We start from the raw sequence: 72,089 nt of genomic DNA, 5'->3' as shown, positions 1-72,089 counted from the left end.
TTCAGACTTGTTAATATAGAAAATAAAAATAAAAATTTCCAATAGTCTCTTTCTCCAGATATTAACCGACTGCTGCTTATCTTTCCATGAGATTGCAGATCGGGGAGCCAAACTACTTGGGTGCAAATTTTAGCTGTGTCACTCACTAGCTGTGTGACTGTGGGGCAAGGACCTCTCAGTATCTTGGAGTCCCATCTGTACAGGGATGGAGTCCCATCCCTCATAGAGTTGTGAGGAATAACAACAGCATACACAGAGCACTTAGAATATTGCCTGGTACATAGCAAGTGTGGTTTTTGTTGATGATGATGATTATACAAGTACATATAAGTAGATATTTACACATAAAAATACAAGGTAATTCATATTTATAGCTCCATCTTTACAATATTAGAATCATAGTATATATATTTAAGCGATACTGATCGTAGGTTGAAACTTTGTGATGAGGCCTCCATGTCTCTTTGGACAATTCCCTTGACCTTTTTCTCTGAATTCTGCATGATTTTTCTCAAGCTTGTCCTTCACATCATAGATTGTACTTTTTCAGTTTTGCTACTTGCTGTTTCAGATAAATTATCCCCTTAATGATATTATTTTTAATGAATTTGAATGCATATGACATCAACTTTAAAAGGAACTCAAAGGTATAGATTGAAAAACTCCCTCCATCACTGTCCACCTAGAAGATTTATAGCTACTTTTTTGTAAATTACAAAAGCATTATTTTATTATAAAAATCCAAATGATTCAGACTTGTTAATATAGAAAATAAAAATAAAAAATCCCAGGTCCTGCCTAGAAGCTTGCTCTTTTGCCATTTTCTTGTGGATCCTTCCAGAGGATATGTATGTGTCAACAAATAAATGCAAATAAATATTTTTACATGAATATTAGTGTTCTATAGAATATAACTAGCCTCTCTCCCAAACCTTCCTTACAACACATCTTGGAGAGTTTGCATTATTACTTCATAAAGATCTGCCTCATTCTTGTTACTGACTGCATATTCCAATGTATGAATTGTCATAATTTATTTAGCTGGTCTCCAATTAATGGGCATTTATCTCATTTCCAATATCTTACTCTCACAACCAATGTTGCAGTAAATAACCTCATGTATATATCACTTTAACACATTTGATTTTACATACATTACACACATATGACACAAGATAAAGTCCTATTGGCATTTGTCCTTTTTATAGATACTTTACAGACATTACTTCTCATAAAAACTGCCTAATATTAATTAAAAAACCAACTATCTGTATTTAATTTAACTATAATTTAATTTAATGTCGATATTAAGTAATCTACATTTTAATATATAATTTTAGTTATCTACTTTAATTTAACTTTTTCCCTATACTCTTTTCATAGAGATATAAAGTATTTATAGACTCCTCACTATAAATATACTCTTTAATTTACTTTAAAGTATAAAGTCTTCCTAATTTATTACCTGAAATTACATCCTGAATTTTCTTCTAGTTTGGATTTTTCATATGTCTTTTACATGTTATGTTATGTTCTTTTCTTTTAAAAAATGTTTAATGCAGCTCCTGTTCTTTAATCAAAGTCTGTTCTTTTGAATAACAGAGTTAACCTCAAATTGGTTGGGAAATTTTTCCTTGATTTTTTGCTCCTTGATTCCAGTGTTTTGCCCATTGGCTATGGGCAAAACAGCTGTTTTCTTTCTCTGTGTTGTTACACTGTGGATACTAAACCAAGGCAAGGGTGCATAAAACTTGATAGGAACAACCCTGGAGCTTTGGTTTGTTGCCCCTGCAGCACCCTTGTGGGAGTAGGGAGTACTGTTTTTGTTAGTGAGATTATCAATCTTAACTGATTTTGGATTCAGTTCCAAATATCCTCTTTTCCACTCTATCCTTTACTTCTCTGAGTCACAGTACAAGGGAAGAAAGTGGTATTTTAGTGGTCCAGTAGGGGCCCAAACCTAGCTATTCTCAAGAAGAGAGTTCCCTCTTGGACCTCTTGCCCTCCCCAAACCCCATCCCACCAAACCATTAGAGAGAGTTTCAATCTTTTGTCCATCCTTTAATAATATTTACTCCAGTCTTTACTAAAGCTTTCACTTATTTCATTCTAAGTGTCTTAGCAAGAAGTGGAAATCTTTTTTGGCCCTAATGATACAAACTTAAACTTAATCAGTAAAACATTAGTTAAATGGAAGGAGAATAAAATTTTCCCATCCAGTACTTGGCTTGTTTATTTATTAGATAATATGATTACAAAAGTCTTGAAGAGCAACAGATGAATTCAGCTCTTTTTATTCCAAAATGAAATAGAGGTCAGAAAATAGGATCACATTCTCTTATTTTGTTGAATTTTATTTATAGCCAACTAACCCCATTATTACCCATAAAAATAATAAAATAATAAAAATGGTTTTTCTTACAGGTAACTTTTGGTTTCGCTCTTGCTGCTTTAAGATTCTGTCTTTATCTTTAACTTTGACATTTTAATTATTATGTGCCATGGGATGGACCCCTTTGGGTATCTCCTTTGAAACTCTCTGTGCTTCTTGGTAGCACCAAAGTTGGTAACAAAAGGTTACTACAAGGAAAAACCTATAGGGTTATCAGCCAATTTTTCAGCAGAAACTTCACAAGCCAGAGAGGAGTGGCATGATATATTCAAAATGCTAAAGGGGAAAAACCTGCAACTTATTTTACCTGGCAAGGTTATCATTCAGATTTGAAGGAGAGATAAAGAGTTCCCAGACAAACAAAAGATAAAGGAGTTTATCACCACTAAACTAGCCTTATAAAGGGACTTCTATTATGGAAAAGAAATGGCCATAATTAGACATAAGAAAAATATTAATAGAAAGACGTAAAATATGACAATATATACATAAAATGTGAAAGAAGTAAGAAGGGAAATAAGAAGAAAAAGAAAAAGGAAGATTTTTTTTCTTTTTTGTTTTTGTTTTGTTTTGTTTTTTAAGAATGTGTCTGAACTTAAATGGCCATCAAATTAATAGGGACTGCTATTCACTGCTATTTATTTATATAAGCCTCTTGGCAACTACAAACCCCAAGTCTATGATAGATATACAAAAAATAAAGGGAAAGAAAGCAAAGCAAAACACTATAGATACTCATCAGGCAAAGAAAGAGAGTAAAAGAAGAAGAAAACAATGAAATATAAAAACAACTAGAAAACAAAATTTTAAAGTGGCAATAAGTACATATCTATTAATAATTACGTTAATATAAATGGCCTAAATGCTCCAATCAAAAGACAAACAGTGGGAGAATGGATTAAAAAAACAAGACTAATCTGTATGCTGCATACAAGAGATTCACCTCAGACCTAAAGATGCATACAGACTGAAAGTGAAGGGATGGAAAACATTCACTATGCAAAGGGAAGAAAGGAAGAAAGAAAGAAAGAAAGAGAAAAGAAAAGGGAAAAGAAAAAAGAGAAAGAAAAGAAAAGGGAAAAACCTGGGGTAGCAATATCAGACAAAATAGGCTTCAAAAAAAGACTGTAACAGAAGTCTAAGAAGGGCATTACAGATGATAGAGGGATCAATCCAATAAAAGGAAATAACTATTATAAATCTCGACACACCCAACACTGGAACATTTAAATACATAAAGAAAATACTAATGACCATATAGAGAGGAATTGATGGTAATATAATAACAGTAGGGAACTTTAACATTTCACTTACATCAATGGATAGAGCATCCAGACAGAAAATCAAAAAAGAAACAATGTCTTTGCATGACACATTAGACCAGATGGATATAACAGATATATACAGAACATTCCATCCAAAACAAGAGACCATACATTCTTTTCAAGTGCAAATGGATCATTCTCCAGAACAGATCACATAGTGGGCCATAAAACAAGCCTTAATAAATTTAAGATTGAAATCAAACCCTGCATATTTTCTGACCACAATGATATAAAACTGAAATAAATCACAAGAAAAAACTAGAAAAACACAAACACATGGACACTAAATAATATGATGTGAAACAACAAATGGGTCAATGAAGCAGTCATAGAAGAAATAAAAAAATACATGGAAACAAATGAAAATGAAAATACAATGGTCCAAAATCTCTAGGACATAGTAAAAGCTGTTCTAAGAAGGAAATATAGAGCAATACATGCTTATCTCAAACAAAACAAAACAAAAACAAAAACAAAAACAAGAAAGAGCGCCTGGGTGGCTCAGTGGGTTAAAGCCTCTGCCTTCGGCTCAGGTCATGATCCCAGGGTCCTGGGATCGAGCCCCACGTCAGTCTCTCTGCTCTGCGGGGAGCTGCTTCCTTCTCTCTCTCTCTCTCTCTGCCTGCCTCTCTGCCTACTTGTGATCTTTGTCTGTCAAATGAATAAATAAAATCTTAACAAAAAAAAACAAGAAAAAACCTAAATAAATAATTCAATATTATGCCGACTAGAACCTAGAAAAAGAAAAAAAGCAAAGCCCAATGTGAATAGAAAAAAGGAAATAGTAATGGTAAGAACAGAAATAAATGGTGTAGAAACTAAAAAATCAGTAGAAAATTTCATTGAAACTAAGAGCTGGTTTTCTGAAGATAAACAAAATCAACAAACTTTTGGCCAGATTCATCAAGAAAAAAAAGAAAGGAACCAAATAAATAAAATCAGAAATAAGAGAGAACTAACAACAACTGACATCACATAAATACAAAGGATTATAAAAGAACACTATGAAAAATTATATATGCAACAAACTGCACAACTTAGAAGAAATGGATAAATTCCTAGAAACATACAATCTTCCAAAAGTGAACCAGGCAGAAATAGAAAATCTGAACAGTTCAATTACAAATAGTGAAAGTGAATTGGTAATCAAGAAACTAACAAAAAATAAAAGTCCAGGACCAGATAGATTCACATGTAAATTCTACCAGACATTTAAAGAAGAGTTAATACCTTATTCTCACTAAACTATTCTAAAAAGTAGAAGAGGAAGGAAAGCATCCACACATATTCTACAAGGCCAAGATTACTCTGATACCGAAACAAGACAAAGACACGACAATAAAAGGAAAACTATAGGTCAATATCCATGACGAATATAAATGCAAAAATCCTCAACAAAATATTAGCAAACTGCATACAACAATATATTAAAGAGACCATTCACTACAATTAGGTATGATTTATTCCCAAGATAAAAGGATGGGTCAATATTCACAAATGAATCAATGTCATATGCCACACTGACAAAACAGAGAGTAAAAATCATATGGTCATCTCAATAGATGGCAAAAAAAGCAGCTGACATGATTCAACATCCATTCATGAGAAAAAACCTTCAAATGGAGTTAGAGAGAACATACCTCAACATAGTAAAGGTCATATATGAAAAACCCACAGCTAATATCATTCTCACTGGTGAAAAACAGAGAGCTTTCCCTCTAAGGTAAGGAACAAGACAAAGATGTCCACTCTTGTCACTTTTATTCAAGGTAGAACTGGAAATCCTAGCCACAGCAGTCAGGCAAGACAAAGGAAATAAGAGACATCCATATTGGTAAAGAAGTTAAATTGTCACTATTTGCAGATGACATGATATGTACTTAGAGAATCCAAAAAACCTCACCAAAAAACTACTAGAAGTAATAAATGTCTTCAGGAAGTGGAAGGATAAAAAATTAATACCCAGGAATCAGTAGCATTTTTATATACTAATAATGAAGTCATGGAAAGAGAAATTAAAAAATATATATATATATGTATACATATATACATGTCATTTACAATTTCACCAAAAATAATGAAATACCCAGAATAAACTTAACCAAAGAAGTGAAAGACTTGTAGTTTGAAAACTAAAAAACACTGTTGAGAAAAATTGAAGATTATACAAACAAATAGAAAGACCATGCTCATGGAGTGTAAGAATTAATATTGTGAAAATGTTTATATTACCCAAAGCAATCCACAGATTCAAAGCAATCTCTATGAAAATACCAACAGCATTTTTCACAAAACTAGAACAAATAATACTAAAATTTGTATAGAAGAACAAAAGACCCCAAATAGCCAAAGCAAGAGAAAGAACAAAGCTAGAGGTATTACCATTCCAGATTTCAAGATGTTCTACAAATTTGTGGTAATTAAAACAGTATGGTATTGGCACAAAAATAGATATGTAGATCAATGTAACCAAATAAAGACACCGGAAATAAACTCAGGTTTATATGGCCAATTAATCTATGACAAAGGAGGCAAGAATATACAAAGGGGAAAAGAGTCTTTTAAATAAATGGTGCTGGGAAAACTGGACAGTTACATACAAAAGAATGAAACTGGACTACTTTCTAACACCATATACAAAAATAAGCTCAAAATGGATTGAAGACCTAAATATGAGATCTAAAAACATAAATATCCTAGAAAAGAATACAGGCAGTAATATCTCTGACATCTGCCATAGCAACATTTTTCTAGATATATTTCCCAAGGCAAAAGAAACAAAAGCAAAAATTAACTATCGGGACTACATCAAAACATAAAGCTTTTGCACTGTAAATGAATCCGTCAAAACAAACAAACAAACAAACAACCCAGAAACTTAAAGACAATCTATTAAGTTCAAGAAGTTATTTGCAAATGAAATATGGGATAAAAGGTTAGTATGCAAAATATATAAAGAACTTATACAACTGACCATCAAAAGACCAAATAATCCAACTAAAATATGGGAAACATGAACAGATATTTCTCTACGGAAGACAAACAGATGCCCAAAAGACACAAGAAAGGATGCTCAACATCATTAGTTATCAGGGAAATACAAATCAAAACCACAATGAACTATCACCTCATATCTGTTAAAATCAAGAAGACAAGAAACAAGAAATGTTAGCAAGGATGTGGAGAAAAAAGAACCCTGTGCACTACTCGTGGGAATGTAAATTGGTACAGCCACTGTGGAAAACAGTATGGAGATCCCCCCAAAAAATAAAAATAAAAATATATGATTCAGTAACTCCATCATTGGGTATTTACCCAGGGAAAATGAAAACACTGACTTGAAAAGATCTATGTACCCCCATGTATTATAACCGCATTATTTATAATAGCAAAGACATGGAAACAATGTAAGTGTCCATCAATAGAAAAATGGATAAGGAAGATGTGATACACACACACACACACACACACACACACACACACAGAGTAATTACAAAGGATGAGATGATGCCATTTGAGACAACAGATGGAGCTAGAGGGTATTTATGCTAAGTTAAATAAGTCAGATTGAAAAAGAAAGGTACCATATGATTTCATCCACATGTGGAATCTAAAAAAAAAAAAAAAAGTGAATAAACAAACAAAAAGCTAAATCAGAACTATAAGTACAGAGAACAAACTGATGGTTGCCAGAGGGGAGGGAATAAGGGAATAGACAAAATGGTGAAGAAGAGTGGGGAGATACAGAATTCCAGTTATGGAATGAAGAAGTCATAGGAATAAAAAGCACAGCATAAGGAATTTGGTCAATGATATTGTTATAGTGATGTAATGGGACACATGGTAGCTGCACCTGTGGTGAACATAGCACAATGTATAAACTTGTCAAATCATTAAGCTGTACATCTGAAACTAATGTAACATTGTGTGTCAACTATATTCTAAATAAATAAATAAATAAGGAAATAACAATTATCAAAATGGCAAATGTCTACTGCATTTACTCTTTGTCAAGCAACTTCTAAGAACTTAATATGTATTAACTCACTTAAAGCTTGACACATAATGACTACACTAAGCTTGAAGCTCTGCTCCAGCTGAGATGGCTTGTAAATATGCATCAGAGCTTCCTAGTGGCCAATTTAAGAACAGAACAATGGAAAGTTACATCACAGTGACTGTAAGTTAAAATAAGCCAATCTGGGGCGCCTGGGTGGCTCAGTGGGTTAAGCGGCTGCCTTCGGCTCAGGTCATGATCTCAGGGTCCTGGGATCGAGTCCCGCATCGGGCTCTCTGCTCCGCAGGGAGCCTGCTTCCCTCTCTCTCTCTGCCTGCCTCTCCATCTACTTGTGATTTCTCTCTGTCAAATACATAAATAAAATCTTAAAAAAATAAAAAAAATAAAATAAAATAAGCCAATCTGTCAGGAAGAGCCCAGAAAATTCTTGTTTTTGTGAGCCAAGAAAAAAATTCTTCCATGGATCTTAAGAAAACTGGAATGTGTAAGGTACACCAATGTCTACCTTGCTTTTAATAACTAGAACCATAAACTAACTTCCTTATAATTTTCTCCAATGTAGGCAGAGAGCTTAACACCCAAGCACAGTTGAAGAAAAGCAGTTTTAGAGGCCAACATGATATACTGTACATAGAAATTCTTCTGTAACCTGGTTTGATCCAAGTACGAAATTTAGACTATTTTGAGAAAGAGATGATCCATTAGGAAATCATCCATAAATGTGATTTTCCAAACTGAGATTTTATAATTATGAGGCAGCATAATTCAGAATGCAAAGATATATTGTGTTAGATAACTAATAGGAAGACATCTCATGTTATTATTTGAGGATGCAATCATAAGATTCGACAGTTAACCAGACAAAGGATTTATGTCCTATTGAGAAAGTATGAGAAACCTAACCAGGATGCATGTCTCTTTACTGAGGTTGGAGTAGGATGTGTCTTGAAACAGGCCAGGATTCTTTAATACTACTGTGGTAGTTTGCATTATTGACTCTAAATCTTCATACCTTATTACAACTTGGAGCTTGCCCTGTTACTTAATATTTCCTCCTACTAAAGGTGATGTTGGCTATTCCAGTGTCTTGGATAGAAATGACAGTATGCCAGTTCTGAACCTAAACCTTAAGAGACCCTGTATATTTTTGCTTGTTCTCTTGAGCCTATGTCGTTACCATGAGATGAACTTTCTTTGGATAGTTGCTGTCCCTTTCGTCTGGGCCTAAAAATAAACAGGCATTGAGAAGAGATGTTCTAACCAGTTTGTAGACCTTTAGCATGAGGCAGAGCCAGGTGCTGCTGGTGAAGGCACACCTTCTCTAACTACTTCACAGATCTATGAGCAAAATAAAAGCTTTTGTTAAATGGCACTGAGATTTGTGTGTGTGTGTGTGTGTGTGTGTGTGTGGTTATTTGTTACACACAAATAGCTGACTATTGCAATTGTGCTAGGTCAGTTTCTAACACATGAAGAGCTAGAAAATGGAGGTTCTATACTTTTACCCCATAGAATATGGCAATGATAATTTTAGCTTGGAGAGTTTTTAAAGCAAGTTTATCAAGCATCCACTTTGACTATAAGATATATTAAGAAAGTACCTAACTCAGGGCCTGTCACTAAACATCTTGAAGCCTTCAATAAAATAATAATAACTGTATCTTTTTAGAGACAAAGGTAAGCCAGGTATTACAATAGTCACATTAATTATCTCATTTCACTTTCATTAGTTACACAAAATAGATGGTAAAAATGCAAACTTCTGTCAGTCAGTATTGGCCAACCAATAGTTACTTAAGAGAGTTAATTTGCAAATTCCCTATAAGCAACAAAATCTGTGGTAGGTGTTCTCCATTCTATTATTAACCAAAGAGGTTTGGAGTAACTTTCTGAGGTTTGGAAACCACACTTTGGTCACTTTGCCTACAGAAATAAGACTTACTACCTCTACTTCCTCTGGCAAATATTTTCTAGGTCTATGAAAATTTCCTTAATTTTCTACCCTTGTGACTCATTAGTGTCATAGTGATTTTATTGCTATGATCAGAATTAAAGATGTTTAGTCAATTGGCATCCTTACTTACTGATTAGAAGGAAGTCATATTTTGTTTGGGCTTCCTTGAACCTATTCTCTTGAATACACTTAGTCTTTTTTACATTGTCCATTGAAAAGCACAAGAACACTCTTTTTGCAACTCATCTTATAAAGAGTCTGTTCCCTACCCTTCAAATCTAGACTGTTCTCATCACTTGCCTTGACCGAAAGAATATAGTGGAAGTGAAGTTATGACTTCCAAACTAGACCTTAAGCTTCCGTCTTGGTTCTGAGAATGCTGCCCTGAGACTGACCTGTGAGGCAGCCAGTCCAGCTTACTGAGGATGAGAGTCCACAGGAGAACCAAGTTCTCCTACTGATAGCCTCACACCAGCTGCCAGATACGTGCCTGAGGCCATCTTGAATCTCTAGCTATAAACCCAGGAAAACCCAGTGGCACCCAGCAAACAAAAAAGAATTTGAGAAATAGCAAATTGTTGTTGATTCAAACTACTAAGTTTTAGTGTGGTTTACAGAAATACATAGCTCAGGGCACCTGGGTGGCTCAGTGGGTTAAGCCGCTGCCTTCAGCTCAGGTCATAATCTCAGGTCCTGGGATCGAATCCCACATCAGGCTCTCTGCTCGGCAGGGAGCCTGCTTCCTCCTCTCTCTCTGCCTGCCTCTCTGCCTACTTGTGATCTCTCTCTGTCAAATAAATAAATAAAATCTTTAAAAAAAAAAAGAAATACATAGCTCATATTTTTTCTTCTTATTCCTGGTAGCATAGTTGAAAATATTAATTTGGGGAAAGGTAGTGAACTAAGGAGAACGGATAGCGAGTAAGTTCTATAAGAATGGATCATACAGCTTTACTTCAGCAACAGAAAAGGGGGAAAATGAAGAAAGTGTCATTGCAGATGAGAAGAGATGAGTGAGTTTGCAAATAAGGGAGGTAACCACTAAATTGTGTGTGTGTGTGGGGGGGGGGGGTGGCTCTGCCATTGCACCTTGGTGACACTGCATGTATCCAATAGGCCACTTTGGGTCTGCAGCCTGCCCTAAGTCTGGTGGAGCCTCCTTATGTTCTTCTTGGAATAAGGGAACCTGAAGGTTTGTGGACATTTCTCACTTGCTTTCCTGTCAGGGAAACTGACATGAGACAGTTTCTCATTGTCTCCCTGGTTCTGATGTGGTGTGAGGTGTTGTTCTGCCTCATTCCCCCTTGGAAGGAAGCACAAGCTATAAAATTGTTTAGCTGCAATCTAGAATCCCCTCCTTGGCAACAGAGAGTATTTTGAGTTGCTTTGCAATCATCTGGCTCTTTTGTTTCAGTGCCATCCTTTTTGGTCTCCAAAACAACCACCTGTGGCTACTCTTCCATGTTTGTGTAAGTAATAAACCCTCCAAAGCTAAAGAGGGCTCATTGTCTTTACTGGCCAATTCTTGCAGGCCTTGGCCATGATCTTGCCTGCTGACATGGTTGAGTAATGAAAAAAAAAAAAAAATTCCCATAAAGAATTAAAAACAAACAAACTATAATTTTGTAGTTGAAGTAGGGTGAAAATTTGACCCATTTTCTGTTCCCTACCCTATCCCAAATCTCATCTTCAGTAATGAATACAGGGATTATCAACATTTCAGTTATTTGTCATTCCTGACCCTAACTAAACTTTATAAGTTCATCTGTCCCATGAATAATTGCATCTCAGTAAATGAAAAACTTACCTATGCCTTAGAAAGATAGTCCGGATTGGCCTGGAAGCAATGGTACAGGAAACATTTAAAATGTTAACTTATATCTCAGGGAAAGTGTATACATTTGGCAAAAAAGTTCAAGCTATTGAAATACTTAAGACAAAAGTCATGAATCTTTTTCTTTTTGGTCATTGTTAACTGTCCATAAAGAAAAACAAGTCAGAGAAATAAATCAGTAATACTGGGAATTTAATTTTACAGCTATGTAAATAATTTTCCAAATAAACAAAATTTGGGGGGAATAGATATTTCCTGTACAAAAATCCTGAGTCTCAAAATGCATAAATATACCTCTGATATTAAAGTTTTTAGGGAAGCATGTAGAATTTAGGGGAAACTTCTAGGAGAATTCCTATTCCAAAAATGTTTATTAAAATGAACTTATTTTGTTCTTTCATTCTCCCCACTACCTGTGAAGGTGAAGAGTCCTTAAATGTGAAAGTGAGACATTGGACACCAGAAGGAATAAGAAGAGAAGCACATGACTTGGATTATAAATAGAGGCAGAGGCTCTGAGTAATCAAAACATACCTGTGAATACATCCTGTCAAAACCTAAGCAAGGGTCCTGCCCACTCTGGTCAGATAGAGAGCTACTTTTGCTCTAGGTAAATAGCAAGCTAAATGAGCCCATTTTTATTAAGAGGATATTTGAGCCATGTGGAATGTAAACAATGAAAGTGGTCTAGCCAAACTAGTTCTACTTTATGCAGACACCATTTATTCTTCTACACTTAAAAATTTTTGGGGCGCCTGGGTGGCTCAGTGGTTTGGGCTGCTGCCTTCGGCTCGGGTCATGATCTCAGGGTCCTGGGATCGAGCCCCGCATCGGGCTCCCTGCTCCGCAGGAAGCCTGCTTCCCTCTCTCTCTCTCTCTCTGCCTGCCTCTCTGCCTACTTGTGATCTCTGTCTTTCAAATAAATAAATAAAATCTTAAAAAAATTTTTTTTTTAAATATGTGCAGGCCATACTCATCTATGAATAAAAAAGTAACAACTCAACTGACATCCACTGAGTGCTAACTACGAGCTGGGCATTATAATTATCCCATGTGTCTCCTTGGCTCTAGCTTTCCTTACTGTAATCCACTTCTTCGCTTAAAATTATTCCAAGGCTGGCTGCCCAGTGCTTCCAGAATGAAACACAAACACTGAGTCCAGGGCAAACAGCCCAGCCCTTGCCAGCCTCTCTGGGATCCTCCCTGCAAGGCTTCCTTCCCATCTTAGATCCCCTGCCCCAGACAGATTGCAGTTTCCTGGAGGTGCCCTGAATTCCATGCCTTTGCACATGCTGTAGCCTCTTCTGAACCCTACCCTTTCTATCTCCAAAAGAGTAAATGCTCCTTATTCTGTAGTATAATCTACGTATAACTATGCCAGCCCTGATATCACAGTGAACATGCTCATCCTTGTGATTCTAGTGCTTAGCCAAGAATAGTAATAAAAAAAAAGTATTGAATGAGTAGTGAATCTCAAGAAACATATGTAAGTATGAGATGAGTGTAATCTTGGTGTGAGCTGAGAGAGTGGAAATGTTTGTTATAGTGAAGATGAGAAGAATTCTTCGGAGATAGAGTATGCTTTTAAAAATGGCACAGAGGAGGAGGAGTCAAGATGGCGGAGAAGTAGCAGGCTGAGAGGACATCAGGTAGCAGGAGATCAGCTAGATAGCTTATCAAACCATTCTGAACCCCTAAAAATCCAACAGGAGATCAAAGAGAAGAAGAGCAACGATTCTAGAAAATCTACAGAAAATCGACCACTCTCTGAAAGGTAGGACTGGTGGAGAAGTGAATCCAAAGCGACAGGAAGATAGATTGCAGGGGGAGAGGCCAGCTCCCGGCAAGCTGTGGAGCAACGGAGCACAAAATCAGGACTTTTAAAAGTCTGTTCCACTGAGGGACATTGCTCCAGAGGCTAAACAGTGGTGAAGCCCACATGGGGACAACATGGCCCTAGGTCCTATGGGGTCACAGAAGGATCAGGGGTGTCTGAGTGTCACAGACCTGGAAGGTATTAGAGCAGGGAAGCCAGCTACAGAGATAGAGAGCCAATGAGCGAGCTCTCAACTTGGGGTTACCTTGAACCATAATCCATGGCACAGGCCACTGCTCAGTGAGTGGGTTCCCTACAAGATCTGGGGAGACCCCCCCAGACAAGCTCAGGGATATGTGGGGTTCGGAGACTCCAGGCTGAGCTGTGTGCCAGAGACAGAGATGCTTGGTCACAGGCTGGGTGAGCTTGGAGCGCAGCCAGAGGCCACGGAGACAGGAGTTTTTCTTTGAGGGCACACTGAGGAGTGGGGCCCTGAGCTCTCAGTTCCTCTGGGCCAGAGATTGGGAGGCTACCATCTTCATTCCTGTCCTCCAGAACTCTAGAGAAGGCTATCAGGGAACAAAAGCTCCCTGGCCACTGGTCAGGGCTGTGTAATTCCGCCTGGGGCAAAGACGCTTGAGAAACACCACAACAGGTCCCTCCCCCAGAAGATCAAAAAGAAATCCAGCCAAGCCCAAGTTCACTTACTAAGGAGAACAGCGGAATTCCAGAGGAGGAGAAAGCAAAGCATGGAATTCATGGCTTGCTCCCCATGAATCTTTAGTCTTGCAAAGTTAATTAATTTAAAAAAAAATTTTTTCTGCTGCTAAATTTTTTAATAAAAATTTACCCTTTCCTCTTTTAACATTTTTAAACTAGTTTATCTTAACAATACCTTTCATTAAAAAGAAAATCTTTCTTGAACCTTCATTATTATAGTTATATTTTGTCCTTCATTGTATCTAACTTTATTTTTGTATACATAAGAGGATTTTTCCTTCAAAAAAATTTGGGGTACAACTTCTTCTAATAGATCAAAATACACCATGAATCTTTATTCTCCCAATCAACTTACCTTATCAACCCTTTTTTAGAAATTAAAATTTTTTTTCATTTTTATACTCATATTTTATCACTTCATTGTGTTTACCCTTATATATATTTTTCATTCTTTAAAATTTTGAGAGGTAGTTTCTTCTAAGAAACCAAAATACTCCCAAAATTAAGTGGGTGACCCTGTTCTAGTCACTAGTCTGATATATATATATATTTTATTTTATTTATTTATATTTTATATATATATATATATCTTTATTTTATTCTTTCTTTATTTCTGATATATATATATATATATATCAGAAATAAAGAAAGAATAAAATAAAGAAAAGATAAAAAATAAAGAAAGAAAATAAATAAATAAATAAATAAAATAAAGAAAGAAATAAAAAATAAAATATATATATATCTTTTTTAACTTTTTATTTTTTATGTGTTTTCTTTATTTAAATTTTTTCCCTGAACTTCTTTTTACCTCCTTTCTCACCCCCATGATTTGGGGTCTCTTCTGATTTTGTTAAAGCAAATTTTCCTGGGGTCTTTGCCACCCTTTTAGTATTTTATTTGCTCCTTCATATATTCTTATCTGGACAAAATGACATGGTGGAAAAACTCACCACAAAAAAAGAACAAGAGGCAGTACTGAAAACTAGGGACCTAATCAATACAGACATTGGTAATACATCAGATCTAGATTTCAGAATGATGATTCTCAAGGATCTAGCTGGGCTCAAAAAAGGCATGGAAGATATTAGAGAAACCCTCTCTGGAGAAATAAAAGTTCTTTCTGGAGAAATAAAAGAACTAAAATGTAACAAAGTTGAAATTTTAAAAGCTGTTAATGAGGTACAATAAAAAAATGGAGGCTCTCACTGCTAGGATAAATGAGGCAGAAGAAAGAATTAGTGATATAGAAGATCAAATGACAGAGAATAAAGAAGCTGAGCAAAAGAGAGACAAACAACTACTGGACCATGAGGGGAGAATTCGAGAGATAAGTGATACCCTAAGACAAAACAAAATTAGAATAATTGGGATTCCAGAAGAAGAAAGAGAGAGGGGAGCCAAAGGTATGTTGCAGAGAATTATTGTAGAGAATTTCCCTAATGTGGTAAAGGGAGCAAGCATAACAATCCAGGAGGCACAGAGACCCCCCCCCCTCAAAATTAATAAGAATAGGTCCACACCCCATCATCTAATAGTAAAATTTACAAGTCTTAGCAACAAAGAGAAAATCCTGAAAGCAGCCCGGGACAAGAAGTCTGTAACATACAATGGTAAAAATATTAGATTGGCAGTGGACTTATCTACAGAGACCTGGCAGGCCAGAAAGAACTGGCATGATATATTCAGAGCACTAAACGAGAAAAACATGCAGCCAAGAATACTATATCCAGTTTGGCTATCATTGAAAATAGAAGGAGAGATAAAAACCTTCCAGAACAAACAAAAACTGAAAGAATTTGCAAACACCAAACCAGCTCTATAGGAAATATTGAAAGGGGTCCTCTAAGCAAAGAGAGACCTTAAAAGTAGTAGATCAGAAAGGAACAGAGACAATATACAGTAACAGTCACCTTACAGGCAATACAATGTTACTAAATTCATATTTTTCAATAGTTACCCTTAATGTAAATGGGCTAAATGCCCCAATCAAAAGACACAGGGTATCAAAATGGATAAAAAAACAAAATCCATCAATATGTTGCCTACAAAAAACTCATTTTAGACCCAAAGACATCTCCAGATTTACAGTGAGGGGGTGGAAAACAATTTACCATGATAATGGACATCAGAAGAAAGCTGGGGTGGCAATCCTTATATCAGATCAATTAGATTTTAAGCCAAAGACTATAATAAGAGATGAGGAAGGACATTATATCATACTCAAAGGGTCTGTCCAACAAGATGATCTAACAAATATCTTTGCCCCTAACATGGGAGTGGCCAACTATATAAACCAATTAATAACAAAATCAAAGAAACACATCAACAATAATGCAATAATAGGAGGGGACTTTAACACTCCCCTCACTGAAATGGACAGATCATCCAAGAAAAAGATCAACAAGGAAATAAAGGCCTTAAATGACACCCTGGACCAGATGGACATTACAGATATATTCAGAACATTCCATCCCAAAGCAACAGAATACACATTCTTCTCTAGTGCACATCAAACATGCCCCAGAATAGATCACATCCTGGGTCACAAATCAGGTCTCAACCAGTACCAAAAGACTGGGATCATTCCCTGTGTATTTTCAGATCATAATGCTCTGAAGCTAGAACTCAATCACAAGAGTAAAGTTGGAAAGAACCCAAATACATGGAGACTAAACAGCCTCCTTCTAAAGCATGAATGGGTCAACCAGCAAATTAAAGAAGGATTGAAAAAATTCATGGAAACAAATGATAATGAAAACACAATGGTTCAAAATCTGTGGGACACAGCAAAGGCAGTCCTGAGAGGAAAATATATAGTGAAACAAGCCTTTCTCAAGAAACAAGAAAGGTCTCAAACACACAACCTAACCCTACACTTAAAGGAGCTGGAGAAAGAACAACAAAGAAAGCCTAAACCCAACAGCAGGAGAAGAGAAATCATAAAGATCAGAGCAGAAATCAATGAAATAGAAACAACAACAACAAAAGAAACCCAAACAAACAAAAAAAACCAAAAAACAAAAAACAAAACCCAATAGAACAAATCAACAAAACTAGGAGATGGTGCTTTGAAAGAATTAATAAGATTGATAAACCTCTGGCCAGACTTATCAAAAAGAAAAGAGAAAGGATCAAAATTAATAAAATTATGAATGAAAGAGGAGAGATCACAACCAACACCAAAGAAATACAAACAATTTTAAGAACATATTATGAACAACTCTACGCCATCAAATGTGACAATCTGGAAGAAATGGATGCATTCCTAGAGACATATATACTACCACAACTGAACCAGGAAGAAATAGAAAACCTGGATAGACCCATAACCAGTAAGGAGATTGAAACAGTCATCAAAATTGGAAGGGAAGGTGAACCATGAGAGATTATGGACTCTGAAAAACAATCTGAGGGTTTTGAAGGGGCGGGGGGTGGGAGGTTGGGGGAACCAGGTGGTGGGTATTAGAGAGGGCACAGATTGCATGGAGCACTGGGTGTGGTGCAAAAACAATGAATACTGTTACACTAAAAAGAAATAAAAAATTAAAAAAAGAAAAGAAAAGAAATGAAATTAGGCAACAAACCAAAAAAAAAAAAAAAAAAAAAAAATCTCCAAACAAACAAAAGCCCAGGGCCAGATGGCTTTCCAGGGGAATTCTACCAAACATTTAAAGAAGAATTAATTCCTATTCTCCTGAAGCTGTTGAAAAAAATAGAAATGGAAGGAAAACTTCCAAACTCATTTTATGAGGCCAGCATTACCTTGATCTCCAAGCAGACAAAGACCCCACCAAAAAGGGGAATTACAGACCAATATCCTTGATGAACACAGATGCAAAAATTCTCACCAAAATACTAGCCAATAGGATCCAACAGTACATTAAAAGGATTATTCACCATGACCAAGTGGGATTTAATCCTGAGCTGCAAGGTTCAACAACTGCAAATCAATCAATGTGATACAACACATTAATAAAAGAAAGAACAAGAACCATATGATACTCTTAATAGATGCACAAAAAGCATTTGACAAAGTACAGCATCCCTTCCTGATCAAAACTCTTCAAAGTGTAGGGATAGAGGGCACATACCTCAATATCATCAAAGCCATCTATGAAAAACCCACCGCAAATATCATTCCCAATGGAGAAAAACTGAAAGCTTTTCTGCTAAGGTCAGGAACACGGCAGGGATGTCCATTATCACCACTGCTATTCAACATAGTACTAGAGGTCCTAGCCTCAGCAATCAGACAACAAAAGGAAATTAAAGGCATCCAAATCAGCAAAGAAGAAGTCAAATTATCACTCTTCGCAGTTGATATGATACTATATGTGGAAAACCGAAAAGACTCCACTCCAAAACTGCTAGAACTTGTACAGGAATTCAGTAAAGTGTCAGGATATAAAATCAATGCACAGAAATCAGTTGCATTTCTCTACACCAACAACAAGACAGAAGAAAGAGAAGTTAAGGAGTCGATCTTACTTACAATTGCACCCCAAACCATATGATACCTGGGAATAAACCTAACCAAAGAGGCAAAGAATCTATACTCAGAAAACTATAAAATACTCATGAAAGAAATTGAGGAAGACACAAAGAAATGGAAAAATGTTCCATGCTCATGGATTGGAAGAACAAATATTGTGAAAATGTCTATGCTACCTAAAGCAATCTACACATTTAATGCAAGCCCTATCAAAATCCCATCCATTTTTTTCAAAGATATGGAACAAATAATCCTAAAATTTATATGGAACCAGAAAAGACCTCGAATAGCCAAAGGAATATTGAAAAAGAAAGCCAAAGTTGGTGGCATCACAATTCTGGACATCAAGCTCTATTACAATGTTGTCATCATCAAGACAGTATGGTACTGGCACAAAAACAGACACATAGATTAGTGGAACAGAATAGAGAGCCCAGAAATAGACCCTCAACTCCACGGTCAAGTAATCTTTGACAAAGTAAAGAATGTCCAGTGGAAAAAAGGCAGTCTCTTCAACAAATGGTGTTGGGAAAATTGGACAGCCACATGCAGAAAAATGAAATTGGACCATTTCCTTACACCACACATGAATATAGACTCAAAATGGATGAAGGACTTCAATGTGAGAAAGGAATCCATCAAAATCCTTGAGGAGAACACAGGCAGCAACCTCTTCGACCTCAACCATAGCAACTTCTTCTTAGGAACATTGCCAAAGGCAAGGGAAGCAAGGGCAAAAGTGAACTATTGGGACTTCATCAAGATCAAAAGCTTTTGCACAACAAAGGAAACAGTTAACAAAACCAAAAGACAACTGACAAAATAGGAAAAGATATTTGCAAATGAATATCAGATAAAAGGCTAGTATTCAAAATCTATAAAGAGCTTATCAAACTCAACACCCAGAGAAGAAATGATCCAATCAAGAAATGGGCAGAGGACATGAACAGACATTTCTGCAAAGAAGACATCCAGATGGCCAACAGACACATGAAAAATTGCTCCACATCACTCGGCATCAGGGAAATACAAATCAAAACCACAATGAGATACCACCCCACACCAGTCAGAATGGCTAAAATTAACAAGTCAGTAAATGACAGATGCTGGCGAGGATGTGGAGAAAAGAGAACCCTCCTACACTGTTGGTGGGAATGCAAGCTGGTGCAGCCACTCTGGAAAACAGCATGGAGGTTCCTCAAATAGTTGAAAATAGAGCTACCTTATGACCTAGCAATTGCACTACTGGGTATTTACCCTAAAGATACAAATGTAGTGATCCAAAGGGGCACGTGCACCTGAATGCTTATAGGAGCAATGTCCACAATAGCCAAACTACGGAAAGAGCCCATATGTCTATCAACAGGGGAATGGATAAAGAAGACGTGGTATACATATACAATGGAATACTATGCAGCCATCAAAAGAAATGAAATTTTGCCATTTGTGACGATGTGGATGGAAATAGAGGGTATTATGCTTAGAGAAATAAGTCAATCCGAGAAAGACAGCTATCATATGATCTTCCTGATATGAGGAAGTGGAGTTGCAATGTGGGGGGTTTGAGGGGTAGGAAAAGAATAAATGAAACAAGATGGGGTCAGGAGGGAGACAAACCATAAGAGACTCTTAATGTCACAAAACAAACTGAGGGGGCTAGGGGGCCGGGGGGTAGGGAGAGGGTGGTGGGGTTATGGACATTGGGGAGGGTATAAAAAATGCAAAGGTGATTTAATAATGGGAAAATTTCAAAGTGACACTATTTCAGTTTTATTTAATAATACAAATACTAATCTATGTAAACAAATGGCACAGAGGTGTAATTTTTCAAAAGGTGATGACTATTGATGGCTATTGATGCAATAATAAATACTAAATACTGATGGCTATTGATGCAAGTTTCTCATTCATGATTCACAGGACTCCAGAGACTACTAGTTCTTATTTGTGAGGGTCAAAGATAGGTGTGGACTTATGAATAAGGCAGACATGTTCACATGGCTTTGTATCAGGCTATGACAGGTAAAAGACAGAGGAGTAAAGTAAACCTGAGTTTTCATGATTCATCTAAAATCTTAGCAGTATTTTTTTTTTCCTCCTGATCCTGGACTTGGAAAAACACGTTTAACACGGTTTTAAAGAATTTTACTGGCAAAAATGGGACTAAAGCTTCTGGGACCATAATGAATGCACACAACTTTCTTTGGATGGGTGAAATTTGACTGGTGTTCTGTGAGTTAATAGGAATCTAAGAAAAACTTTATGGGATAAATAAGGAGGAAGGGAAAAAGGATGCATCTAATTATTATGGAAATAGTACTGGATTTGGAATTATAAGATCTGAAATAAAGTCTGCTTATTCTTTTTCAATACTGGCATGGACTAGTCATAACTTCTCTATGCTTGCTTTCATATCTGTAAAGGTAATAAAGTATCTTTGAGATTTCCAGTTAATATGGTAGATTAAACCAACATCAGAGATCTGTTCATTCCACAAAGTTTTAAAAGTTTAAAAATAGGTTTTTTTTTTTTTAAGATTTTATTTATTTATTTGACAGAGAGAAATCCCAAGTAGATGGAGAGGCAGGCAGAGAGAGAGAGAGAGGGAAGCAGGCTCCCTGCTGAGCAGAGAGCCTGATGCGGGACTCGATCCCAGGACCCTGAGATCATGACCTGAGCCAAAGGCAGCGGCTTAACCCACTGAGCCACCCAGGCGCCCTAAAAATAGGTTTGAAAGTACGAAAGTGATATCTCCAAATAATGAAATAAAGAAATAAGAGGGGCGCCTGGGTGGCTCAGTGGGTTAAGCCGCTGCCTTAGGCTCGGGTCATGATCTCAGGGTCCTGGGATCGAGTCCTGCATCGGGCTCTCTGCTCAGCGGGGAGCCTGCTTCCGTCTCTCTCTCTCTGCCTGCCTCTCCGACTACTTGTGATTTCTCTCTGTCAAATAAATAAATAAAATCTTTAAAAAAAAAAAAAAGAGGAAATAAGAAATCAGAATTTGGAGGGAGAGCTAGCACTAAGAACAGTCACGGGGCATTAGAACAAGGCATATAGCTAAAGAGCTAGAGATTATAATCATGGGAGGAAAGAAGTCAAGTTATGTATGGCCCCACACATGTGAGGTGCTAGGACAGAGGTCCTTTCAATAAACCTAGGGGTCTGAGGGGCCCAGAAATGGCCCTTCAGCCATAAAATGTGGCCCAGAAAACCACAACATCTGATCCAGGGAGAGGTATGGAAAAAAAGTCAATTGCATATTAAGGACCATTGTTTGGTAGGAGGATTATATATCATCCAATCACCTTAAATTAAATATGCATATTAAAATTTAAAAGTAACCACTTAAAGGACAGAAATAGAACATTAATATTCCTCTTGTCTAGTAGATCAATAATAGACAGTAAAGAAAATGTATGGTAAATAAATATAGAATAAGATGGTGAGTGTCAGTTCAAACATTAATAATCACAATAGAAATAAATGCATTAAACTTATTAGTGAATTGATAGTGACAATAATAAAAATGGAATGGGAAGAAATTAGAGAGGGAGACAAACCGAGAGAAACTCCTAACTCTAGGAAACAAACTTAGGGTTGTTGGAGGGGAGGGGGGTGAGGGATGGGCTAACTGGGTGATGGGCATTAAGGAGGGCACATGATGTGATGAGCACTCGGTGGTATATGCAACTGATGAATTACTCAATTCTACATCTGAAACTAATGATGTACTATATGTTGGGTAATTGAATTTAAATAAAAAATAGTGATAATAATAGTAATATATTAATATTCAGCTCATAAAGTTGTAAGATTTAAATGAAATAAATGCTACGTAAATGCTTATTGTTAGATACAGTGCAAAATGTTGTTCACTCTCAATCCAAGTTCAGGTTTTGTCAATAACCGTTAAGTTATTTAAACTGGAAGAATGTTCCCAAATCATTTAGAAAGTTTAGGACTCAACTTGTGTACCTGTCTCTTAGCTAATTATTTCCCATTCTCCAGCAGACAGGAATGGCAGCCTCCTGACAAGATGAAGCACTCACGTCACTGAAGATTTCTGGGCTTAACTTCTCACCATTTGTTTAGTGTTCCTGGACTTAGGTTTGAAAAAAAAGGGAAATGATCGATTTGGTTTCCCATTTACTTTGTCCTTTGTTCCATCTCTTAAGGAATTCTATTTGACTCTGTTTTACAAGGTAAACATTGTATTAAAAATACAAAGCAAAATTGGATCAAAGGAAATTTGAGGGCATCATTAAATAACATTTGAGGTGATAATACTATTTAAAAAAAAATACTTTGGTACTGCTTCCAGAACACAGCATCTTAAAGCCTGACAGGACTGTCAAAACTGTTTGGGTCAGTGGGTTTCTGGTGCTGCCCTAGTTATGATTATCACTATTTTTTATTTAAATTCAAATTAGCCAGATCAAATGGATCTGCAGGGCCTTTGAGGTCATGGGAGGGAGTGGGGAGGATTCTGATCAGGAGACCCTTCAGGTGCCCTCTAATTGCTTCTTCAACTTGCTTGGGCTTCCACTGGGCTTCTGTGTGGAGATTTCATTTGAAAATAGTGCCAAAGCTATAAAAAGAAAAGAGAAGGAAAGAAGAAAAGAGAAGAAAAGTTAAGAAACACTGCACCCACATTGTTTGTTTTACAGATGATGAAACAGAAGTTTGGAAAAGGTAAGTGGCTTGCTCACTGCTGACAGAGCAAATAAAACACCAGGGACTAGAAATCAGCCTTTTTCTCTAATACTATCTCTGATATATTAGAGCAATGATTTTATTTTTTCTCCTGACTAAAGGAACTGAGGCATTGTATTAATTTCTAGGACTACAAATATAAATAAATCGTGGTCTCAGCCCTGAGGGTTCTTTGCTTCTATGAGATCAGCTAAGAGAGACAGTTTTCGGAGGGACGGAGCCAATAACAATTTTTAATGGAGTCATTAGAACCAAGAAGATAAAAACAAAATAAATTTGAAAAAAAAGGAAAGCAAGCGGAGAGGACTCATGCTTTTAGAGCAGGTGAAATTTGACTTTATTATTGTCATGATTTTACATTTATACCATCATGGTAAAACAGATCATTATTTTTTTTTAAAGATTTTATTTATTTATTTATTTGACAGACAGAGATCACAAGTAGGCAGAGAGGCAGGCAGCGAGAGAGGAGGAAGCAGGCTCCCTGCCGAGCAGAGAGCCCGATGCGGGGCTCTCCCAAGGACCCTGGGATCATGACCTGAGCCGAAGGCAGAGGCTTTAACCCACTGAGCCACCCAGGTGCCCCTAGATCACTATATTTATATCTCACTAATTTATATCTCCATATATCTTTAAGAAAAAAACTAGATAAACATTTGCTAACATGGTCTAGACTAATGGCTCCAAAGTTTTCTGACCACATGTTTCACAGTTCCCAAGACCACACTCACTTCCGACAACAACTGCAAGTTCAGGTGGTCTCCAAGACTACTCTGAGCTTTGATAATTTATAAGAAGAATTCACAGAAGTCACTGAAAGCTGTTCTATTCAGTTATGGTTTATTACCGTGAAAGGACACAGGTTAAAAATCAGCCAAGAGAAGAGGCATATAGAGCAATGTCCAGGAGAATTTCAACTGTTTTCTCCTTGTGGAGTCATAAAAGGCACTAACTTCTGGCAATGTGTGACATTACACCTATAGTATTGCTAAGTAGTGAAGTTCACCTGAGCCTCGGTGTCCAGCGTTTTTATTGGGGTTTGGTCATACCTTTTGTGTCCAATACTTCCAAAGTTTATGTTGATACTACTGGGCCAACGCCCTACCGTGTGTCACATTGTTAAATCATCTAGTGATTTGCTAGGTCCTCAGGTAAGCTAAGACAGGGTTGTCAGGCAGGACATTCCAAAAGATCATTTCCTGGAAGATCATTTCTTGCGAGCTGAGGGCAAAGGGTAGATCTCTCTTTAGGTTAGGCTTATTCTTTATCTTTATAAATTAATAAATTTTATACAAGAACTACATACAAGTACATAATGTACATTATGAAACACATAAAAATAGAACTTACTAAAAGAATATATAAAAAGTTACATACCAAATCCAGAATAAATAAGCCTAGGTCTCATCTCACTCTGCCATAAAAAAAATTCATGTCTCAGGTATCTTGTCAGTAAAATGGGAACAATTAGCATGGAGCTCAATATCTGTCAGTTGTTATTATTATCCAGTGTGTATCTAAAAAAGGAAATAGAGTTTGAGAGTGTGCAGGGATAGATCTTTTCTGGGAGTGGCTGGACTGGGAAAATTCAGTAAGGGTGGGGAAAAATATAAAACATTAAAAACCACCAACCACAAAGAAAAATGCTTTGCTCTGAGGAAGTTCTTAAAATTGTGCTAATATAATAGTGTATTAAGTGGTGCTGAAATAGTTAGCTTAAATGTCTAGTACTAAAAAAGAGTCAACTAATTTATAAAAAAGACTTAAGGAAATCAAGCTAGAGGAAAAAAAAAAAAAACTAAAAATGATGTACTATGCTTACATGTTAAAAATATTGCATAGAGGGTCTCCTGAGTGGCTCAGTTGGTTAAATGTCCAACTCTTGATTTTGGCTCGGGTCATGATCCCAAGGTGGTGAGAATGAGCCCCATGTGTGGCTCTGCACTCAGTAAGGAGACTGCTTGAGAGTCTCTCTCTCTCTCTCTTTCTGTCCCTTCCTCAGTTATCTCTCTCTCTGTCCCTGTCTCTCTCTCTGCAAATAAATAAATAAATAAAATCTTAAAAAAATATATTGCATAGAAAGAAGATGTAAATTAAGTACAACGAAACAGTAAAGAACATAGAAGAAAATGGCTTTCTCAGTAATTAACTATATGGATTTCTCTGGGTCTCAGTATCCTCACCTGTAGTTATGGAAATTGGAAAAGAAGAGTCTATAAAATTTCTTCTAGTTACAAAATTATCTATGGCTACCACAAGATTTGATCCTCAATAAAGGAAAATACATACAGAATATGTATATGCTTTAGTTGCTAAGAAACAAGATATACTCCTTTTTCTGTAGTTTTATTTTCCTTAAGTGAAAACAAATAGCATCACTGATAAAATAATTGGTATAAGATCTGTCAACTAATGAAGAAACAATTGGGAAAATTAAGAACTAGAAAAAAAATTGCTCATTATCTCTGAATCTGGCTAATATATGCTTATATTATAGGTGAGGTCATAGGAAAATTAGAACAATTAAAAACAAAGCAAATGTAAAATGATGTTTGTTTTCTTTGTTAAGAAAATAACAAACATTAGATATAAGAATATGAAAGCATAGTCTACAACAGGCTAACGGAATTAAGAGTTCTGGAAATTCATGAAAAGATTTCAGGGTAACAGATTTGCATGTAAAACAAAGCTTATGAAATCAGTGGCAATGTTAAATTGACTCAATTCTAAAGATGTAATCCTGGACCCAGAGGAGTCAACTTTGAACATACTGTAGCCTACAAACATTGTTGCAAAAGGAAGGAGACATTTTCCAGAACCTCATAATATGGACACCAAAGATCTTAGAATTGTGAGTAGAGCTAAAGAAATATAAAAGAGCCAATAAAGTAATGAAACCCTGGAGCATATGAAGAAAGAAAGTGGGAACAACCAAATTCATAGAGCCTGGAAAAGCAAGAAGGAAAGAAAGGAAGGAAAATCTAGGATTGCCAGCATATTAATGGCAATTAAGAAAAAAATTATTGGTGATAACATAAAAGAAAAAAAATTAAATTGAACTTAGAAAGATTCAGTTTGATGACTGGTGAAATAGACTACAACAAGTTTTGCTGAAACTAAAATATATTTTATGAATTAGCCAATTCTCTATGAGAATTCAAATTTCTCTTAGTTTTTCTTTTATTTTGTCTATTTGTTTCCCAGAGTGAAAGTAAGTATAAACTAAAGGTAGACTCAAAGAACTAGATCAAGTCTCAAAATATTATCTGGCCAATTACTACAGATGCCTTCCCAAAATTGAACTGAGTTTACTGTAAGGTTATTTTTCAAAGAGTTCTGAAGACAGAGATTCTGTAGCCATCTCTGGAAAGCAAGTCCAATATTAGATGGCCTGTACTATCAAACATTATCTTTGTCTCATCGGACTTGCTTTTATTATAGATTTAGATTACTTAGCTAATTATTTTTAAGTGGAGGAGTCCAAATATCTTTTGAGGTTTTCTTGGTGACTCGCTTTTCTGGGAGCACAAATCATAAATATACAGTCCCAAAATGGATGTTCACAAAGTGAATTCACCCCGGTAACCACAACTCAGTTTGTGAAATAAGACTGTTTTGCTTGTGAAGTACTTTCCAAGCCCTCCAGTTCTCCTTGTCAGGCAAGACCCACCCTGTCTCCCCAAAGATAACCATGAACCTGATTTCAAACACTTAGGTTTAGATATGCTTATTTTTGAAATTAACAAGAATGGCTAAACCATATGTTCTCTCTTTTTTGGTGGCTTTTTAAATCGAGATATGCTTCAGACAACATAAAGTTCACCACATTAAAGTGTTCACTTCAGTGGTTTTTACTGTAGTCTCTGTTGTGCAATCATCACCACTAATTCCAGAATATTTCCATCTCCTTTTCCCCACAAACAACCTGTACCTACTAGCAGTTAGTCCTGATTATATGTTTTTTTTTTTTGTTTTGTTTTGTTTTTGCTTTTGGCTCCTTTTGCTCAAAATCATGCTTTTGAGATTCATATGCTGTGTTCAATAGCCAATATTTTTTTGAATAGGGCCTAGGGAGCAAAGTACACGGTTTTCTAATTAATTATGGTTCCATACCAAAACTAATGGTTTAGACCCTGCTTGTGGTAGTATCAATCCAGGAGTGTTAAAAAACATTGATATGTAGGCTCCATTCCAGATAAATAAATTATAATCTGGGGCGCTTGTAGGGATAGGCTGCCGCTTTGGTTGTTTTTAAAATTGTCCAGACGATTCTGTTGTGTAGCCAGAACTAAGAACTATTACAAACAACTAAGTAAGAGACTTAGCCTGATGAGAAGGCAGCACTAATTAAAAAGACAGTCTCCTGGACCCTCAGGCATACTGAATTAGATTCTTGAGACAGTGAGAATCTGCATTTGACAAGTGACCCATGTGCTTCTTATAAGGCAGTTTCAGAAATACCGCAGGAAACCAACAATTATTTCTAAAAAAATGACTTCATCAACAGAGGTTTCTACTGCTTTTAAACAAGAAAACACAGATGTCAGTTTAAAATATTAATACATTAAAAAGACACTATTTTCATGTGTGATTTAATTCAATAGATGAGAGGAAGATTGTATTACATCTACCTCATTTCTTTTAGTTTGATATCAGTCCAAAGTGAAAAACCTATTGGGAAGTAGCCTTTTCCACCTCCGGCTCTGAGGTTAACACAGGAAACAGGTCTACTTTTTTTAGACATCAATCCAGGCTCAGTGTTGTCAACACACTGAAATTTGCAATTTGCTTTTCATTCGTAGTGGACAACATACAAAGAATCTTCTTCACATCACCAGATAAACACATTGGGAAATTTTTGAAATGCAACCGCCAAGAAAAATGGCAAACAAAATGGAAAAGGAAAAGAAAATTCAGGAAAGGAAAAGACACCCCAAAACAGTCTGAAACAGACTTCATTATATATTGTAGTATGAAAGTAACAACTTTACATATTGATAATTAAGAACATTTTATTAGAAGCTAGAGTTGGCATCGTGCCCTTGGAATGTATTTCTATCATCTGGTCCTGCAGGGGATAGTTTATATATACGCAGGGCAAAGACAGTGTTTTATATACAGTACTCTTTACATTCTCAGCTCTTAAAAATTTATCATTGTCATTATTGAAAGGTATCTTCCCTTTTTGAAGTTCTCTTGATCTAGTCCATGATCATCAGCATGAATGACCTGGTCATTTTTCACCTTATTAATTGATCACTAACAATAAAATGGATTCTGTTATTTGGTACATTAATTCAACAAGTTAGATGGTATTTAGTTGTCTAAAAAAACTAACAATTCTAAAATAAAATGTGAATTTTAGGATAGTTTAGATGCACAGAAAAATTGTGAAAATAGCCCAGAGAATTTCTATATACCCCATACCTAGTCTCCCTTATCATAACACCATTTATTAGTACGGTACATTTATTACAACTAATGAGCCAGTATGTATATATAAATCCATACTTTGTTCTGATTTCCTTAGTGTCTACCAAATGTCCTTTACCTATTCCAGGATCCCATCCAAGATACCACATTACTTTTGTCATGTCTCCTTTCACTCCCATGGGCTGCGACTGTTTTTCAGACTTATTGTTGTGTGTGTTTGTTTGCTGTTTTTTTTTTTTTAAATAATATTGACAGTTTGAGCAGGGCTAGTCAGATAAGTTTTAGAGTGTCACATACTGATAAATTTTTAAAGATAATTTAATTATTAGATTCAATTAATAAATTAGAAAAAAATTGACTTAAAGTACTCCTAAAAGGAAAAAAATTCTTTTGGAGATGGTTCAGACTATTAGAATCAATTCAAACAGACCTAAACAATTGGTCTTCGTGTATATAAAGGTATAACACAAGACAGACTACTTATGATTAATAGAATTATTGTCATTTCTAAAAATTGGAACTTAATTTTACAAATTAATAAGAAATGAAATTATTTACATTCGTCTGGGTTTCAATCTTTGTTACTGTTCTTACTTACACAGCCATAAAGTTCATTTTATCTTGAGGTCTGTTTTTTAAGTTTTTACTGTTTATAAACTTGTTCACATGTTGAAGTAAAATGTATACTTGACATTTAAAAGCAGTCTAATAGAGCTCATTCTACTATATTAAAATATCATGTTTGTCTAGCTACCCCCATTGTTGAATACTTGGTTTGTTTCCATTTTTTGTAATACTACTATTAACATCCTTGCACAAGAACAACTTAAAGCTGAACCAATTTGCATTTTTTCCAGCAATGTATATAATACAAGCTTTTATACACAGTCATCAACCCTGAGTTTTTCATATATTCTCTACTCTAGTATTTAATGCTACTTTAAATTTGCTTTGTTATACACTGTTATTATTGGGACAAAGTTGTTCATTTTTCCATGTCTCCTTCTGAAAGCTGTTTCTTCTTCTTCTTTTTTTAAGATTTTACTTATTATTTGTTTTTCAGAGAGAGAGAGAGAAGAAGCACGGGGAGAGGCAGGCAAAATGAGAAGCAGGCTTCCTGCTGAGCAAGGAGCAGGATGTGGGGCTCAATCCCGGGACCCTGGGATCACATGACCTGAGCTGAAGACAGATGCTTAACTGACTGAGCCACCTAGATACCCGTGTTTCTTCTTATTTAAATGGGTGCTTGAGTGTAAAGCTTGAAATTAGATGGAAAAAAATTTTATTTACTAATATTCTCTTAGGAAGAACTGCCCTTTTTGGAAAATGGGAGTTTTTAGTCAAAGGCAAATAGAAGAAGAACTCTTTTGAGACTAATGATAAGTTTATTGATTAAGAAGGATGGGGGATGAGAGAGGAAAAGCAGGAAGAAAGGGTGTATTGAAGAAATAGAGGAAGGTCAGCACTGCACATACTGACATCTGTCTTCTATAACTTACTCCGATCTCAAAATTCTTTTACAAACTTACGAAGTGTATAATATGAACGGGTAGAATAGCTGTAGACACTACGACTGGAAAGTGGGAGGAGGGAAGAAAAAAAATAGTTTGCCAATAAAATATCAAAGGCAAAGAAACAAAAATGTGTGTGTGTGTTTGTGTGTTGGGTGGGGCACAACAAAATTCTCTTTTTAATTTTTTAAGCATTGTCTACTCCTAATGTGGGGCTTGAACCCACAACCCCAAAATCAATAGTCTCATGCTCCACCACACTGAGCCAGTGTTTTTGATATCTGGGTTTAAGATTTGGGTGAGGTTTAATCTGAGTTTAGGGTACCCTGACTGCTGCCTGGATTATACATATTTATATATTTAAAATAGCAAACTTTTAATAGTGTGTCACATTTAGTTCTTCCTATCATTTAAAAATATTTTAATTCTTGGGGCGCCTGGGTGGCTCAGTGGGTTAAGCTGCTGCCTTCGGCTCAGGTCATGATCTCAGGGTCCTGGGATCGAGTCCCGCATCGGGCTCTCTGCTCAGCAGGGAGCCTGCTTCCCTCTCTCTCTCTGCCTGCCTCTCCATCTACTTGTGATTTCCCTCTGTCAAATAAATAAATAAAATCTTTAAAAAATATATTTTAATTCTTATAGGATGGAAAAATGTATGTTCAATGGCACCTTCTCTTTTTTAATATCCACTAATTTATCTCCCACCCACAAAAGGAATGCATATGTTATTCTGGTTTCTTTGGGTTTTATATGTTACATTCTGGTTTCTTGTAGATTTATAACCTATTTGCTTCTTTTGATCCCATTGTAATTCATGGATATGGCTGTGGTAACAATAGATCTAAGTTAATTCTTTTTCATATCCTTAAAAAAGTTCCAGGGCACCTGAGTGGCTCAGTTGGTTAAGTGCCCAACTCTTGATTTCAGCCCAGGTCTTGATCTCAAGGTCATGTATTTAAGCCCCACACTGGGCTCTGTGCTAGGCATGGAGCCTATTAAAAAAAAAAAAAAAAGTTATTTCACTCTCTATTGTATTATTTCTGGTTTGTAATAAAATAGGTAATCATTACAGTTTGAATCTATAATTGGCCAGTTTTTGAAACCCCAATATTATGCATCATGCACTAAAGCTTTTGTAATCAACTTTTATTGCAATCTTTTAAGAATTTTTTCAGGGACTTTTGAGAGAACAATTTCAAATGGTTTCACTATCACTCAAAATCTGTCAGGGATTTAAACTGGTACCAAGAATCATAAAATTCAGAGCTGAAAAGTGTAATAGGGATTACCTCATTCAACTTTGTGATTTAAAGGTGAGAAAATAGATGCCGGGAGAACTCAAATTACCTTCCTAAAGTCACAGCTAGTTAACAGCAGAGCTAGGACAATGACCCATGTCTCTGATCATTGCAAGACATAAAATAATAAAAAAGGAACTGCCTTTTACTTTCACTATCCTTTTACTTTAAAATCTCCTCACCTTTATTTTTTTGAGAACCCACACTAAAATAATCTTACCTTTTATTTTTGTGGACTTTAAACCAGCAGGTCAAAATTTTAAGAGGATGAGAATGGAAGTTTGCCACCTACAGGTCAAAAGAAAGAAGAAATCTTGGTTTTTTCTAGGGTAAAGCTTTGATGACATTACAAAGCACAAGTGTATTTGAAAACATATCTTTGGGTGAGTAGTTCTCAATATAGCGCGGGAAGACCTTTGTCAAGGGGATGCTGCTTTCATTCTCATCACTGTTAGTCGACAAGTTTCTACAGTGTTTCTTTGCCAACAGTATTTGGTGCTATGTCTATAGAAAAGAATGCTAGGACACTGAACGGTATGAATCCATAATTAGAAGGCCATGAAATGTTTCTTAGCAACTGAGACCCTCTCCCTTTTTTGGTTATCTGAGCAGGCAACAAAAATCCTATAGTGATGCTGGGACAACTGGATAACCATTTGGAAAAAGTTCTTTTAGAGTCTTATATCTCCTACTAAAACAAATCTCAGAGGGATTAATATTTAAATGTGAAGGATGAACAAGACCGTAAAATTCCTAGAACTCAGTATAGGCGACTTTAATATAATCTTGGAGTAGGGAAGCCCTTTTTAGATGTAACACCAAAGGAAGAAAATCGAAGGAAAATATATTTTACAAATCTTAAAAATATAAAGAAAATCACTGTTCTTTCTTAAAGATTATTTAAGATGATATTGAATTTTCTCACAAATTAGTCAAACAAAATTTTAATAACAATATCCAGTGTTGACAGTGGTTGTAGAAAGGACACTTTAATTTGCAGACCCTTTTAAAAGAACAATTTGGCAAAAATATACGAGAAATGCTAAAATGTCCACTTAACTGTTGACCTGATATCTGTCTCAAAGAATTTATCCAAAGGATACAATCATGACTAAGAGATAAGATTCAGTAGAAGTACATTTTTATAGCCTTGTTTATATTACTAGCCAAGCTGAATGGAACTAAATGATAGGATGTGGGTTAAATAAATTATAGTGGGTTATTACACCGGCATAGTATGATGCCGTTACAGTTATTTTACTGAATACTATTTAATAACATTGGCGGAAATCTCTTAATATATTACTTGACAGAAGTAGGTTATATGGCAGTGTGTGTGGTATGAGCCCACTTACTTATTAGAAAAAAAAAATCTCCATATATACAGACAGGGCCTTAGATAGCTGTATACCAAATATTAATAATGGTTACTTTGGTGCATAGTGGGAAAAGAGATTAAGTTTACTCTAGTTTATTCTAAAAAATGTTCTTGAAGAATGATGGAGATAATTTAAAGATGAATGTACTTTAAACACACAAACTCCCAGGATGGAAGTGTGAATAGGGAGGAGAAAAATGTGGTACATAAAGATGAAAAGAATGAGGTCTGGCTATGAGGAAACAAAAGTACTGAGGAGGAATGGAGGTACCAGAACACGTAATAAAATTGATCAAGGACACAGTGAAGTAAGAGCTGGTACATCATGATCTAGAAGCCTGGAAGTAAGGCCACAAAGCAGCCCAGGTAAATCAGCATGCTTGCTACTCGTTCAACATGGACTTTGTTATCCTGAGAGTCAATCTAAAACAGTTTGAAAGTATTCTAGTTTAAAGAGAGACCTCAGTTGTCTAAAAAGCTCCATAAAAACATATTGCTAAAAGGTCACACGTAAAAACTCATTTAAAAATAACAAAGAAACTAGAGTTTTTAGAATGGCTCATTGAAAAGTATTTTAAAATGTTTGAGGGTATGTCAGTAAAATATGTGTTTTTTTTAAGTCTCAATATTTTTACATACAGAAGATAGAGCTAACCAAAATTCATTTGATTTTCATCCTTTATTATTTTTTTAAACATGTATTTATTTATTTAAGTCATCTCCACACCCAACACAGGGCTCAAACTCACAACCATAAGGTCAAGAGTTCCATGACTATTTTTTTTAAGATTTTACTTATTTAATTGAGAGAGAGAGAGAGAGAGAAGTTCATGAGTTGGGGAGGAGTAGAGGCAGAAGGAGAAGCAGACTCTGTGCTGAGCAGGGAGACTGATGTGGGGCTCCATCCAGGGACCCTGGGATCATGACCTGAGTTGAAGGCAGCTGCCTAACTAACTGAGTCAGCCAGACACCTCTGAGTCCCATAACCATTGATGAGCTAACCAGGAGTCCCTGATTTTCACCCTTTAATGAATAATATGCTCCTAGATTACTTTCTACTCTATCAAAATAGACTGATATTCTGCATATGCAGAATTTGTATAGTTATGTTATTTGTGTGCCCATTAGTTTCTAGAGGAGTGATATTCAAACTTTTTTGATCATATGACCAATATATGCATATATATATATATATATATATATATATATATATATCCTACCAAGCTAATATAAATAAACTACATAACCTAAAGAAAAAAGTTAAAATTTAAAAAGAAGGCAGTAGAAATTCTAATACATTCCTCTTGCACCACCTTGTACCTTCCTGTCTGTGCATCTGCCCTTCTTCGGAGACCATTGGCTGCCATTAGGGTCTCTCAAGACCCACTGCCAAACTATACTGTGTATCTGGGCAAGACCCTTAGCCTCTGTGTCTCAGTTTATTTGTAAAATAAAGATAATAAAAGAGCCTGCCTCATAGAACTGTTGTGAAGATTACACGAGCCAGTGCCTGGAACGTGCTTCCTATCATGCTTGGCAGGAGAAGTCCTCTGTAGTGGTAGATATGATCTGTGGCCGACACTGCAAGAAACAATCCTTCTTTAGATGATTGCTAACTTAAAGTTGATTATATCTGGTATTTTGGGACAATAATACATGGAGATTTGTTCTTTCCTTATTCTTCCTTATCTCTGTACTCTTTTCCCACACTATCTCCTCAGCCTGGAGCGAAGCGCATGGTATTTCATATTTTTGCCAAGTTGCAAATTATATTTCCCTGAACATGTGGATTCAGTTTCCCCAAAGAAGGATAGCAATTACTTTTATTAAAAAGACCATTTCTTCATATTCTATTTAAGTTATAGCCATGATCATCAACTTCTGGCTGTATATTATAATCATACAGGAAGCTTTAAAAACCCCCATACCCAGACCTTCTTATTTTATTTGTGTAAAAGCTCCCCCAAGTGATACTAAAGTACAGCCAGGGACTGAGGACCATTGAATGAGGGGAAAATGATCACTTCATATCAGTAATACTCGGTCTTGGCTACATATTCCAATCACCTGTGTAGCTCTTAAAAATACCAATGGCTGGTGCCCTGATCTCAGACTATTAAGTATCTGTGGATGTGGTCAGGACATTGTCATAAAAGCTCCCCCGTTGATTCTTATTATGTGATAACATGATTCAGAACAGAGAACACACGCACACTTCAAGGCAGGCTGATTGAAGAGTGTTGTGGTCTATAATCATCTGTTGCTTCCTCTTGAGTCTCCCTAGCTTCGGCTTGGCTTTGCTCCCTTAGGCCACCAGATCCACTTGGGAGACAGCAGTCCTGCTACTCTCAGAAGTGGCCACCAGGGTCAGTAACTATTTAAAATGGTAAAGCACTACACCAAATCTACTATTATTAATTTTTGTCATTATTATCCTGTCTCCTCCAGCCATCTTGAGACGTGAAATACATCTTGCCCAGTACTCTCCTCTCCTATTGCTCTTATCTCTAAAGTAGGCACGCTGACTCTTTTCATTCATGGCATTATAGCTAGTCATTATAAAGAGGGCAAGGGAGGAAGGGGCACAGTTATACTACTATAACTGTAAAGCTAGGAAAGGAATAGAAATCTCGGGAAACTGCTTTATAACAAAGTTTAAAATGCTTGACTTATTTCCCTAGATATTTGCATGCAGTTTATATTGAGTTATCTTTTTTTATTTTATTTTATTTATTTATTTGAGAGAGAGACAGTGAGAGAGAACATGAGCGAGGAGAAGGTCAGAGGGAGAAGCAGACTCCCCATGGAGCCGGGAGCCCGATGTGGGACTCGATCCCGGAACTCCAGGATCCTGACCTGAGCCGAAGGCAGTCGTCCAACCAACTGAGCCACCCAGGCACCCCGAGTTATGTTATCTTAATGCATATTTAATATAAACCTCAAAGTCACTTTAAGAATAACAGATAAATTTCAGAGAGCTGAGGTGACTTGCCCAAGGTCACACAGTGGGCAAAGTCAGATTATGAAAAAGTTCTTCCAGTTTAAAATCTAATGTTTATCTGGCTGTACTACAAGTACATCCTGGAAGCTGACAGATCCCTCCTTTTTATCATTCTTTTATTATGGAAGGGAGAACCTTTAGCTGGTCCACAAGAGACTGATCTGTTGCTTCCAGAACCTGGAGATAAGGTTAAGTTCTAGGGGTTTTAACAAACATCACGAAGTGGGTGATTGTGGTTATTAGATAGCACTACAAAGGAGATGTCTCCCAAATCAGTAAGTCAACATTTGGAGGGGCCACAGGATGCTGCCAACAGAGAGCAAGTCTGAAATACAACTGAGTAAAAAGAAAGCAGTGTCTCATTAACTTAACATCTGAACGGAGAGTACTACTACCTAAGAGAACAAAAAGCTGAACTTCCTGGGTAGTGGCGAGGGTCCAGCATTGTTCTGAATAGTGCTGCGTCAGAGGTGATGGTTCCTTGGCTTCAACTCCAGGCTCAACAAGCAATGTTCCTAGCTTCCTAGAGACTTTTAGACATAGAAGACAATTCTTGTTTCAGTTCGTAGGAGTATTCTGCTTTTTCTAGTAGTTATGTTACAGATACAAATATGAAGTTAGCATCTTGGTTTATACAACTTTCTATGAATTTGGTTAGTACAAGTTAAGAGTTAATCCCTCTGGTGATGATTACCTCCTGTTAACTTGACAAAAGCTGTGGGCCTGGAAAGCTATGCTCATGGAAACCCTGTCTTTTGGTGACTGCAAAGCACTGGCACGTTGAGAGACCCTGGACTTCTCTGATCCACCATTGCTTTCCCCCAACAAAACAGAGCCCTGTAGTCAGTGGCATGAATTAGCAAGCCAAACACTGCGCCTGAAATTAAATGAGTCATTAATGGCTTTATAAAGTTCCAGAGGGTGACTCTAATGTCATACTGGTCTGTGCTTTATATAGGAAAGTCAACCCTTGTAAAGTTTGGCCATTTATGTCAGTATCTTAAAAAAAAAAAAAAAAATTGATACAGTGCAGATCTCTGTTACAGAAATTTAGAAAGGTTCCTGAAAGAGATCTGTTCTCAAATTCCTGGGAAAGGCACTTACTTCCTTCACCATGCTTTCTGTGGACTCCATGAGCTACTGTCTTCCTTGTAATTTCATTCAATTCTTTTCCAAGTTGTGTTGTTATTCCATAACCTGTTGTCATCTAATTTCTGAGATCTTCATTTTTAATGTGTTTTTTCAAAAACTTCATTCTAAATGATTTAATTAATTTAAAAATATTTTGATCTATGTTATAGCTAGAGTTTTTTTCTTGTGAGTTCTCACGGTCTGTTAAAAATTCTTCAGTTTTAATCTCTTGTACTAGTCATTTAAGGTTAAATAACATTTTTTTCCTCATGTCCAAATTACATGGATTTTTGTGGATACTATCATATGAGGGATTTCCTATGGAGATGTGGGTGGACCATGGTCAATTTCTCAGTTTCATGGCTCATGGTCTCTCTCCTATTATAAATGAAGAATCAGAAATAGAGAAATAGAGGTCTCTCTCTTATTATAAATGAAGAACCAGAAATAGAATGTAACCCTTCTCTATTTGTCAAAGCTAAGACTGGTTGGAAAGATTTTCTACCTTTATTTAGTTCTGTGTGTCCTAGAAATCTATAAACCTTGCCTTCAAAATTACATTTCGTTTCAGAGATCATTTCATTGAGGCTGCTGGCCACCCAGCCTAATATAAAATGACTTGTTTTTACCATTCCCAATGTAAATTTTCCCTCTCCTTTATTCCAAATGTTCCTGTCCTGCTCTATTTTATTTCTTTCCAACATTTTTTCTTCATAGTGTAACTCAGGTTCCTGGAAGGAAGCATGTGCTGGATATTTCTGATATTCTTGAGCTTAGATCACTACAGCACTAGTCAATTCTATCTACACATACACATAAAAGTGGGTTGTTTTTGCATTTTTGCTCTTGCTTTGCACTCACCCAGAATGCGATGCCGATAAGCTACTTCTCAAATCTGTTTACCCATATTTCCATTCAGGTGGAGTCCTTTCAACCCTTTTGGGGATTATAGCTCACAATGACCGGTCAGTAACCCCCTTCACTCTTGCTGCTTCCCACTTCTTTTTTACTGCTGCATCTGTCCAGTGTCTGAGGCAGGCAGATATACCTGCCATTTCCTGAATATGGAGGGATTCCATTGCTGGAATTTCTTAAAGGTTATTTTTTGAAAGGCCAGTTAACCCCTGGTCCAGGAAGGGTTATTTACCTTTGGGAAGACTGGCTATAATGTGGATGTAAGATAATTGCAAACTTCTCTGTAGTTTATATTAAAGAAGCAGATTGGTCACAAAGATGTCAACACTTCTTTGGTCTTTTGAGAAATGTCTACCTGCTTATGCACAGGGTTTCTTGGAAAAACCCACTTAGTTAATGAATCAAGTTTATGTGAGGGACTACCCTCTGCAAGAACAGAATAGTTCCTTGAGTAATTAAAACTTAAAGGTATTCCTTGTAAGAATTAGAAAAATAGCTCATAAACCACATAATAGTACAAAGTTTTTTACAATCTGAAAACAAAATGGACTTATAAAGTTTGTATTAAAATGAGAAAGGAAAGTATTTATAACAAGGAAAGTATTTATAACAAAGGAAAGTATTTATAACAAGATTTTTGTGTCAAAGGAAAGTATTTATAACAAGATTTTACTAAACATTTAATAGTACTAATGCATGTAAATACCAACTTCACACAAAAAATCTACTATATAAAGTGAGATGAGCATTTACATTAATATTAGTGGCACTCATAATCTTCATAATATTTTAACAAAAACTAAGTGTTAATAGTACACAGATGAGTAAAAGTATCAGTATCTACACAAGTAAAATAATACTTTATTTTAAAAAGCAGTTCAACTCTTAATGTTGTTGATTCTAGCTTTGAACAAAGCTGGTATATATAACTGGAATGATTATCTGTGCAAGGTTTTCATGTGACCACATTTAAGACAACCACTAAACCAAAAGTTATATTATTTTACCTGAGTGGAGGATAACCAAGTTCGGTTTTCTAATATATTTAAATTACCCTATAAATAAACTACACATTCTTTTCTTGTTTTGCTGCTGTTACTTTACAGAAAAAGCTTCCTTTCACAGTCAATACTTAGAAATACACTTTGGAGCCAGAGAAAATCTTAGTGTAAACTCCAGCTCTTCTACCTATTAGCTTTAAGACTTTGGGAAAACTTCTTAACCTTACTAAGCTCACTTCCTTATCATACAATGGAGAATATAAATGTTTCAAAGATTGAGATAATATGTGTTATAGGACGAATTGTGTCCCTCCCTCCCCCCCATTCATATGGTGAAGTCCTAATCCCCAGTACCTCAGAATGTGACTATACTGGAAACACGTTCTTTAAAGAGGTAATTAAGTTAAAATGAGGTCATTAGGGAAGGACTTATCCATTATGATTTAGTGTCTTTATGAGAAAATTAGGACACAGATAGATAGATAGATAGGGAAGACATTGTGAGACAAAGGGAAAAGACCTCTATTTACAAGTGAACTGGAAAGAGGCCTCAGAAGAAACTGACTCTGACAATACCTTGATCTCAAAAGTCTAGGTCCCAGAATTGTGAGAAAATAAATTTCTGTTGTTTAAGTCCCCTAATATGTGGCATTTTGTTATGGCAACCCTAAAAAGTTAGTACAACATGTAAAGACTTTAGAATAGTGCCTGGAACACCATAGGTAATCAATAGATTCATTATTACTGTTATTTCCCCAGAGCTTTTCTAATTTTCAACTCCACACATAGTTCAGTTCTTAAGCTGTTCATTTAATGGCTAAGTGGCAAAAGAGTAAGACTTTGTTGGGATACACAGAATGCTATGGACTCTCAGCATCCTTGTATGTTCTTGATGGGTTTGAGCTCTCTTTTCTGGGCCATTTCTCAGGGATGTGTTTCCAGAGAGTAACCTTGAATGACAACATAATATCTCATTCCAGACCAAGAACAGGCTTACTTCCGCTTACTATAAAAGCTGTGATTTGCCTGAATTCAAGACCTTAGGGGACATGACTGAGGTCAGTAGCACAGATTGGTTTCATCCTGTTGCTCAGTCTGTTGATAGTAGCCTTAAACTGCTCTATGAAACCAACTGAATAGATCTGATATTTACTAAATAACCTGTTTATCAGATTAATCAGACTACTAAACAGAGTGGCATTCTTATATGAAAATTCAAGTCTGGCCAAGAGCACTTCAAGTTAAGAAGTGAGTAGTTGGAAGAGGCCATCCATTACAGGCTCTGAATGACACGACATATTTTCTGAATGACACACCAATGCAAGGACCTGACCTATCTTTACCCAATCCGTGTCTCAGGCTTGTGTTTACATTGAGCAACCTTGGGGCATGAGGTAACAACTCCCCTTGGGCAAAAAACAGGATTGTTTCCAGTCACTATAAAAGCAATCAATGCCCCAAGCTCAGTGTTCCTTTTCTGTAACACAACCCACTTTGTGTGCCCGCTTCCATCACTGGCCTTTTATGTTGTCTTATGGGGCTCAGAGAAATGGGAACTGATACAAACCAACAAGAAGCACTAGCTACCACTTTCATCGTGAATATCAAAGTGCACTGTCTCTGATCCAAGTGTCTCGTGTATCTGTTGCATACCATGAAATGGTAACAGGCTAACAGGTAAATTGGGTGAAATCTCAGACCCTGCAGTTATTGACAGACATCAACAATTTTCTTCTTGGTAAAGGCTGGCACTATGACTTGGCTTGATTTATTATTAGGAAATTTATTAGCATGATACATTACAAAATCTTACTTTCCAAAGACTTAGCCAATAACACTACAAAAATAAAAAGCCCTCTGTTTCCTGTGAATTTAACTGTCTGTGTCCAAGTCCAGTAATAATTTCACTGTCTGTTTGAAGTACTAATAGTACTAAATCCAAAGCTCGGCGCCATGCCTCGGTCTTTGGAATAACGACGTCATAAATGCTTGGAATCTGTTCCAGTTTATTTGAAATGCCTGAATTAAAAATTCCACTATTTAGTTTACTATATTCATTCAAGATGTAAGATGAAGGAGAACCAGAGTCTGTGGCATTTTGTAGACGCTGTTGAATGAATGTGCTGGCTTCAAATTCTGATGAGCAACTGGCTGTGTTATATATGAGAGTTGAAAGGTATTTGTGCCACCCATTTGCCAGGCATTTAAGCACAGTTGATCTGTATAGTGCCAGAGAGGAGGCCAGCCAAGAGGAAGTATCAGGAAGCCATCCTGAACAGACGTAGTTTCTTTTACTCAGTGATTGCTCTGCAAGAATCTGAAGGTGGCTAAGACACAAAAATTCAACTGCACCACCTCCAAGGAAGACCTTTTGCTCTTCTAGAGCATAATACAGACGATAGGCACAAGTCCAGAATCTATCTTCTTTGGTTTGCATCTGTGCAGTGACTGGGCTAGTGAGCACTACTGTAACCAGATTAATTCCTTCCGTTTTTATCACGATTGTAATTACGTTGATCCTATCTATGACATCTGAAGGAATACTTCTCCAGAAGGTCACAGAGACCCCACTGCCCACACAGTTTTCATTCACTTGCGTGATGTAGGTCACCTGTACTGCTCCCGAAGCTTCTGCAAAAGCCTGCATCACACTGCTATTCACTGACCCAAGTACCAACCGCTTAGTGTGTATGCACTTTTCAGTTAAGTGTTCAGACACATTTCCTTGTACCAGGACGAGGTTCACATTGAACTTAATTAATACCTGTAAGACATAATTTGTCCACAGTTCTTCTGTGGTGTCTTGTTGAACCCTCATGCTTTCCAGTACTGTGTTAATATTTGTAGCCTTATTAAACCCCAGGTGCCGATATTTCTCTGTGAGGTCACCCTCAATGAGAAGAATCCGGATAGGCTGATTCTGTAATTCCTTGATCAGAGTAGTATTAGATATTGATATAACAGTGATAAATCCTGGACAGACACAGGAAAAACTTTCAGGTACACCTGGTAAACAACAAGTGAAGATTCTGGAAATGTCAAACCTAAATGGCATCATACGGCTGCCTTGCTGCATACTTGCGTTCTGATACTGCAGCCGTACTGCTTCATCTACTAATTTCATGCTATGGTGATCTCCGTGACTCAAACCCATCTCCAACTCTACCAAATCACTACATCTGTAAGTATTGGGAGTAGCTCCACCATGTTGTTCTAGAAATCCATCTGGTTTGTTTATCCACTGATTATTATCTGTCCTATTAAAATGCCTACTATGGATTAGTATTGACTTTCCGTAACGGCTGCCTGTGAGCAGACTGTTTTGCAGACTTTGAGGATTTTGTAGTGTATTTTTGTCTGCTTCAACTTCAGCCTGAGATCTAAAGAGTTTAGGTGATCTAACAGGTATCCCAGAAAGATTGTAAAAGGTCAGTGATGGAGAGGCAACATCTTTGAGATCATGCTCTTTCTGTAAACCAGTATCTGAAGGGATTTGTAGAAAAGGGCACAAACTGACACTAGATGTTTCAACTCCAGAAAATGTCTTAGTGTTGTCTATCTGGTCAAATACATTGTAGACAGGTACTTGAAGGGAAACTACCTCTTCAATGCAAGAGTTCAAGCCCTCTGACATTGCAGACACTATTAATGAAATGGGGACACCTAAATGGAGACATTCTTCAGCAGCACTGCTCCAGGCACCGATGAGAAACAAAAGAGTACTGGTTCCAGTTTTGTATGTGTTATTTTGTGCTTGAACTGCTTCGTTGAGAAGTTGTCCCACTGCACTGGTTAAGTCCAAACTTTCGAGAAGCCTTACTGTTGAACTGATTAACACACTTTCATGACACTCTGCATCTATAATAAATTTAGATAATTTTAATGGACCTAGGAAAGTTCTTCCTGTTCCCGCAAATGATGAAAGTTGTTGAAGTCCCATGTGCCTTCTTTTATTTATGACCCTGCAAGCCATCACCATGAATCATCATCTGCAAATAAAATAAAAACTTGGAAATTTATTCAGTGTAATTCGTGATTATAATTGCTTATAAAAGAAAAATCAGATATCGTCTCTGCCTTTGACGGGTTTCTAGTATATACAGTTTCCATTAAATAGGGTCAGTGCAATGATAACAGTACTATAATGATACTTCGATAAAGGTATGGGCATGTAGGGAAGCAATACTTCATCCAATAGGGGAAGTGGATCATGTAGGCAACAATTCTGGTAGTGTTTCCAAAAGAAGACAATGCTTGAAATGAGTCTTGAAGAATAATTTGAAAGAGTCAGCAAGTCAAAGGAGGGGGTAGTAAATGCACATATATGTGAAAAAACACAGTGTACTGGGGTAATATAAGTAGTTTAATTTTATAGAAATATGAAGAAAGTAGTAGGAAATGGAAGATGAAGCTCTTGAGAAAAGGGGTTGGAACATGAAGGGCATTATGTGCCACGTCAAACCTGATCCTATGATGGGAACCACTGAAGTGTTTTAAGTAGGGAAGATTAAGAAACAGCTTGATATAGAGTTTGAAAGCATGTGCTCTAAATCTAGAAGTCTGGATTTGAACTTGGCTCGAACACTTATTAGCTATGTAGACTTCAACAAGTTATCTAACTACTCTACTCTGTCCACATCTGAAAAATAAGGACTATAACAGAAACTACCTTGTAGGGTTGTTATAAGGAGTAAAGGACTACAGTGTTCAGAACAACTCCAGGCACATAATCCCTTCTGAGTACTACTGTGATTACTGCTGCTGCTGCTAGTGTTTTGGATAGATTACCATTCTGATAGCATGGAGAATGAACAGGGTAGGTAGGTGCCTCACTGGAGGCAGAGAAGCCAGCTAAGCATTATCTGTAGTTATCTAGATAGGGAATGTGGAAAAGGGATGCCGGTGAGAGGGTGGACTAGGTTACTGATTAGAATGCAAAGGGGAAAAAAGTATTATTTAAAGGGAAGTTCGAAAGCAATTGGGCTTTTTCCACATACTAGTTAAAAATCCACAACTAAAACCAGTAAGATTTAAAGAGAGAAAACTTCAGTCCAATAAAAAGAACTTTTTAACAACTTTTAAGAACTTTTAAAAGTACCCCTTATTTGAAAAGCTGTCTATAATAAAATGACCTATCTTGCGAGGTATAAGCTCTCAAAGACTAGAACTAAAATTGTAGATAATATAAACTCTTCCAACTCTAAGACTTTACAGTTCTTTGAACGATATTTTTTGTCACAATCTTTTAAATCCAAAATATCAAAAAGCAAGCAATTCAGAGTTTTACTTTTCATTTGATAAATTTGTTCCTATAATACCTGGATTCATCCTTGAAACTGAGTGCCACTATTCAAGATACCTTATGATCAGGAGGAAGGCATAACACAACTACTCCTCAAGAGTAGCTTCCTATAAGCTTTCAAGAACTAAGGGGAAAAGCTAATATAGCCAAGGAAAAGGTATGAAGATGGACTGTTTGTACTCAGTTTCAAATGCAAATGCTCTTTTGTGAAAATTTCAATTCTATAAAATAAAAATCAAACTCTTGATACATCCAGGCATATCTCATTTGATACGACACCAATATATACTCTAGGACTCCTACTCTAATCCCGAGACCCACTGTATCTTCAAATTATCTGATCTTACCATGTTTTCGCTGTCCCTCACTCCTCACCCCCATACTGTCAATTCTCTACTTATCCAGTTTAAATTCCGATCTGTCAATTATTACAATCGCTCCTTTGCACATATATCCTCAAAAATCCTTATCCCACTTCAAGTTCACCCTACTCACCTTGCAAAGCCATCAATCTTGATGAAATCCAACTCTCTGTCTACTCCACACTCACCTTGCTGCAGCTGAAAATAAACACAAAAACAAACACAACCATGCTGTATCATTTCAAACTTCAACTGACCTTATTGTTGCTTGGCAATCTACTTCCCCAGATCATTTATATTTTTGTTTTCCCTTTTTATAAAAGGCTATTGCTTTTGGGGGTCTGTTACTTAAACATCCTGAGTACAAAAGATATTCTTCTATACTTCTAAAAACGTTATGGTTTTTATGTCTATGTCTTATGTCTATGGATCTACCTTTTCTGGACATTTCATGTAAACAGAATCACACAATATGTGACCTTTTCTGTCTGGCTTCTTTCACTTAGTATAATGTTTTTGAGGTTTATCCACATAATATTATGTATCAGTACTTCATTCTTTTTTTTTTTTTTTAAGATTTTATTTATTTATTTGACAGAAAGAGAGAGAGATCACAAGTAGGCAGAGAGGCAGGCAGAGAGAGGAGGAAGCAGGCTCCTGCTGAGCAGAGAGCCCGATGCGGGGCTCGATCCCAGGACCCTGAGATCATAACCTGAGCTGAAGGCAGAGGCTTAACCACTGAGCCACCCAGGTGCCCCCTTCATTCCTTTTTATGGCTGAGTAATATTCCACTGTATGTATGTATCACCTTATTTATCTGTTGATGGACATTTCAGTTGTTTCTATCTTTTGACTACTGTGAATTGTGCTACTATGAACATTTGTGTACAAGTGTCATGTTTTCAATTCGTTTGGGTATACACCTAGGAGTGGTCACATGGTCATTTTATGTTTAACTTTCTGAGGAACTACCAAACTGTCTTCTATAGCAGCTGAATCAGTTTACTTTCTCACCAGCAATACATGAGGGTTTCAATTTTTCCACATCCTTGTTGTGTTGATTTCCTAGCGGTGCTGTACTGAATTACCAAAAGCTGGATGCTTAAAACAATACATTTTTATTCTCTCATGGTTCTGGAGTCCAGAAGTCTGAAATCAAGCTATCTGCAGGGCCCTGAATCTTCTGAAGGCTCTAGGGAAGGCTCTTCTAGTTTCTAGCTGGCTCCTGGAGGTCCATGGCTTTTTGTAAAAAAAACTCACTATTCTGCTTTTTTTTTCATATGGTTTTCTTAAAAGGACACCATTCATTTTATTTAGGGTCAACCGCAATCTGGCATGACCTATCTTAACTAGCTACTTATATAAAGATTCTATTTCCAAATAAAATCATTCTGAGATTCTGGATGGACATGAGTTTTGGAGCGAACACTACTCAACCCAGTATGCTCACCAATACATATCTTCTGTTTTATGTTTTGTCTCTGTTTTTTAAACAATAGACATCCTATTAGAAGTGAAGTGATATGTCACTGCAGTTTTGATTTGCCTTCTTTAAAAACTAACGATGATAAGCATCTTTTCATGTACTGGCTGGCCATTTGGAGAAATAACTATTCAAATCTTTTGCCCATTTTAAAATTGGGTTGTCTTTTTATTGTTGAATTGTAAGAATTCTTTGCATATTCTGGAAATTAGGACCTTATCAAAATACAATTTACAAATTTTCCCCCTCTGTAGGTTGTGTTATCTACTTTTTTGATAATCACTTTGACGCAATATGCTGTACACCTGAAATGAACAGAATATTTTATATTTAATAAAATATGAACAAATATTCAAGAAAAATGCTATTTTAGCATTTGAAGACTCTATTCCAAGTTCCAGCAGCAATTAAAAAAAAAAAGTCTTAGCATTCCTAAGTTGGGAAAAGCTCCTAAATAATTATTTTGGAAAGATTAATTAATTACTATAAAATAAAAATGCAAACAAAAATCCCTCATCTTCTAAAAAGTTGAGTATAAAAAGGCAAAGACAGTAACAGGCATGGTGAAATAGGTAATTTCAAGGGAAAAAAAACCTTTTCTTGGCATTGAATTGACACTCTGATTTTTGTTCTGCCATACATCAGCACCAATGTTTTCCACAAACAGCTGTTTTATTATTGGGTTTCCTAACAACTTTACTTGCCAGCTTAATGTTTCTTTAAATTTCTAAACGTGTAACAGAAGCACAGTCACACTACTTCACTGGGTTTTGATATCAAAAGCATCCTTCTTTTCCTAGTATGATGTCTAGTCCTGTTTAAGGCATTTGGTCTAGGATACCAAGACATACAATACTTTTCAGGAGTTGAATTTTAAAAATATTAATATTTTCTGACAGGTATGATTAGCTTTCTTCATTATCAAAATGAACAGTTTGTATATCACCAGTCTATTCCCAATATAGCGGTCTAATCATATTCTATTACTTAAAAACCTTCAACTTGGAACATAAAAGTTTTTACTCCTTTGTCTGACACAGAAGCCCCTTTTAAAAAATCAGCTCAGGTCATTTCACTCCTCTGCTCAAAATCTTGCAAAGCCTTCCCATTTCACTAGGAATGAAAATCAAGGTGCTAATAAAGCCCTAATAATCTGCACTCCTCCCTCTTACCCTTCTTTTGTTTCCTACTACTCTATCCTCAAGGAGTCTGCAAGTCATGCTCCCTAACTCAGAGTTTCTGTTCTAGTTATTCCCTTTCTGGATTGTTCACCCCTGCGAAATCTGTTGCCTCACCACCTCTAAATATTTATTTAAATTTACTCTTTTCAGTGAGGCCTACCATGGAGCACCCTATCTAACATCACGAACTCCACTTTTCCCTCTACACTTGGATTCCCTTTAACTACTCTACTTCCTTTTTTCCATAACACTTACCACTTTATAAAGTAGTACAAAGTTTAGGTATGTATTTATTATGTATGGCCATTTCCCTCTGTTAGAATGTAATTCCCAGGAGGACAATTTTAGTCACTGAGGGTATACCATGTACCAAGAATATTGTCTGACACGCTGCTGACAATAAATATTTGGTGAGCAAATGGTTTTCACCATAGTTGCTATCTTAACTTTAAGTACAAAACTGAGTATAAAAAGGCAAAGACAGTAACAGGCATGGTGAAATAGGTAAAGATTAAAAAGATGCCATTGTCAGTATTACTCCACCAAAATTTAAGTTCCAATCACCTTTACAGTTGACATGATTCCTATTTGGGACTGCCTTAGTTGAGACCCTTTAATTGCTTCCAAAATGGTTCCTCCTTCACATGTTGTCAGAATTATCTTTGCAAAACACAAACCTAATCAAAGTACTCCATTGCCTAAAAATATCTATTTATCTTAGAAAATAAAATCTTCACTCCTTAGTTTGACACATGTGTCCCATAATCAGACCTCAACATAATTTGTGACTCAGTTCCCACCTTTCCTTATACACCCTAAGATCTTGACACATTAGAACATACATTTATTTTCATATTTACACATGCTATATTCACCTTTGAATATCCTACCCTTTCTTCACCTTGGCAAATGCTATATATTTTTCATGACCCAAGGCAAATGCCACATTTTAAAAAATGTTATTTATTTTTTTGAGAGAGAGAGAGAGATGTTATTTATTTATTTGAGAGAGAGAGAGAGAGAGAGAGAGCGCGTGCATGAGTGGGGGAAGGAGCAGAGGGAGGAGAAGCTCAGCAGGGAGTCTCCTGCAGGACTCCACATTTTTGATACAACCTTCTCCATTGCCCCAGGAGGTAGTGCCTCCTTCCAGTGCTCATGCACTTTCCACACACATCTACTAGCGCCAGGAATCTAAAACTCTCTATATATGTCTGTGCCTTTCTCCCCTACTAATCTGTGGGTTCCTTACTTTTATTCATCTTTATCCTCTACACTCAGTTCCTTTCAAACTCACCCAGTAGCTGGCACAATATAAGACATGTGGAAAGCATTAAGCAAATTTAGTAGAATTAAGAGTGCCAATGAATTTAATATTTTCCTAGACTAATTATTATTATTACTACTGTTTTACAATACAATTGGATTAGTAACAGCTATTTTTCAAGACTAAGTACTTTCTAGACCCAAGACCTAGGAATTGCAACCTGAGACTATAATAAAAAAATCATTTTACTAGAAGTTAATTTCCCAAATATGAGAGCCTAAATCACAAAGCGATGTAAAAGCAGGTTAACAGCAGGTTCATATTACTAAGACTTTTAATTGCCATAAGATCAAAACTGATTAAGGTTAGAATTTGGTTCTATATATTTGGTCACTACTCATTCCTGGGTCTCAGAAATCCCCTTAATATTAGTAGTAAAGATGAAGTAAATGTCCTTAAAACTCATCAAGAGCAACTTTCCTGGTGAGGCTAATGGCCTGAAAAATCAAAATACAATTAACCCTTAAAATCTAGGGGTTAGGGACCGGACTCCGACCACTGCACAACTGAAAATCCAAATATAACTCTTGACTCCCTCAAAACTTAACTACACTTAACTACTAATAGCCTACTATCACTTGGAAGCCTTACAGATAACAAAAACAGCAAATTAACACATATTTTATATGTTACATGTGTTATATGCTGTATTCTTACAATAATACCTTAAAAAAACTTTTTTTTCAGTATCTCTAGGCTACAAGTTTCAACAGGGAGTTTTTTTTTCAAATTGTGGCAAATCTACAAAAAAAAAAAAAAAAAAAAAAATCCATGTATAAGTAGGCCCACACAGTTCAAATCCTTATTGTTTAAGGGTCTACCGCGTTATAATTAAATCAATGAGCATTCTACTTAATTCACAAAATATCTTGAACTTGAATAATTTTAATTTCCACTGGGACTTTATACGGAAAAATCATTTCTAATTTTAGAATAACCTTACCTATTTTCCAGAATCCTAATATGTTGTTTATGATTACAAAGCTTGGGTGTCTGACTGGGATAGAATGTGAAACAGACAGGATGATGGTTTTGGAAAATGTGCCATGCTTCTACATACTTCATACAGTATGAACTGTGATTCAACAATGCGCTTTGCACATTTTCCTTGCCCTGCCTTCAAGGAGATAAGTGGGAAAGAAAATTGGGCAAAAGTTAATGTTCCTCATAAATCCACTGCTGGAGAGTCCAGTATGATTTTTGGAAAATAAAGTACTTACTCTGCAGAAGGTACCGCAGGAGGCATAAAAACAGTCCTGATGTGTAAGAAATTAGGGCTAGAAGTTTTAAGGGAATATCAGGAATATCACCTCTTCATTTCTACCATGGAAAGTGAGAGGTCCACCTCATTCTCTCCCACCCTCTGCCTGGTCCCCGACCAGATTTACGACTGGGAGAGTCAATAAGTCTGCCCCTCTGGACAAGAATTTGCTCTGATTTACAGTAGGCTTCTAAATCTCTGCAGTTAACTGAATCAACTGGATTATCAGGCTACTTCTTCTTCTTCTTTTTTTTTTTTTAGGATTGTATTTATTTATTTGACAGAGAGGCAAATAAATGTATTTATTTATTTGACAAGTAGGCAGAGAGGCAGGCAGAGAAAGGCTCCCCGCGGAGCAGAGAGCCAGATGCGGGGCTCGATCCCATAACCCCGGGATCATGACCTCAGCCGAAGGCAGAGGCTTTAAACCACGGAGCCACCCAGGCGCCCCTATCAGGCTACTTCTGTCTGACTCATGACTATGGATTTATGCAGGATATGGCTGGAAAGCCGGCCAAATCTTGGGATTCAACCACAGGAATGGCTGAGGGTGAGAGTAGGGTAGGGGTCGGCGGGGATAGAATCGTAATTATAACTGGAGCCAAAGTTCTTCCCGGCAAATAAATACTACAACCTGGTTAAAAACTTTCGTGTGCAGTTAATTTTGGTGCATCCCAACGCCCACACTGTCCCCTTGCCCACTTCCTTCCAGCCATTCGGCTACAGCGCCAGAATCCCTCCGGACCAGATAAAAGGGAAATGCTAAAGGCCAAGCCCCGGCACTGTGGAGGCAGAGAAATATCTAGCGGCCCCCGGCAAGGTCCGTCCCCTCTACCTCTGTTAATTCCAGCCGGACAGTAAGCCTAAACTGGACCAATTTACCCGGCCCGCCAGGCCCTGGATTCTCATCCTTTCCCGGGATACGAAAAGGTCAAAAAAGCAAATAAAGGCTCTCATCGTCTGCACTAAAGGCTTGGAGTCGGTGGAGGTACCCCGTTACTCACCTCGCTCTTCTCTCCGTCTTCACCCGAGGCTTCAGATCCCAGCTTCTCACCTGGCACTGGAACGTCTAACCCACCGGACCAAGAAGCCCCCTTCTCCGCCCGCATTTTGCGCATGTGCGAAGCGGAGCGAGCGGGCCCACTGGGTGGGTTTGGTCGCTAAGATACCAGCGGGAAAGTTCAGCTTAACGGCCGGCTGAGAAAGGCGGAGCGTTACTCTATTGGTAAAGAGGAGAGAGAGTGTGGGCTTCAAGGACCTTCTTTTCTAACCATTGGGTAGAATAACTGTCAATCAGCAGGCAGGCCTGGGTGGGCGGGGCTGCTTGAGGGGGGCGGTGACAGCGGCCTTAGCAACGGTTTCTGAACTGTGTAGACTGCAGTTGGGCTGCGCGGCTGGCGGCCGGGAGGTCCCGGCTGACCTCACCGGTTGGTGACATGGTGAGTGCCACGCCGTAACCCCTTGCGGGCCGAGGCTAGGGCTGAAGTTTCAGCCCGGATCAAGGAAGGAATTTTGTTTGGCTTATGAAATGTGTTATTCGCCCCCTGATCCTCGAGTGTCATGTAGTAACCCCTCGTCTCGTGGCAAACTCAGAAGCATGCTGGCCTCGGCTCCAGGGACGCAGGAGCGGGCCGCCAGTTCATTCGTTCCTTGTCCCCACCAACCGCTGATACCAGCGCTCGGTGATCCGTTCCGTGGCGGAAACAGAAACCACTGGTTCGCCAGAGAAGAACTGGATACAGAGAAGAGGCTGAGAAACTGTTGGAGGGTCTGGGCCTCTAGGAAAGAGGTCCTGAGCTCCGAAAAAGCGGCCAGGGTTGGGAAGGTAAAGGTTCTGAGGGGTTGGAACTGCGCACCTGTGCATCTGCAGTCCGGGGACCAAGAATCCGCCGCTGCCGCCACGTGAGCGCGGAGATGAGGCACTCAGGAACGTGATGTCCGGTTGCCATCTCGGCCGCTGCTGATTCTTAACCCGAAGCTGGAGATGGGATAGTGAAGTAAGGCTGCAAAATCCCAGCAGTAACTCTATGACCTTGCTTGTCAGGGGAAGATGGCACATAGCAGGCAGATGACCTCCACCTTACCTGGATGCTGATAATTGGCCCAATATTTATTGTTACTCTGATCCCTGGAGTAGTTTTTTACCTGGGCAATGCAGTTTTTTGTTTTTTGTTTTTGTTTTTGTTTTTTCATTTCTCAGCTTCTGTAATATAGAAAAGTGCGCTAAAAGGTGAGAAAGGGTTTTGTTTCAATCAAGCATATCCCACAAAATAAATTTTATTTTGAGACTTATTGGCCTAGATGAAAGGTGTGTCTTAGACATTACTTTTCAGATATACCAAGTAGAGCCAGTCCTATTCGGATATAACATCTACCGTTGGAGCACGCGTGCCTTTGCCTCTTCTCTCTCTCAAAAATTGCTAGTTTGAAGGAAAAACTTAAGTGGTAAAAAGAACCAGACTTTCCACCAAGATACTAATATCTAAAAGCATAAATGTTAGCAAAGGGAAAAGGGGGAAATTGCTGATGGTCGTTATGTAGTAGGGAATAGGGTTCTTCAGTAGGCTTATTATATTTATCATCGATTATTCAGGTCTGCTAAGTTTTCCAGTTACATAGTTTTTCATGCACATATGTATTTATTACAGGCATCCAACTACTGCACAGATTCAGACCAATGGAAGAAAAAAGCAGAAAAACTTGAACTGAATGAAACCCAAAAGCAAGAAATTAAAGAGGCCTTTGATTTATTTGATGTTGATGGGTCTGGAACCATAGATGTGAAAGAACTGAAGGTTTTGAAATTACTTCTAATTCTAAAATATTTTAAAAACCATTTACTTGTGGCAGTCTTTCGATCTTTAACAGTACCTGTCTAAGAGCTTGAGATAAAATCTCTTCAGTGTGGACACCTACACCTTCAGTACACATACCTGCCTCATACCAATAATATAGTATCTTGATAGGCATTTTATTCTTGTTTTATGAATGAGTACAGCAAAACTCAGGATGTGACAAAGACATATCCTATGGCACAGTAGGATTGCAACCTAGGCCTGCTGACTTGACTTTCTAGGTTTATGCCTAGTCCATAGTAAAAAAGAGAAAATCTAGTCATTAATAGGTAATTTAAGAGCTAGGAATGAGAATGTGGTATAATTTATTTGCTTCCTATTTCAGATTGCCATGCAAGCCTTAGGATTTGATCCAAAGAAAGAAGAAATTAAAAAAATGATAGCTGAAATCGACAAAGAAGGAACTGGCACCATTACTTTTGAAGATTTTTTTGCCATAATGAGTGTAAAAATGGTATAGTAGTGATTTTGTTTTTCAAAGAAATACAAGCAATAGCCTTCTACATTTTTTTGAACAATCGGAGGTTTCACAGAGGAAGAATTGGAACTAGGTTTTTCAAGATGGGTAGGATTTACATAGACAGGAATAGCAAGATTAAAGATATTCTCAGGATGATAATGAAGACTGTCTCGTGTGGAGAAGGTTGTTAGGAAATAATGATAGATGGCAGGATAGAGAGAATGGGGTCAGCATTTTGAACCCTTGAACTCAGCAAACATTTCTCGAGTGCCCATTTTTGCCAGACACTATTCGAGAGAGCACTGGGTGAGACAAGCTCTGTGTTCTCTCAGAGCTTACATTTTTGATAATGGGTATCAGTTACTGGTGTTAATAAGACATACATTCTCTCTATCACCCTTACCTCTTCCACTTTAACAAGCCCTGAATATAGATACCTTGAGAGCAAATGTGAGAGCATTGGAATAATTGTTAAAAGTTATAGCAGTACTGGGACGCCTGGGTGGCTCGGTTGGTTGGATGACTGCCTTTGGCTCACTCATGATCCTGGGGTCCTGGGATTGAGTCCCGCATCAGGCTCCCAGCTCCATGGGGAGTCTGCTTCGCTCTCTGACCTTCTCCTCGCTTATGCTCTCTCTCACTCTCTCTCAAATAAATAAAATTAAAAAAATGTTATAGCAGTACAGTCAGAACTCAGTTACTTGGTACATTGGTGCTCTAGACCTCAAACCCATAAGTCCAGTTTGATAGAATAAATGAAAGATCAATACATTTAATTGCTTCTGTTTTTAAAGAGTGAAAAAAATGAAAAAGAAGAAATATTGAAGGCTTTCAAATTATTTGATGATGATGATACTGGAAGCATAACACTAAACAATATCAAGAGGGTTGCTAAGGAATTGGGGGAAAATTTAACAGATGATGAACTGAAGGTAATTTTTTACTTTTATAATTATAATTTATATATAATTTATAGTTCTAGTCTTAAGTTGGACTCAAATACATTCAGAATAAAATTTGTGTATTTGAATAGTCATTTATGTCATTCATTTTTAATGATTTCATATACCATATGTACATTTTATTTTACAGGAAATGCTTGATGAAGCTGATTGTGATAGGGATGGAGAGATAAATGAGGAAGAATTTTTGAGAATGATGAAAAGGACCACTCTTTATTAATACTTTTTTTTTATTCCTTCTGGAAAGTTGTTAACAACTTCGTATTTGCTATATGGTTCTATCATATCTAAATGTATTATAAATTTTTAGTTTATATGCACAAATTGGTCTCTTGATGTCTAATCCATGTGAAAAGTTTCATGTTTCTACCAATCTGTTGTTAAATCCATAGCATCAAGAAACAAAATGTAATGATTTCTGTGAACCATGGATCCCAAACCAGTATTAATTCCAACTGCTACTTTTAGAGCTCTGGGGTCTAAAGACTTAGAATTTTTTAAGTTAAATGAAACTGACCCCACGTCCAAATGAATTTTGCAAACAAGCAATTATTTTCCTTTTGTGCAGCTCTTTAAAACTGATAAATATTTGCTTTTTAATCAGTTATTCAGATATGTTAAGTATTAAATAAAATTGCCTAGCACTATATTATTTGCTAGTTTTTCTCTTATAAAGAAATTCAGAGCAGCACTGTACTATGTAGATTTTCCTGTAAGTTTGACCCCTCATGTGAGTGTTTACTACCTCTGCATGGGAGGTGCTAGGGGATTTTACACATGTTATCTCAGTGTTACAACTTAGAAGCTGACAGTATTAGCTCCATTTTACTACATAGGAGAAAACTAAAGTTCAGAGAACTTAAAAATTGCCCAGTTGTTCATAGATAATAAATAAAACATGGATAAATCTTGGATTGTTATGCTTCACTATGTAGCCTCCCTATAGAAAACAAAAATCTCAGGATAACTTAAATGTATGTTTTCTAAAATTTAATATTATGACTCTTGTAATTTAACTTTTTTTTTTTTTTTTTTTTTTTAACGAAAGAACCAAACTGTTGGGAAAGGCAGTCTCAAAATACAGTCTTTTGATCCCCCCCGGGTCACACAAGACTGGGCCTTGGGCCTGGAACACTTCCTTACCAAGAGAGAACGTCTCTACAGCTTATGCTGGAATTGTCTGTGAATATCTTTCCATTTCAGACTCCATGTGTACTTTTTTCTGCTTAAAGATGTGTATAATATGGTGCCTCTGTGTGTGTGTGTGTGTGTGTGTGTAATATGGCACCTGGCAAACCCCACTTTGGAAACGGGATGTCCCCTTCAAAGAGGGTGAGGTCCTGCTGCACAACAAGATGGCTATTTACAAGCCACTTGCCCTGTATTGGCTTCTGGAGGGACCTGCTGGCCATGGGAAACCGACATTCATTACCGAAATGGATACTGCTCTGCTCTTCTCTATATGAGTGACACATTGTTCCAACAAGTAGTTGACTGCATTGTTTCTTCCTTGGCAATTAAACTGATAGCAAGATTTAGTGGAAGAAGCCCTCAAGTTTCTGCTCCTGATAATAGGCAACAGATGCCACTTGCTGGGATACAAACGCTTCCTAAGTAATGGTCTTTGGAGCAAGAAAGGATTATAGAAAATGTAACTTTAATTGCCCCACCTGGTATACATTTTTCGCTCAACTGAAATGAAGATTCAAGGTTTTGTCAACAGGGGAGGTTTGTTTTTCAGTTGAAACTAGAATGGCATATGTGCTTATGCTCAAGTGTTTCACAGTATCTTTAATTCCTAATTATGCAGCTTTTCCTTTTAGGCTAAGATATAACTATTAAACATGCTTCATATGTGAAAATTATGACATTTAAGTTGTTAAATGATTTATACTTTTAAGTGGGTTGTATGCTTAAAAATACACATGATCAAGGTCAAAGAGTTCTGAATAGAAATCTCCTCATTCAATGCCCAGTTCTCCCCAGGACAGAATGTCCTTTATCACTACCTCTATTTAACATTATACAGAAGTGCTAGCCAGTACATTAAGGCAAGAAACAGAAAGAAGAGACCAGAAAGGAAGAAATAAAATTCTTTTTATTTGCAAATGACACCATATATACATATTTCATATATATATATATATATATATATATATATATATATATATATAGAATAGCCCAAAGAATTCAGAGATTCCTGGATGCAAGGTTGTTATGCACATACTAATATAAGCACAATTCTATTTTTACAAACCAGGTATGAGTAATTAGAAAATGAAATTTAAAAGACTACTAATAGTATTAAAAATATAAAAATCTTATAACTGAATCTAATGAAGATACACAGGTCTTCAACATCAAAAACTTGAAGAGTACTAAGAAAAAAAGACCTAAATAAATGGAGGAATATTATTCCAATCCATGTTCATGGATTGGAAAACAATATTATAGAGATGTCAATTCTCCTTGTATTAATCTATAGCTTATAGTGCAATAAAAATCCTAGCCTATGTGAAACTTGACAAACCTATTCTAAAATTTATATGGAATTCCGAGGGACCAATACAGACTCAAAGTTAGAGGCCAGCTTGCCTGACTATCAAGATTTATTATAGGGTCATAGCAATTATAATAGTGTGGTTTTAACTGGGATAGATTAAAGGACCAATGGAATAGGACAGAAAGTCCTGAAACAGATATATATATATATATATATATATATATATATATATATATGGCTATTGATTTAGGGTACAAGTAACTGCTTAGTAGTGGGGACATTTTCATTATAATTTTTTCCAAATCAATAGGATATCTGAAAAGAATAAAATAAAACATGACAATAAAAGAAAACACTGATACTATACATAAAAAGTAATTCTAAATTATTGCTAAGACATGAAAGGCAAGAGTATATGATCATTACCTTGAGATCAGATTCCTAATTAGGAAACAAAAACCACTAACATTAAAGGATAACATTGATAAATTGTACTATAAAAACTTCTCTTCATAAAAGGAGAGAATGGAGACATAAGGTACTAAGTGGAAAAAGATACCTTCAATCTACCTGACTTAATACTTGTATGTAGAACATATAACTTTTAAAAATCTGTAAGAAAAAGCCCAATTTTAAAAAGTGAGCAAAAGTCTTGAGTAGCCACTTGATAGAAAAGGATATGATAATGGTCAAAAATATGTGAAGAATTAACCAAAATAAGGAATGTAGTAGGCTAAATAATGGCCTCCAAAAAGTTCCATGTTGTAATCCCTGAAACCCATGAATGTTAGATGACAAAAAGCAAAACACACACACAACCAAAAAACATTTGCATTATGATCAAATTAAAGACTATCTTAGATTTAGATTAGATTTTCTGGATTATCTAATGGGCCCTAAACATTACCACAAGTAAAGAGAGGTGGAAGGACAATTGACACATGAAGGAGAGGGTAGATTTTTGTTTTTCAACATTTCCTTAGCGATTCAGGGTCTCTTCTGATTCCATACAAATTTTTGGATTATTTGCTCCAGCTCTTTGAAGAACACCGGTGGAATTTTGATTGAACGGCATTAAAAGTATAGATTGCTCTAGGCAGTATAGACATTTTAACAATGTTTATTCTTCCGTTCCAAGAGCATGGAATGGTCTACCATCTTTTTGTGTCTTCAATTTCTTTCATAAGTGTTCTGTAGTTCCTCGAATACAGATCCTTTACCTCTTTGGTTAGGTTTTTTCCCAGGTATCTTATGGTTCTTGGTGCTATAATAAATGGAATCGATTCTCTAATTTCCCTTTCTGTATTTTCATTATTAGTGTATAAGAAAGCCACTGATATCTGTACATTGACTTTGTATCCTGCCACGTTGCTGAATTGCTGTATGAGTTCTAGTAGTTTGGGGATGGAGTCTTTTGGGTTTTCCACATACAGAATCATGTCATCTGCGAAGAGAGAGAGTTTGACTTCTTCATTGCCAATTTGGATACATTTTATTTCTCTTTGTTGTCTGATTGCTGTTGCTAGGACTTCTAATACTATATTGAAAAAGAGTGGTGAGAGTGGGCATCCTTGTCGTGTTCCTGATCTCAACGGGAAGGCTGCAAGGTTTTTCCCATTGAGGATGATATTTGCTGTGGGTCTTTCATAGATAGATTTTATGAAGTTCAGGAATGTTCCCTCTATCCCTATACTTTGAAGTGTTTTAATCAGGAACGGATGCTGAATTTTGTCAAATGCTTTTTCTGTATCAATTGAGAGGACCATGGGGTTCTACTTTCTTCTCATATTAATTTGTTCTATCACATTGATTGATTTGCGAATGTTGAACCATCCTTGTAGCCCAGGGATGAATCCCACCTGGTCATGGTGGATAATCTTTTTAATGTGCTGTTGGATCCTGTTTGCTAGGATCTTGTTGAGAATCTTAGCATCCATATCATCAGTGATATTGGTTTGAAATTCTCCTTTTTGGTAGGGTCTTTGCCTGGTTTGGGGATCAGGGTAATGTCGGCTTCATAGAAAGAGTCTGGAGGTTTTCCTTCTGCTTCAATTTTTTGAAACAGCTTCAGGAGAATAGGTGTTATTTCTTCTTTGAAAGTTTGGTAGAATTCCCCAGGGAATCCATCAGGTTCTGGACTCTTGTTTTTTGGGAGGTTTTTGATCACTGCTTCAATTTCATTACTAGATATTGGTCTATTCAGGTTGTCAATTTCTTCCTGGCTCAATTTTGGGAGTTTATAGTTTTCCAGGAATGCATCCATTTCATTTAGGTTGCTTAGCTTATTGGCATATAACTGTTGATAATAACTTCTGATGATTGTTTCTACTTCCTTGGTGTTAGTTGTGATCTCTCCCTTTTCATTCATAATTTTATGAATTCCAGGATCTGTAAAGAACTCCTCAAACTCAACACACACAAAACAGACAATCATATAAAAAAATGGGCAGAAGATATAAACAGACACTTCTCCAATGAAGACAAATGGCTATCAGACACATGAAAAAATGTTCGTCATCACTAGCCCTTAGGAAGATTCGAATTAAAACCACATTGAGATATCACCTTAAACCGGTTAGAATGGTCAAAATTAGCAAGACAGGAAACAACATGTGTTGGAGGGGATGTGGAGAAAGGGGAACCCTCCTACACTGTTGGTAGGAATGCAAGTTAGTGCAGCCTCTTTGGAGAACAGTGTGGAGATTCCTCAAGAAATTAAAAATAGAACTTCCCTATGACCCTGCCATTGCACTACTGGGTATTTACCCCAAAGATAGAGATGTAGTGAGAAGGAGGGCCATCTGTACCCCAATGTTTATAGCAGCAATGACCACGGTCGCCAAACTGTGGAAAGAACCAAGATACCCTTCAACGGATGAATGGATAAGGAAGATGTGGTCCATATACACTATGGAGTATTATGCCTCCATCAGAAAGGACGAATACCCAACTTTTGTAGCAACATGGACGGGACTGGGAGAGATTATGCTGAGTGAAATAAGTCAAGCAGAGAGAGTCAATTATCATATGGTTTCACTTATTTGTGGAGCATAACAAATAGCATAGAGGACATGGGGAGTTAGAGAGGAGAAGGGAGTTGGAGGAAATTGGAAGGGTAGGTGAACCATGAGAGACTATGGACTCTGAAAAACAATCTGAGGGTTTTGAAGGGGCGGGGGGTGGGAGGTTGGGAAAGCCAGGTGGTGGGTATTAGAGAGGGCACAGATTGCATGGTGCACTGGGTGTGGTGCAAAAACAGTGAATACTGTTATACTGAAAAGAAATTTAAAATAACTCACAGGTCAACTGCAAAAAAAAAAAAAAGTTGGCATGAACATATGTATATATCATGACCAGCATGATTTCTACATATGTACCCAACAGAAATATGTGCACGTGTGTCATGACACATACAAAAAATATTCCATGACAACAATATACATGAGTCAAAACCTGAAAACACTCTAAATGTTCATCAACAATAAAATCTATAATTATTATATTTACATAATAGAATGCATCTAAGAATGAAAAAAATTCACCTACATACAGCCACATGGATGAACTGCAAACATAGCATTGCCTGAAAGCAACCAAGAACAAAATATATGTTCTGAAGTGATGCCATTTCTATAAAGTTTAAAACCAGGCATACCTAACCGTAGAGTTAGAAGTCATGATAGCGGTAAAAGGGAGAAAGTAGTAGGAGGAGGGGTTTTGCAGGATATTTCTAAAGTCTTGGCATCTTTGTATATCTGGGCTACCAAAGTGTTTACATTGTCTTAACCTCTTGAGCTGTTTACTTGGCTTGTGTATTTGTGTATTGTACTTCAATAAGAAAAAGTTTAAAAAATTATTCATGTCCACATTGCCAGGCATCGTGATTTTGTGTCATGTACACTAGCAATGTAGAGATAGTCCCAGGGTAAGGAAGTTTGATCAACCAACACACTGACATATTAGAGAGGGCTGCCAAACATTCAGTTGCCAACAGCACCTAGTGGACCTTCATTTGCTCTCCACTCCTTACTAATTATCAGAGCCAATACTGGAAAGAAAGAATGTCTGTAATGAACATGCAAACATTTTTAACCAAATACATTTCTATGACATCGTGGTTATATCAATTTTTTGATGCTAATGTTGTGTAATTATGCTCTATTTTTCCCTTGATCAGTCTTTAAAAACAAAAAAGAGAGATTTTATTTGTTTATTTGACAGAGAGAGAGCACAAGTAGGCAGAGCAGCAGGCAGAGGGAGAAGCAGGCTCTCTGCAGAGAAGGGAGCCAAATGTGGGACTTGATCCCAGGATCCCGGGACCATAACTTGAGCTGATGGCAGCCGCTCAACCATCTGAGTCACCCAGGCACCCTTTCTTAATTGGTCTTGCTAGAGGTTTTACCAGTTAGAACTTTTAAAGAATGAACTTTTGGCTTTGTTTATCCTCTCTATTGTGTTTTTGTTTTCTATTGTATTGATTTTATTTTTATTTTAATTCCTCCTTTTCTTTCTTTTCTTTTCTTTTTTCTTTTTTCTTTTTCTTTTTTTCTTTTCTTTTCTTTTTTTTTTTGACAGATCCTGCTGCAGGTTTATTTGTACAAATAGCACAGGAGGACACCAGCCCCATGTGGATAGAAACCCAGGGGTCATACCAGTCCTTCTGTCCTCACACTGGCACACAGAAGCCTCTACACTGGAGCCTTTGTGGGGGCCTGGGCACCTTTGGGAGTCTGAGCTGCAGCAGGAGCAGGAGCTGGAGCCAGAGTCGCAGCCGAAGCCTGGGCCTTGGTCTGAGCCTTGGCCTTGGACTTTGGCCGGCAGAGCTCGAAACCCTTGGCATTGCAGGCACAAGCACGTTTCCCGAGCTTGGGGTGAGCGATGTAGGCAAGTCGATTGAGCTTGCGGCTGCCACCCTTTGAGATCTTGGGCTTGACCTCCCTGGGCTTGATGAGAGCCTTGATAGCCTTGGGACATGCACTCATGGCCTTGGCATTGTTGGCATGCATCTTCTTTAGGCCCTTCTTGTGCTTCTTGGCAAAGCGCATGTTCCTCAGGAACTTGGGGTCTACCTCCTTAAGAGATTCATATCTTTGGGACCGGGGTTTCTTGATGCCATTTCTGTGCCATTTCTGTGACTGGTTGTGCGTGGTGTGGTTCTTGGACTTGGCCATGTCTGCACCGAAGCCCACGGCTCCCTAAGCGCTTCGGGCCAGAAGAGAAAGGGAGCTCCTCCTTTTCTTTTATTGGCTTTTGCTTTTTACCTTTAAGGTTACTTCTTTCTGTTACTAATGTTCAGCATTTTTTTCCTAAGCATAAAAGTTTTCCTCAAATATCTCCTTTAAATATTTACTTCAATATGTAGTAGGCTTACTGAGATTTCATCCTAGGTTTTGAAATTTTTCTTGATTTATTATTTGACCAATAAGTTTTTAATGCAAGTATACTCTTTATTTTCCAAATATACAGGGAATTTTTAAATTTTTAAATGCTTTTTGATAATGATTTATAGCTGAATTGCATTATTGTCAGGAAGTGTCACCTGTATAATAACAATGATTTGAAAATTGTTGAAACTTACTCTTGTGTTTTTAAAACATGTTCACAAGGGGCGCCTGAGTGGCTCAGTGGGTTAAAGCCTCTGCCTTCAGCTCAGGTCATGATCTCAAGGTCCTGGGATTGAGCCCCTCCCCACAAGTTGGGCTCCCAGCTCAGCAGGGAGACTGCTTCCTCCTCTCTCTCTGCCTGCCTTTCTGCCTACTTGTGATCTCTGTCTGCCAAATAAATAAATAAAATCCTAAAAAAAAAAGTTCACAAATTCTTTGATGTTCTTCCTTTCCCTCCCTTTGAATATGAATTGTCCCTACTGACTTGCTTCTTAACCAATAGAATGTAGTGGAAGTGACACTGCAGGACTTGTGATGATAGATTAGGAAAGGTGATATGGCTTCTGACTGGCTCTGAGCACCCAAACTTGCTCAGCATTAATCCAGCCACCATGCTGTGGTAGACAGCCACATGGAACAACCACATGAAGGTATTCTGGGCATAGCTGAGGGTTCCAGCCATGGGCTAACACCAGTTGTAAGACAGGTAAGTTAGTAAGTCTTTGGATGGTTCTGGCTTCCAGCTTTGAGCGACCATGGCTGATTCTGAGTAGAGACATGATGTCCCCAGCGAGCCTTGCCTAAACTGTAGATCCGTAAGCAAAACAAATGCTATTATTATTATTTTAAACCAACACATTTTGGGGTCTTTTGCTGAGCAACAATAGAATATAACATGCATCCTAGACTTACATAGTTTACCTTTAATTAGCACTTTTGCAATTCCCCCAAACAGAATTTTACAACAGCTTAACTCCATTTCCCTCTCTGATGTACTGTGCTCACATATTTTACTTCTATTTACAATCAGATAATTATTATTTTTCTTTCATAAACTAGTCTATTTCATCTAGATTACTTACATATGCTTTCTGGTGCTCTTCATTCATTTATGCAAGCCTGTGGTTCCATCTGGGATCATTTTCTTCAGCCTGAATAAGTCTTTAGCATTTGTTGTGGTGAAGATCTAGTAGTGATAAATTCTCTCAGCTTTTGTTTGTCTGAAAAGGCCTTAATTTTTGCCTTCTTTTAAAAAAAATATTTCTACTGTGTATAGAATTCTAGGTAAAATGGCAGGAAGGCCTTTATTAAAAAACTTTTAACCTTTTAATGTCATTCCATTATGTGCTGATTTCCATAATTTTTGTTGAAAGTAAGCTTATAGCTTTACTGTTGATTCTTTGAAGATAATGTGTGGGTTTTTTTCCTCTCCGAGTGTTTTTAAGATTTTTCTGTTTGTCTCGGTTATTAGCAACATAACTATGATGTGCTCAAGTATGGTTTCCTTACACTTGTATTCTACGTGAGAATCATAGTGTCTTGATTCTGTGGTTTGATGGCTTTTAATCAGCTTTGAAACAATAGCCAGTATTTCTTCAAATATTATTTCCGAGCCATCATCTCCTCTTTCTAGAACTCCAATTGTACAAATGCATGCTGGACTTTATCACTATTCTTCATTTGTCTCTTTTTGGTGTTTTCTATCCGCCTCTCTTTGTGCTTCAAACTAAATATGGTTTACTGACTTGTTTTCCAGTTTACTGGAAGTTCTCTAACAGATTCCAGGTTTCTGTTGAAATTCTCCATATTGTCCTCAGTTTTATTGAACACATGAATTATCTTTATTTTAAAGTCCCTGTCTGATTACTTCAATTATCTTATCTCTAGGTTGATTTTTGTTGTTCTTTTAAATTGTGGCTTTTGGTAATTTGGCTCTTTTTTTTCTTAGCTAGATACTGTGAGTGAAAAATTGGACAGACTATAAATGCTGTCATCTTTCACAGGTTAAGTTTTCTTCCAGCAGGTATATAAAATATAGGAGGATAATTTTGGTTCTTTTGAGAAATGGTTTTCATCATCATTAGGAATTTTCTATTTCATGTTTGCCCTCAGTCCCAGATGTAATACTTTTGCATTGGCTGAAAGCCCAGGTACTTACTGATACCACCCTGCCGCCTTCACCCGGCCTGGGCTTGAACTCACATTTGAATCTTTGCAGCATCACATAGCTACTTAATGAAACATTTGCTTAGCTCGTTGTTCTGTCAGATGCTGTTCTCTGCTGCATTTTTTGGAGTCTCACCCTAGATATTTATAACTAAGGAGTTATCCAGTGATGGGAGGAGGTGTGTATTTGCACAGTTTTTCAGTTAACTTTACCTGGAATCCCTGCTCTGTGTAATTTTTCTTCCTGAGTGCTAGATACTTTGGCAACCCCAAATTCCAACTGTTTCTCCTTCAGCTCAGTAAGATTTCTGCTTATTTCTCCTATTTATTTATTTATTTGTTTGTTAAGTTGTTTATTTATTAAGATTTTATTTACATTCTAGTTGGTTAACATACTGTGTAATATTAGTTTCAGGTGTACAGTGTAGTGATTCAACACTTCTACGCAACACCCAGCACTCATCCCAAGGGAGCTCTTTAATCTCCATCGCCTATTTCACCCCACCCTACGCCCCTAACTTCTGGTAACCATCATTTATTCTCTATAGTTAAGGGTTTGTTTCTTGGTTTGCCCCTCTCCCCCCCCCCCTTACTCATTTGTTTTGTTTCTTAAATTCCACGTATGAGTGTAATCATATGGTATTTGTCTTTTTCTGACTGGCTTATTTCGCTTAGCACAGTGCTCTCTCGCTCCATCCGCATTGTTGCAAATGGCAAGATTTCACTCTTTTTATGGCTGAATAATAATCCATTATTCACTTCTTCATTCACATCTTCATCCCTTCATCAGCTGATGGACATTTGGGCTCTTTCCATAATGTAGCTATTGTTGATAATGATGCTATACACGTTGGGCTGCATGTATCCGTTTGAATTAGTATTTTTGTATTCTTTGGGTAAATACTTAGCAGTGAAATTGCTAGATCATAAAGTATTTCTATTTGTAACTTTTTGTGGAATCTTCATACTGTTTTCCAGACTGGCTTTACAAGTTTGCATTCCCAGCAATAGTGTAACAGGGTTGCCTTTTCTCTGCATCCTTGCCGACATCTGTTGTTTCTTGTGTTGTTAATTGCAGTCATTCTGACTGGTGTGAGATGACATCTAAAGAACTTATAAAACTCAACTCCCAAAAATAAATCCAGTTTATTTTTTTGAACTGGAAATAAGTCCTCAGGGAAGAAGTCATGATGAGTATGGTACTCCTCTCTAGTGCTTCTCTTCTCTCAAGGACTGCAACTTTTCCTTTCCAATCTGGCCTGAACTGGGCACTTTCCTGCTCCTTCACACCGTTTTTTCATTTAGCAGCTTTTATAGTTGTCTTCAGCAGTTGTCTTCAATTGCTTTTATACTTTTCTTTTATAGTTGATGAGTTCATCATATCCTGAACTAGAAATATCAATATTCTTTTCAGGAAAGTAAATCTGATGGATGACCCTGGACTGGTTTTTGGAGACACTGCAGGCTGAAAGGCCAGTTAAGAGGCTACTGGAATCATTTAAATAAGGAATGGTGAGGACCTAATGGGTAGCTACATTTAGTTTGGAAAAAAAAAAGAAGAGATGTGATTCAAATCTTTCATACATGCTATCTTATTTTCATTCACAGAACTCTGATGAAAGAGTAATATTAAGTAAAAGTTACTGAGTTAGGTACTGTTCTACCTCCTTACTTGGACTTTCTTAAATCCTATGCCTGTGGGATCCTATTATTATCACTTTGATTTTACAGACAAGAAAACTAAGATACAGATCGTCTGAGCGACTGGCTCAGAGTCACATGGACAATAAATGGCCCATTTGGACTTTGAGTCAGGCCTGCTGGCTCCACCTTCTGTGCTCTTAAGCACAGGGCTCTCATCCCTGGCAACAGGTATTATCTTTTAAGTGGGGCATGTTGATAACCCACATTCCAAAGGAAGAAAAGAAGACAAATGGATTCAGTGGTTCGTGAACACTTCTAGTTATTGTTTAGAAAAGTGAATGGAATAAACTTAAGGAAAGTGATAAATCCAGAGAAGTGAAACCAACGAAAAAGATGAATCTGTTTTTCTTTTTTAAAAGATTTTATTTATTTATTTATTTGACAGAGGGAGAGAGAGAGAGATCACAAGTAGGCAGAGTGTCAGGCAGAGAGAGAGGGGGAAGCAGGCTCCCTGTTGAGCAGAGAGACCAATGTGGGGCTCGATCCCAGGACCCTGAGATCTTGACCTGAGCTGAAGTCAGAGGCTTAATTCACTGAGCCACCCAGGCACCCCCTGTTTTTCTTTCTTAAATGAAAAAACTGATTTAAATCTTTATAAGTTCAATAGTAGAGAGTAGAGAGTTATAGCCAAGAGTAGGCAGTCAAGGCAAGCAGATAACTTGGAAGATCAGAGACTGATTGTAGTGATAGAAGTTATTACTTGATATTTTATTGGTGGAAATTTTCTCCCAAAATAAATTTTCCTTGCTTTCTTGGTGATGGCTCGTTTTCACCAGACAATTTTAAGGACAGGTCTAAATATCTGTTGGATGAATGAAGTACAATTCTAACAGTAAGAACTCAGGTTACTTCATCTTACCTACTGGAATCAGGGTGTTGGTTGTACACACACAATAGAGGATGGAAGTCACCCCACTAGAGGGCGTTGAGGTCTTGTCTCAGTTTGGTGAATGAAGCTGTGGTTTGACTTATGCTTATTTTAATAGTTTAATGTAAATCAGAGAAGGATTTAAGAAAGATCAAATTTAAAGATATAACTTATCTAGCTCAATTTGGGGAAAGAGTTTTAGAAATTGTATTATTCTTTATCTCACTTTCATGGTAACTAACTACTTTTGTTAATTAAAAGTCAAGAGTTGTACTTAAAGCCAAATCTAACACTATTCAAAATGTAAGCCATGGAAGTATGGGTGAAATATATAATTTGAAGATTTTTAAAAAATATTTTCCCTCCAGTCCAATTTTGAAGATGTCTGACAGATATCTTCCTCTATGAAGTAAGAATCCCAATTGTTTCATATTAAAAGGACCAGAAAGAAATGATTACTAAGTTGATGACAGTGGTTACTTCTGGGAGAGGAGAAGTTAAAGGTACATGGTTTGAATTTTTATGAATATAAATTTTATAATTTAAATAAAAAGGAGTAAAAAATTCAGTTGCATTTAAAAACTAGGATGCCAATTTAGAAATGTAAGTCCAAGTTTATATAACCTGCCTAAATATGAATGAATACATTGTCTAAGTGATACAAATGAGCATTCTACAATAAGAATCAAAAAGGAAGGATGTTACCCTGTACATTTTAGCATCTCTTATGTTGTATAATGGATAGTCACATATAGGGTCTGAGGTCTTCAAAAATGAAACTTACTTAATTTGTTCTAACCCTAAAAATACCAGTTTACTTGGGAATTGAACACTTTTTTTTTTCCCTTCACACTTAACAAAAGAGTTAATAACACAGTTCTATAGGATTCAGTTTGGGAAAAAATAGCATGTGCAGAAGAACTAACTATATATATAAACAAAGAAATACCCATAATAAAAATAAATTATGTTCTCAAATAAGGTACTTTAAATAAATTTTAATTTAATTAAATTTAATTTAATTAATTTTATATTAAAATATATAAGTACACTGTATTACATTATTTCTTGCTGTCTTTTTATTAGAAATATGGAAGTACCTTTTACTTCTCTTGGAAATATAATGGATAAGTCACCTATCAAACCATAGAAAAAATGTAGTAAAATGTATAAAATAGCATGTGAGTAATAAGCCCCTGCTGTCACTTACAAAACACCCCTGAATTGCCATGCCCTTAGGAGAGTTAGGCGTTGGACACAAGAAGTGTCATGGTTCTCACTTTTTTTTTTTTTTTTTTGGTTCTCATATTTTTACTGTTAATCCACTCAAAAAGGCACCCTTCTGGCCCAAAGGACTAGAGTTAAAATATCCCTTCCATTCCCACACAGTATGGGAATATCACTAAGATATCCGGCCAGAGAACAAAGGGCACACAATGTTTTGCCAAGCAGGTTGAAAGAAGAGAACATTTTAGGAATACTACTTATCAGGATAAGATTTAAGCACAGTCAGATAAGCAAATAGAGATAAAGGCCCCTGATGATGGAAACAAATGAGGAAAACACTTTGGGACACACTAAAAAAATCAGCAGAATGTAGATAATGGGGGAAAAAAAAAACCCCAGCTATCTAATTTGAGCAAGTGTAGAGACCATTTTCTTACCTATGGCTGGCCAAATGTGTAGTGTGTATGTGTGTGTGAGTGTGTGCACATGCATGTGCACCAGACACTGCGTGTAAATAATAGCACCTTTCCCCAGCTGTGTATTTTTAGTAAATTTGAGTATGAAATTATGCATAAGTTGTGTATTTAGTCATTACTTCTCAAAATAAGTTCAGTCCTCCTTCAAGGTTTATTTATTTATTTATGTAAAATGTAGGTTGACACTGCCTAATTTACAAAGCCAAATTTCTTGCCTCAGCAGGATTAAATAATGATTATTTTTGCCTGGATATGTTAGATGTTGGCAGAAAAAACACTTATTCTTAATGTCTCTGAGTATTTCCTACCTATTGTTTCAATCTTATATCATGGAATCCTTCATGTCATTCATTTTTCCAAAACTCAATTACTGGGATTAATTTAGAAATTCAGTATAAATGGCCTGTAGTTCTTGTGCTGCAAATCTATGTTGAACATTATTAAAAATCTGTCTTACAAAGAATATAAATTTCCTAAAATCTTCTAACCAAAATTAATTATCATTAGTAAAGCTCCCATTTTTTTAAAAAGATTTTATTTATTTATTTGACAGACAAAGATCACAAGTAGGCAGAGAGGCAGGCAGAGAGAGAGAGGAAGGGAAACAGGTTCCCCACTGAGCAGAGAGCCCGACGTGGGGCTCGATCCCAAGACCCTGAGATCATGACCTGAGCAGAAGGCAGAGGCTCAACCCTCTGAGCCACCCAGGCACCCCAAAGCTCCCATTTTTAAAGCCTCTGCAAACTTGTCAATTGTTTCAGAAAGTTTGTAGATCAGAGAGCAGTCTTGTTTCCTCATATGCTTTTTTTCAAAAGTGGAAAATCTGACCTCTCCTAAGTCGTGTGGATGCCTGTGAGTAAGGAAAATAGATAACACATCAACTGTGGGGTATGATTTGGGGGACAGAAAAGATTCAATGAGTTTGAATGTGCTTTTCCACAGTTGGAGGTGATTTGAGTTATTTCTGGCTTAGATGACAAAGTTGGAGTCATTGTCTCTAGAGCAGATAATTAACAGTCGTATGGAGTAGGCTATGGACAGACAACTCATGTCTAGTCCTCAAGTCACTGTTTAACTAGATTGAACACTTTGGCCATGTCAGCTAACTTCTCTGGGTTTCTTATTGCAGCGTATGTAAAAGGTGGCTAAGAACTATCTGTCTAAAAAGTACTATCGTACTGCTGAAAACCCAGATGACAAGGGGAAATATCTTTTATCAAATATGTGAAAAGAAAACAACAGAAAATAATATAACAGGCACCATGCATTTACCACCTAGATTTAAAAGATGCAATTTGCTGAAATTTGCACCAATCTCATTTCTTATTAAGAAATAAAACATTACACGTACAGCAAAAGTCACTCCCTTGCCTTCATTATTATTTTTCCTTTTCTTCTCAAAAGTAGTTTGTATGTGTAACTTCTAGGCAGATGTTTGTACTTTTACTATACAAGTATATATCCTGAAAATTATAAACTATTGTTTTAGGTATTTCAAAATTTACATGATAGCATGTGTAAATATCCTTTACAGTTTGATTTTTTGATTGACTTTATATTTTTGGGATTCATTTACATAGATTTTTGTTACTATTGTTCAGTCATTTCAACTGCTCTGTATAATTCTGTTATGTGAACAGACGGTGTATTTATTTTTTTTAAATACACAGATGGTGTATATATTTTTTCTATAAGAAGTTAGATTGTTTCCATATTTGTACTTTTAGGAACAATACTATAATGAACATCTTTACATTTTCTAGGATAGCCACTGTCTTAGCTCCCATAACCAAATGCCATACACTGGGTGCTTTACACAACAGTTACTTATTTTCTCACAGTCCAGGATCAGGGTACCAGCATGGTTGGGCTCTGGTGAGAGCTCTCCCTTGGCTTGTAGATAATCATCTTCTAGCTGTGTTATCCCATGACAGAAAGAGAGGGAGTAAGAGATGGAGAGAGAGAGAGAGAGATACCTCTTCTCATGCTATGCTATTAGTTAAGGCCACACCCATAAGACCTTATTTAGCTTTAATTACCTACTAAAGACCCAATCATCAGGTGTGGTCATACTGGGGCATCAGGGTTTCTACCTATGAATTTTGGGAGGACACAATGCAGTCCATAGCATACACCTGTAGTAAAATTGGTAGTTTGTATGGAATCTACATCTTCAGCTTTTCTAGATATTTCCAAATTGCTCTCCAAAATGGTTGCAATAATTTAGACACCACTAGCAAACATATAGATGACGGGGGTATTTTTAACTAAAAGAACTTATAAATTCTGAATGTAAGATAGAGAGTACAATCTTTTCAATTTGCAACTTCATTTTCCTATTCCGCCATTATCTGGAAAGTCTTGTTCCAAGTAGCTGTCTAAACATTGGCTTCTGCTAAACAGTTCATTTATTCCTAGGCATGACACCACATGGAGTAGTGTGTTCTCTAATCCCAAAACTAATGAAAAACGCTGACCTGAAGCAACAGAGTTTCATTAGGGGTCAATGATGGGGAGTAGAACTACTCAGTGGATTCAAAGTGAAAACTAGTGTTCTTTCCCAGAGAAGCCAGGTCTCCTTTTCTGGGAACAAAAGCTATCAAAGTTTCAAGTCCACTGCAGTGGAGCTGCTCCATTCCAATCATCTCTGGTTCCAGTTGTGAAAAGCCGATGTCCTTTGACATCCACAGTGATTTTTCTTTTTTCTAATAGTGTATTTAATGTTGTTCAAAATGGTTTAAATGGCATTTGATTCCCTCCCTCTCATGCACTCTGGCCTCCCCCCATTTTAACATTTTGCTTTCTTATTTCTTCAGCACTCAGGAAACCTATAATCCTTCTGTTAATGTAATACTTCCTCATGCAAAGCTAAGGGCCTTTTATTTGCCCCCTGAGGTACTTGTCTGTGAACTGAGAAGAGTCTGTTTAGAAAAAGAGATGGTTTCAATCATGTAGACAGTCTATGAATCAAAGGGATTTTTCAGAGTGAGTTAAACAATCTATTTTCCTTCCTGTATGTGTCACCATTTTTCTGGAAACTCTTACTTATCAGGTAAAACTGTACTTAGGAAGGTTCTCTGACAGCTTAATCATGGTTACACTGGATCCCACAGTGAAGCCAAAAAGCTGAAAGTATTTGCAGCTCTCATTTCCGTGGCAACTGTCTGAAGGGCCAAATATAGGAGCATTATTTCTCTGTAGGACCCAGCAGAAGAAGTAACTAGGTGGCGAGGAAAACCCCTTTTAGTCAGAAATTTTTCTTTAGGAGGTCAAGACCTTTGAAAAATTAATGGAAAAGTACCACAATACCTTTATATGTGTTTTTTTCAGCGCTTTATTGTTCTTAGCTAGGGAACTTTATATTTGCATGTCATAATGAATCCATTTCCCCTCCACCGTCCCTTGGTCCCTCTTTCCATGTCTGTCAGTTTATCCATTCCTTATTCTTATCACTATAACATGATGCCTGTCTAACCCAGCAGATCTAGAAAAAAACGTTTAAAAATTAATACATGCTACCACTTTATGAATAATCTTATACAAACATGTAGCTCTCTCAATGATGAGCCAATAAATACCTGCCTAATTAGTGCTATGCACATTCCCTGCATTATGTGGGGCAAAATGTTTCTCAACATGG

At 36.9% G+C, this 72,089-nt stretch overlaps 3 protein-coding genes across 4 annotated transcripts; 1 reads left to right on the top strand and 2 right to left on the bottom strand.

The window, feature by feature from the left end:
- Positions 1-40,694: 40,694 nt before the first annotated feature.
- Positions 40,695-51,046, bottom strand: BBS12 (Bardet-Biedl syndrome 12). Its single transcript, XM_004747967.3, has 3 exons — positions 50,849-51,046; positions 44,729-44,793; positions 40,695-42,920 (listed from the first exon to the last, which is right to left on the bottom strand). Exon 3 carries the CDS (start codon positions 42,908-42,910, stop codon positions 40,769-40,771), a length of 2,142 nt encoding a protein of 713 aa, XP_004748024.1. The 5' UTR covers positions 42,911-42,920; positions 44,729-44,793; positions 50,849-51,046; the 3' UTR covers positions 40,695-40,768.
- Positions 51,047-51,163: 117 nt separating this feature from the next.
- Positions 51,164-55,033, top strand: LOC101672095 (centrin-4). Of its 2 annotated transcripts, none has more exons than XM_013053920.2 (5): positions 51,164-51,283; positions 52,493-52,639; positions 53,025-53,153; positions 53,954-54,091; positions 54,252-55,033. In XM_013053920.2, exons 1-5 carry the CDS (start codon positions 51,281-51,283, stop codon positions 54,339-54,341), a joined length of 507 nt encoding a protein of 168 aa, XP_012909374.1. In that variant the 5' UTR covers positions 51,164-51,280; the 3' UTR covers positions 54,342-55,033. The 2 variants fall into 2 exon arrangements, with proteins under 2 accessions (XP_012909374.1, XP_004748023.1); XM_004747966.2 differs by lacking the exon at positions 51,164-51,283 and adding an exon at positions 51,292-51,669.
- Positions 55,034-61,194: 6,161 nt separating this feature from the next.
- LOC101672683 (60S ribosomal protein L29-like) lies at positions 61,195-61,844 on the bottom strand. The gene has a single exon (XM_045083623.1). It carries the CDS (start codon positions 61,793-61,795, stop codon positions 61,313-61,315), a length of 483 nt encoding a protein of 160 aa, XP_044939558.1. The 5' UTR covers positions 61,796-61,844; the 3' UTR covers positions 61,195-61,312.
- Positions 61,845-72,089: the final 10,245 nt, after the last annotated feature.

This window comes from Mustela putorius, unplaced genomic scaffold (assembly GCF_011764305.1).
Source record: "Mustela putorius furo isolate JIRA1106 unplaced genomic scaffold, ASM1176430v1.1 tig00000721_pilon_pilon_pilon, whole genome shotgun sequence".
Lineage (NCBI taxonomy): Eukaryota > Metazoa > Chordata > Mammalia > Carnivora > Mustelidae > Mustela > Mustela putorius.
The sequence above is the reverse complement of the archived record's forward strand: the minus strand, read 5'-3'. Positions and strand labels throughout refer to the sequence as shown.

Bases quoted from the DNA above. Each gene is read 5' to 3' on its own strand.
- BBS12 (XM_004747967.3), bottom strand. From the start codon at position 42,910: ATGGTGATGGCTTGCAGGGTCATAAATAAAAGAAGGCACATGGGACTT.
- LOC101672095 (XM_004747966.2), top strand. From the start codon at position 51,373: ATGTGTTATTCGCCCCCTGATCCTCGAGTGTCATGTAGTAACCCCTCG. The intron at 53,154-53,953 runs GTATAGTAGTGA...CTGTTTTTAAAG, and splicing joins CCATAATGAGTGTAAAAATG to AGTGAAAAAAATGAAAAAGA. The intron at 54,092-54,251 runs GTAATTTTTTAC...TTTATTTTACAG, and splicing joins TAACAGATGATGAACTGAAG to GAAATGCTTGATGAAGCTGA.
- LOC101672683 (XM_045083623.1), bottom strand. From the start codon at position 61,795: ATGGCCAAGTCCAAGAACCACACCACGCACAACCAGTCACAGAAATGG.